Source organism: Coptis chinensis, chromosome 2 (genome assembly GCF_015680905.1).
Source record: "Coptis chinensis isolate HL-2020 chromosome 2, ASM1568090v1, whole genome shotgun sequence".
Classification (NCBI taxonomy): Eukaryota; Viridiplantae; Streptophyta; class Magnoliopsida; order Ranunculales; family Ranunculaceae; genus Coptis; species Coptis chinensis.
In genome coordinates, this window is record NC_141457.1 from 54793715 (window position 1) to 54865803 (window position 72089).

Sequence of the window (72089 nt, forward strand, 5' to 3'; positions counted from 1 at the left end):
TTAATTTCGTGAAATTCACTATTTCACGGTCGGAAGCTAATCCGATAGGAGCCACGATAGGTGCATGCTTGCTTTGTGAACGTATATTATTATTTTATTTATGTTAGAGTCCGCTTATGTCCCAAGCGCTATTTATTTCATGATATCCCCATAACGGGAGGAACTTATATAGGAGTTGCATATGTTTTTATTTCTTTATATTAGTATAGATTAACCTTCTTTTTCAAGTGCTCCCATTTACAAGCATGTTTCTATGGTACTCTCTATCCTTTATTTTTATTCCATACTTTGGGGACAAAGCATGATTCTATTTGGGGGTGGTATAGAAATACGTTATAAATATTTAAGCACATATTATGTTGTATATTACGTATTATTTGTCTTATAAAAATTAGAAAAAAAAATAAAAATATATAGTTTATACTATGCACTTAGTGATACTGGTATTGTTCCCTTTTCTATGATGATATTAGTCTAGAAATCTCACGTAATACTTGAATTATGATTTAATTTTTGAAACTTAGATTAATATGTAGGTAATAGTCATTGCATCTTTTCATGAACATCTTGCATGAGCATCTATGATTGTACTTGGCAGTATTTTTCTGAGACCTAAGTTAGAGTACTTAATACATATCCTGTGAGCATCTAACCAAAAAGCCCATATATATATATAAAGCTCGCGCACATTCTCTCTCCTTACCATATCGCTCCATTTTGCATCTCGATCAATATGATTGGCTCCTAAAAAATCAGATGGAATAATAATTAGTGACACCTCCCCAAATTTGTTTAAATCTCCCTCCTCTATTCTTATATTACTTTAACCTCCTCGAATTCCAAATAAACAAACCATCCCTTCACAATCGGTTGTCTTCTCTATCTTCATGCTGCTCAGACTTATTAATGGAGTTTGGACCAAAACAATGAACCTACCGCCCTTCTCCACCCAATGTTCCAATTGTTGGAAACCTTCACCAGCTAGGAACTCTAATTCACCAATCTCTTCGTGACCGCTCTATAAAGTACGGGCCAATAGTTTTGTTGCTCTTGGGACGAGCACTATACAGTAGGAATCCTTTGTCGAAAAAACACAAGACACAAAGGCTGCCGGGTTGCTTTCAATACAGGACAGGGGCGTGTGGTTCAAAAGAAACCTTTGTGTTGAACGGAAATTAGTAGTACATTGTTGTGTGAATAGTGAAGCTTGATGTAAACCAAATATGTTTTTTTGACAGGCAATCAAGTGTTCTGCGTATATGTATTTAATTTTAGTTTACCTTAACTTTTTTTGGATGTATAATAGTTAAGTTCTATTAATTTTTGGATATACGGCAATACGTACTCTTTGTTCAACTCCTTGAAAGGAAAAAAAATCATTGCAGTGGACATATTGTAATCATTAATGTTATTTTGACGTACGTTTCATTTCTCCCCTCCCTGTTGCAACCATTTCAGTGTAGAAGCACACATTGGGTGATTGACCTGACAACTTATGGGTAATTTATACGTATGCTGCAGAAGAAAAATGACAGAAATTGGATGCTGATGACTATAAAATCAAACAAGTTTTTAATACAAGGGTGTGTACTTTGAAGTCAAATGATTCAATGATGTTTACATACATATTAGAAGGGTAAACGTATGCACGTCTGCATTTACTTCAGCCTCGGCCTGATTTAGAGAACAAAAAGAAGTTTGAATAAAATAGAGATTGTTGTATGATAATATGATGAAGATGAATAATTTCTAGGTTAATTTCTATTGAGTTCCATTCTCTTTTGAAGAGACATTATCCTACACTCTTAAACTTATTCGGAGTAGACATACACATTGATATAAGTGTTTGTGTGAAAACTGTGTTAGTCGCTCCTAAAAAACCGCCAATTCCATATATTAGTTAGACCTCCCTCGATTGTTACTTTCTCCTTTGTTTATTATGTATTTATTTTGACCTCCTCAAATATCAAAACACAAACTAATTATACATTATGATTCGTGATACCCTAAGCAAACTCTTCTCACCGTGAAACCCATAACAGTCCTTTCATCACCGAAAAAAAAAAGAAAATAGAGAGAATATGGTATCGAAGTAGTGGAGGCGCATGGACGTACATGAATGCTTGAAGGAAGCCGAACGTGGTTCAATCCACCATCTTCTTCTTCAAAAACTCTTAATCAACTACTAATGATACAAGTTTGATAAACATGTAATTCCTTTACCTAATTTTGGATTTGAATGATTTCAAATCTCAATATATGCATTTTGATACTAATGAGTTTTTTTTTATTAATCACCTAAGTTTTATTTTTTTTTTCTTTTTTAGTAATAATTCTCCTCTCTCTCTCTCTCTCTCTCTCTCTCTCTCTCTCTCTCTCTCTCTCTCTCTCATCTCCCATCACTGTGTATTATTTGTTTCTTTAGTTTTTCTCAATTTATTGAATCATTAATTTATTCTTTTTCCTTATTTCATTGTTAATTTGGTACTCATCTAAAATCCATAGTATTTAGTTTCTTTTGATATTCAATACTATTTCATCAATTTAGGATTCCCTTGATTTCAACCGCAGTAATATCCCGTCTATATTTCTGATGAGATCCCGATTTTGAGTCAAGATGGTGGAGATAACAAAATCGATATGATGAATTCATAAAGTTTGATTGGAGATGTAAATGGAACTGGAAATTTCGGTATTGTTCTGGTCCATGAATTTGGAGGTGGAGTGTTCTCTTGGAGGCATGTGATGGGAGTGTTGGCACGGCAGTTTGGGTGCTCAATTGTTGCTTTTTATCGTCCAGGTTGGGGTTTAACTTCTCGACCATATAGAAAGGATTAGGAGGATAGCCAAATGCCTAATCTTAATAAATAAGCTTGAGACTAAGGTGATTGTCATTTTTTTTATTCATTCAATATTCTTATTTCCCTTATTTGTTTGTTACCAGTTTTATGACAAGAAACGATACCTGTTTTATTGGGAGAGAGGAGTATCTTCACCAGTAGGTTAAGATAAAAATCAAATGTTCAAATGTGTAAATTTTACACTTATTAAAAGAAATAAACAAGTTTGGAATGTGTTGCCTTGACTATTGTACAACTGTAAGGAAGGTGGGGAGAGGGGTCTTAAGAAGTCAGTCATACTTCCAAAATGTGGTTTGCTTATTTTGGAAAACCCGTAACTGCAACACTACCTAATCTACCCTATCGTCTCAACACTCATCTTCTCTGTCGATAAGCAAACTATCGACACAAATATTAGGGACCATCAATCACACAAATATTTAGAAGTTTTGGTTTTTTGCAAGTTCCCAATTGAAAATTGAGATTTGGGTTTAAGAAGTTAGGGTTTTGATTCAAGCGAGGGTCTTCTATATGAATTTCACAAGGAATGAAGTCATCCATGAGGGTTTTGGTTTATCATCCATGTTTTTCAATTGAATCTGCTGTTATTTATATCTGAAGCCTTATACTTATGATATCTCCTCCACAAACATGATTGCCAGCAACTGAACTTGCAATAATGTTAGGGAATGTCACCATAAGTTATTTTGGTATTTATCAATCTTGGCAATGAAGCTATTTTTCGCCAACGGTTGTATTCAGTGAGTGTTCTAGGTTTGGAAACCTCAAGTAAGTTTTTTTTTTTTTTTTTGGTTATTATCTATTGAAATTATTTGATTAGTTTACGAATTGAGCAATGGCTTGAAGGTACAATTTTTTATTTTCAGCTATTATATAATGTCTAGTGGTCCCGTTTTACTTTTCGTGCGAGTCAATATATTTTTCTATACTCTCTACATTGGTGCTACGTTATATTTATACATTTTCGGAAGCTAGAAAGCTTGAAGGATTGAAACTATAGTTTAATAGATTAGAGCTAGACAAATGAAAGTTAAGGTGGTTACTGTGTTTTCTATTAGTATAATGTGAAGCTTGAGTACATCTATTCCTGTGATAGAGTACAATAATCACAAGACATGGATACATTTATAAGAATTGGTGGTGCATATATAGGTTATTGATACAGTTTCTCAAGCTCTAGAACTTGATAGGTTGAGCTAGGGTATGGTAATATTAGGAACATGTTAAGCTGCTAAGTTGTTTGAATAGGTTATGAAATAAATAAATTTGGACTAATGCACTAGATTACATTGAATCTCTCACTATGCACATTAAGAAGTTAACATGTATGATCAACTTGAATTGATTCCACGACTTCTTTCCCAATGATTGTCAAAGTCTAATGTAAACAGTATCCCTAAAAGCTTTTGCTATTATTTTCTATCTTGGGAGATTTTAGTTTCTCGAGAAAGTCTTTTGATTTTCTAGAAGTACATCCTAGCTAGAAGCTTCTGATTTTCTTTTTTCCATCTTATGAGAGCGTATATCAATTATTTGAATGGGTTCAAAACTTCTTTTGGTACTGGTAGCTTATTATATTGTGATTAGGCCTTAGATATTTATATAACCAATCTATATTATATTGTTTTACCTTTGATCCTTTCTTTTGTAGCTGATCTATTACAACTAATAAGGTTTTAAGATGCAATTCCAAACTTCTTTTGTTAACGGTAGGTTACTGATTTATTGTGTTGTAACCTTTCCCTTTTGTTTGAGACCAAGATTATCTCTTTATCCAAATAGATGAATTTTAGATGCGGATATTATCTATCATTGTCACTAAAACAATGGTGATGCGGTTTTTCTAACGTTTTTCTGCTTCAGTCCTAATACACCTCAGTATGTACTTCATTTTTTTTTAAGTAGTGCACATTCATATAATTGTTTGAGTCATTCATTGAATGAGTTGGTTGAGTCGTTCTATCGGTTATGTGACTGAGTTCGTTTTTCTTAACTATGCCCAATTTTAGATATATATTGCTCTCATTTGATGTATTTGGTTCACTTTGATTTCCTAGCTAGCTGTGCTAAGAAATTAGTTTCCATTCACACAAGCTTCTTCTTGCTTAGTTATTTTCTATTCGAATTACCTATTTTCAATGGAGTATGCTTGTTTGGTGATTGCGCTCTTTTAATATTTCAACTTTTCTTGAGAAACTTAATTTTTTTTTGGGCTGCATACAAAAGTAATGATATATTCATAATCTTATAATCCTATTTTTTTCATTTTTTTTATAAGTGGAATAAATTTTATATTTTTTTTTCTCATGATTTTCTGTCATAATGTGGTTTTCAAGTAGTCGGTACTAAGTCGTTCTTGATCGATCAATTGGTACACTTCAAAGCAACGGAAATGAACCTAGCTTTCCTTGAGGTGATCATTTAAGTCTTAAGTTACATATTAACTTGGTCCTTTATAATTACACATTTCTCTTATTGTTATGTTAGAGTTTTTTGTTTCCTTAAGCTAAGAAACATTGCTAAACTGTTATAAAATAGGTAAGATAGAGTTGCTTATTTCTTGATAATCTATCGAGACAATCCACTTTTTGGTCATTTTATTGATGAACACTACAAATTACCATGGCCTCGACTGAATATATTTGCTAAAACAATATGTTGCTTCGGCTAGAGGAATCATTAATTGATGAATACCAAAATCAGTATTATACACGACATTGACCTAAGACACCATAGTACAAGTATAGTTGTTTGTAAGCTACCATTGGAAGGCAGTGTTCTTCATGCTTAGATTTTTGTGTGCATATCTTGCAGTCAAGAGACCTACTATCTACAATTAATCTAAGAGGACATAATGGGAGCTTATTTCTACTAGCGGAGGTGCTCCCTATCACCATATCACTAATTTATGCTTTCTTAGTACATTAGGCTACCAAGAGTTAACAGTAAAATCTCAAGTTGAGATCTATCATTGTCCAAAATGTTTATTCTTTTTTAAACAGATAACAATGCATTTTTTTTTCTTCCCTTTTTACTACTCTTATTCCAAAGATGAATTATAAATAGATCGATCTATGTTGCAGATATCAGTGAAGGAGAATGATAAATCTAACTTTTAAGCAAGATCCGTAAGTAGAAATAAGCTCCAATAATCTACAGGGGTGTTGCAGATATCAGTGAAGGAGAATATTTATTATATTCAGCGAATGAGGATCTCAAAGATATATATATTGTTATTGGACTGATCTTAATATCCTCAAAAGTTGTGGACAAGATATCAAGTGGTGCAAAACTTGATAAAAAATTGTCATGTACAGGTAATTCTGAGATATTAGTAGAAAATCCGAACTTTTGTTTATCAAGATTTAATAAAACAATGGATATATTTAACGTGTGAACATACAGTTTATAATGCCTTCAGGCTTACCTTCGATGCTATATGGTGATCACGAAGAGAAAAGATAATGATTTTGTGAAACAATCAGGTGCTACATTCTTGATAAGATTTTGAGTCTAAAAGCATTGTTTAGGTAACCTTTTGGTGTAGTTGTTCTCTCTTTAAACTTTTCAGAGTAGTCATTTTGTTGTTTATCTTGTTAATAAGGAAGAAGAGGAACTTGGAACATAGCCTTTGTTCCTTTGGACAAAAATATGATTTGTTCAATAAAATGTAACCATACAATCATTATTAGTCTATAAAGTATGGTTATGTTAAATTATTGATTTCTTAATTCAATTTTTTATTTATTTATTTTTTTTCCCCTTAGGATTTGATGACAAATGAAAATTGTATGATCTTCTGATTGAGTTTCTCCTTGATAAAATGACGATCAACTTCAACATGTTTAGTGCGATCGTGTTGTACAGGATCTGTGCAATCTCAATTGCTACCTTATTATCACAATGAAGAGTCATAGGTTGTTTATATTCAATTCACAAGTCTTCTAAGACACCTCTGATCCACAACAACTCGCATATACCATGAGCCATACCACGAAATTCAGCTTCTGCACTTGATCTGGCCACGACTTTTTGCTTCTTCCTCATCAAAGTTACAAGGTTACCTTCAACAAAAGTAAAATACCCAGATGTGGATCTTCTATCTGTTTGATCCTCTGCCCAAACAGAGTCAGTGTATCCTTCAATGTTGGAAACATCATTTTTTTAGAATAGGAGTCCTTTTCCTGGAGCATTCTTCAGGTATCTTAAGATCCGATATACTGCATTCATATGTTCCTCACTTGGTGTATGCATGAGCTGACTTACCACACTCACGACATAAGCTATATCTAGCCTTGTTTGTGACAAATAGATTAATTTTCCAACTAACCTCTGATAACGACCTTTGTCTGCTAAAGCTTGATCTGGAAAAAAATCCAAGCTTGTGATTCATCTCTATAGGCGTTTCTACTGGTTTGCACGCAAGCATTCCAGTTTTGGTCAGAAGATCTAGCACATATTTTCGTTGTGAAAGGAAAATTCCGCGTTTCAATCTAGCAATCTCAATTCCCAAAAAATATCTGAGTTGTCCGAGATCCTTCATTTCAAATTTAGTAGCCAAATACTCTTGTAATGCTTTCATTGTTCATGGGTCATCTCTTGTTAGAACCATATCATCAACATACACTATCAAAGCCGTTACCTTCCCTTCTTTGTGTTTTATGAACAAAGTATGGTTTAAATTGCTTTGTTTATAGCCGAATGCCTTCATTGTAAAAGAGAACCTCCCAAACCAAGCTCTTGGTGACTATTTCAGCCCGTACAATGACTTCTTCAATTTACAAACTTTAGTTCTACATGAGGAACTATGTTTAACTCCAGGTGGCAAATCCGCCATGTAGGCCTCTTCCTCTAAATCTCCATTGAGAAACGCATTTTTGACATCAAATTGGTGCAAAGGCCAATCCCAATTAGCTGCTATGAATATAAGAATGTGAATTGTGTTGATATTAGCCACTGGTGCAAAAGTCTCTTGATAATCCAAACTGAACCTTTTTGTATACCATTTTCAACTAACCTCGTTTTATACCTATCAATACTACCATCTGCTTTAAGTTTCATCGTGAACACCCATCTACATCCAATTGTTTTCTTTCCTCTGGGCAAAGGGTCAAGTTCCCAAGTTGCATTCTTCTGTAGCGCCTCCATTTCCTCATTCATTGCCTTTGTCCATTTTGGATAAGCTAATGCATCCTGCACACTACTAGGAATAGATACAATGGACAATTGATTAACAATAAATGCATACAATTGAGACAATCTATGGGAAGACGTATGGACGCTAATTGGGTACTTGATCGTGGCTTTCAGATCAGGTTCATATTGTTTCTTGGGAACTCCCTTATTTGATCTTTGTGAGTACTTAGGAGCAATACATTTTGTAGAATCATGTATTTCATTAGATTCATCAATACGTACTGGGTTTCAAAGTTACCTGAGGAAGGACATTCTGGGTTGATTATTCAGTTGACGGTGTAGACATAGGTAACACTGGAGGCATTGATGACTCTGCCATATCGGGTGCACCTACATTTATTTCTGGTGTTGGTTGCACTAACACATCATTCTCAATCCAGGAATACTCTCATAGCCTTGCTGACCACCATTTCCAAGCCATTCATTCACTTCTTCTATAAATTCATCTCCTCCTCCATCTCCTTGTGAAACATTCTCTTCAATATAGTTCTCCCCCTGAAGAGAAGGTCTAAAAACTCCCCCCGAGTAATAAGGTTATGTTTCACGAAATGAGGCATCCAAAGTTACATGTAGTTTTTGGGTTTGAGGATCATAGCACCTATATCCTTTTTGAAACTTAGAATAGCCAACAAACACACATCGTTTTACACATGGATCAAGTTTATTTCGTAGGCTTTTTGGAATGTGAGCATATACAGTACAACCAAAGATTCGTGGTTCAAGATTTGGAAAGTGAGGAATCGAAAGTAAGGAGTGAATTTTTCCTGGGAGTGGGTCCGAAAGTCGATAACTCTAGAGGGTGTTCAATTAATGAGATAAACAACAGATTTCACAGCCTCTCCCCAATAAAACCAAGGCATATTCATGCCAAAAAGAGATGCACGAACCACTTCCAACAATTTTCTATTTTCCTCTCCGCCAATCCATTTTGCTACGGAGTATAGGTGCAAGAGGTCTGATGACGGATTCCAAGATGACTCAGAAATGTAGCAAAAGATGTATCTACATATTCAATACCATTGTTGGATTGTAGAACATGAATCTGTTTTTGGTACTAGGTGCTAACCATATTATGAAATTCCTAAAAAACTGTGTATACATCACCCTTTTTGTTAAGCAAATACACCCAAGTCATTCTAGTGCATTCATCAATAAATGAAACAAAGTAACGGGCTTTAGAAATATAAGGGATCTTTGCAAGACCCTAAACATCAGAGTGAATAATCGCAAAAGGTATTGAACTTTTAATCAAACTTGGTAAATATGGAATACGATGACTCTTCGCCAATTCACAAGTGTCACACTTGAAATCTAAATCATTCAAAATTGAAAAATGGTGTGGTTTTAACTTCCTCAGATAACCAAAAGAAATGTGTCCTAGTCTCTGGTGCCACAACCATATGGTTGTTCGAGCTGTCTCTTTGCTACTAGTTTAATTTGCCTGACTGAATTACAGCCCCCCATTTTATGTCAACTCCAAGTAGTAGAGTTTGCCTCATCTAACACCATAACCAAGAACCTTCCAAGTTAGAATGTCCTGAAAAACACAAAAAAATGGCTAAAATATTACAATACAAGCAAGGGTTGAGGTAATTTGGCCAACAAATAACATATTATATTCAAGGGATGGAACAACAAGAGCAGTATCTAAAGTGAGAGTAGTGGATAAGATGATAGAACCTTCTCCAGTAATAGGAGAGGTACTACCATTGGCTGTGGAGATAACAAATTGAGGAGAACGAAAACAAAATTGTCATTGACTGGAATCCCTAGTCATATGATCAGATGCATCTGTATCAATAATACAAGTATTATTCTTAGAAGTTGTAGGGAATACAAAAGCCTTACTAACAACACCTGGGTGAGCAACATTTGCGGTGGGTGGTGATGGATCGTCATCGGTAGATGCCACCATAGCTTGTCCTGCAATCTTCTTTTGAGATTTCTTCGTGAAGTCCCTCAACTCAGGATAGCCAATTAGTTCATAGAATCGCTGTTTAGAATGAATTGTTTCACCACAATGAGAACATACCAGGCCGCTAGATTTACCAAGAGTTTCATTGTTATGATTCTTTGAAGAGCCCCATGATGGTCCTTGTCGAGTATGATTAGCCAACATAACCGAGCTTTCAGAGATTGGACGAGAACCTCCCATTGTTTGTTTTTGTTGGTGTTCTCTCCTGACATATGCATATGTACTCTCTAAATCGAGTTTTGGGTTTTTTCGTAAGATTTCTCCACACACCTGACCAAATTCGGAGTCAAGTCCACTGAAAAAAAATATGAACTTGAAGCCTAGCCATGGCAGAATGCAGGTGGACCACTCCTTCAACAATTCCTTCTTGAGAGATAGTCCTGTGATCAATTTTCTAGAAAATAGCAACAAGTTCATTATAGTAGGTTGACAATGGTCGACCACTTTGCATGGTATTAAAGGACCTTTGATTCAATTAAAAAATACAGGCTTCATCCGATCTATCATAAAAGGTTTTTGAAACTGCCTCCCATATTTCCTTGGCTATGAGAAGACGAATAAATCGTTGCATCAACGATGAACTCATTTAGTCAATAAGCCAACTTTTGACTTTGTGATTTTCAGTAATCCATGTTCCAAGATTTGGATCTCCAAGTATTGGATTTTTTGTTTCTCCGGTAAGGTATTCAACTTTGTTGCGAGCGCCAATACGCATCTCCATAAGTTGGGACCATAATGAGTACGTAATTGGTTTCATTGAGTGTAATACCAGCAGGAAACGTAGAGTTGTCTTGATGGACAATGATCTGTGGTGCTGGTGTTGGGACTAGTTTGGTTGATTTACTTGTAGTGATAGCCATCGGACTCACTACAAATTTACCCCGTTCGGAAAAAAAACAACCCCTCAGTATTGAACTGCTCCTGATACCATGTCAAACAGAGTTTTGCATATACAATTAATTCTCTCGTTTTTTCTTCTCCAAGTTAGGAGGCAATATATAGATACACTTACATCCTCAAAGAAAGGAAACAGCCTATCTAAGGTAAACTAAATATTCCTATACGTAAAATACAATCTACTAGGTTACAGAATCAATCTAATATATTACACCTCACATACTGTTGGGAGATTTCACCAGGAAGTCACACCTCAACCTAGTTACTTTCAATCCCACTTGACTTCAACTTGGAGATCACACCAAGAAAGTCACCCACCCAAGACTTTGGTAGTTATCACAACAAACTCAACAAACCAAAACCACTAATTTATCAGCACAATTCATAGCAAACAATAAATATGGAAGTAAATGCAAAGAGACACAAAGATTTAAGATGGTTCGGTAAATGTTATCTACATCCACACAAGAGCCGAGTTTCCTTTATAGTAAAGATTGGAGAGTTTACAAGAGTCAACTAGAATCAAGAACAAGAAACCTCACTCAAACCCTAGCTCAATAGAGCTCCCACAATTCCCATGAAATGAATCTCTCAAAAGTTGTCTCAAAATCCTAATCTATTTTCTTTATATAGGTACAGATAGAAAAAGGGGAGAAAATGGGCTTTGAGCCGAAATATCGACAAACTGTCAAAATTTCGGAAAGATGGAGCGCGGGCGCGTCTTGGGCAAGGCAAAGGAAAGCGCATGCGCGCCTCTTCGTTTCCAACTTCCAGTAACATGAGCGTGTGTGCCCCTTGGATCTGGCTGTAGAGAAGAGCGGGAGCGCCCTCTTCTCAGAATGAAAACATGCTGAAGATCGACAACATGGTCGGACACCGGAGCAAAGCTCGACAGTTCCATAACCTAACAATCTCCCACTTGGAACCTTCGAGATTCTACATGCCCATCACATCTTAATTGTAACAACTTAATTCAAATCCAATTTACTAATGAAACACTCGGCTCATCCATCATGGTCCTCAAGCAAGAACACCCAACGAAGTTGAACACAACTTCAACTTCTGAGTAGGCACGGTCTTGGTCAACATATCCGCCGGATTCTTACTCCCTTGGATCTTCTCATGTGCCAAAACCTCATCCTCTAACAGAGATCGGATAAAATAATACCAGAGACCAATGTGCTTGGTCCTAAAATGAAAAGCGGAATTATTAGCAAGATGTATAGCACTCTTACTATCACTGTGTAGCACACTCCTCTCTTGCTTCATCCCAAGCTCTTCCATCAATCCCTGTAACCAAATCATCTCCTTGCTTGCCTCTGTAATGACCACATACTCTACTTCTATGGTAGACAAATCAACAGTCTTCTGTAACTGAGAAATCCAACTCACTGCAATAGCACCTACTGTAAAGACATAACCAGTAGTGCTTCTTCTGCTATCTACCTCACCTGCAAAATCGGCATCCACATACCCTTGCAAGTTCACAACACCCTTTCTATAACATAGGCATTTCTCAGTAGTACCTCTCAGATATCTCAATATCCACTTCACGGATTCCTAATGTTGCTTGCCAGGATTAGACATAAATCTATTGACAACTCCCACTGCTTGGGCTATATCCAGACGCGTGCAAACCATGGCATACATAAGACTTCCAATGGTAAAGGCGTATGGTACCTTAGCCATAAAGTTTCTTTCCTCAACAGTCTTGGGAGAGTGTCCCTTGGACAACTTGAAGTGGACTGCCAAAAGTGTGCAAATTGGTTTCGCACCACCCATGTTGAACCTCTTTAATACCTTCTCAATATAATTAGCCTGAGACAACTCCATAATACCTTTCTGCCTATCTCTTATGATCCTCATCGCTAGAATCGGTTTCGCTGCACACAAGTCTTTCATAGAGGACTCACTTGCCAACTTCTCTTTCAATCTCCCAATTTCTGACATTTCAGAACTCGCTACTAACATATCATCAACATATAGTAATAGGATGATGTAGCTGGAGTCGAACCTCTTGAAGTAGCAACAATGGTCAGCGTTACACTTATAGTAGTCATTTCCTTGCATGAAGTTATCAAACTTCCTATACCACTGCCTAGGGGCTTATTTCAAACCATACAAGCTCTTTCTGAGCCTGCATATTATATTCTCTTTACCATTCTTGATGAAACCCTCTAGTTGCTACATGTAAATTTTCTCAACTAGGTCACCATGGAGAAAGGCAGTTTTAACATCTAACTGCTCAAGATACAAATCTTCCGCTGCAACAATACTCAACACTGACCGATTAGTATTCAGTTTCACCACTAGGGATAATATCTCTGTGAAGTCAACACCTGCTTTTTGCTGAAAACCCTTAGCTACTAGCCTCGCTTTGTATCTCTTGGAACCATCATGTTCCTCTTTGACTCTAAACACCCATTTATTCTGTAGAGCCTTATTGCCCATGGGTAGTTTGGCTAACTCCCAAGTGCCATTAGAGATGAGGGACTTCATCTCTTCTTGGATAGCAAGCTCCCACTTGCTTACATCACTCGCCTCCAATGCTTCATCATTAGCATTGAGGCTCGCCACCATCAGTAAGTAGCAAGTAATTCACATAGGTAGAGGGTGGATATCTCATACTCGGTACATGTGGCCTGGATGTCTTCCTTGTGGCACAAGGTGGAGATGGACTTGGTGATGTAGTATCCTCATTGTTATTTAAGTCACTACTACTATCATCATCTAACTGTGGGGCTCCCACTATACCACGACTTACATCAAAGTCTTCCAACTTAACATACTCTGTGCCACTGTCTGTACCCGATTCCTTGGTTTATGCTTCATCTCTGTCCTTAGACATCACCTTCTCATTAAACACAAGATATCTACTATGAATGATTTTCCGATTTTGATCATCCCAAAAATGATACCCAAAATCATCACTGCCATAGCCGATGAAGGTACACTTTAGTGACTTAGCATCAAGCTTGCTTCTAGTTTGGTCACTAATGTGGACATAGGACACACAACCAAACACCTTCAAATGGGAAAGGTTCACATCCTTCCCACTCCACACTTCCTCTAGAATCTTAAAATCCAAAGGTACTGACGGTCCTCTATTGATCAGGCAAGCTGTTGTGCTAACACTTTCTGCCTAGAACTGCTTGGGAAAGCCTGCTAGTGTATGCATACACCTAGCTCTCTCTGTCAGTGTTCTATTCATCTGCTCTGCAACCCCATTCTGCTGAGGTGTCCCTGGCAAAGTCTTTTCCATCTTGTTGCCATTGTCAGCACAATACTTCTTAAAACCTGAATCCTCATACTTTCCACCATTGTCGGATCTCAGCTTCTTTACTTTCAAGCTTGTCTCATTCTCAACCATGGCCTTCCAAGTCATGAACACTTCAAATACTTCTAACTTGTGTCTTAAGAAATAGACCCACACCTTCCTAGTATGGTCATTAATGAAAGTCACAAAATATAACTTTTCACCAAGTGAAGAGACATTAGCTGGCCCCCAGACATCTGTATGAATCAACTTAAGTTTGCTAGCTTTCGGAGTCTAACCCATCTTCTGAAAACTCACCCGCTTTTGCTTTCCAAATACACAGTTCTCACAGAAGTCAATTTCAGTCGACTGTAACTTTGGGAGTTTACCAGAAGAGTGAAGGATTTGCATTCCTTTCTCACTCATGTGACCAAGTCTGCGGTGCCAAACATTCGGATCCTCTATGCCATGTGCCACGGTAATTGACTCACAACCATGTGTAGTCATGTAGAGAGTACCATCTTTCTTACCATTTGCAACAACCATTGAACCCTCCGAGACCTTCCAAGTGTTGCCAGTGAAGACTATAACAAATCCTTTACTTGCCAATTTCCTCACAAAAATCATATTTTTCCTCACATCCAAAACGTGTCTAACGTTCCTCAATAACCATGATGAGCCATTCATCTTGACATGCACGTCACCCTTGCCGATGATGTCATAAGGTTGGTCATCATCGAGAAAGACCGTTCCAAGGTCACCTTCGGTGTAGTTCTCAAAGAACTCTCGATGTGAGATAGCATGTAAAAATGCGTCAGAATCAAGTACCCAAGACTCCTTATGCTCCATCGAACATATTAAAGCATCATATACCATCTTAACAACATTAGCTTCTTGATTCTTTTTCTTGTTCCTATTAATGTTTTTGTTGTTTCTTGGTGCCGGGTAATTGCTACTATAGTGGCCAGGCTTACCACAATTGTAGCATATAACTTCACTTATATCTCGAAGATTGTGTTCAACGCTTTGCAATCGGGGGGCTTGAGATTTCGATCTCTCTCCCCCCCCCCCCCCCCCCCCTTTTTTCTTACCACGACTTCTGTATGAAATTCTTCCTCTACTTTCAGTGCTCAATGCCGACCCTGAAGTTGAAGGACTATCCTGTCTCCGGATTTCCTCGATTAGTACCATACTAACAACGTGTTCAAACTTCAACTTGGTCATTCCAGCAGAGCCACTAATAGCCGCTATAGTAGCTTTCCAACTTGGAGGCAATTGTCCAAGTATCGCCAAAGCTAGCACCTCATCACTAAATGTAATCTCAACCGACTCCAATTGGTCCTTAGTTTGGTTGAATTCATTTAGGTGATCCTTGAAGGAGGTCCCCTCCGACATTCTTATGCTAAAGAGCTTGGTGATCAAATAGACTTTGTTTGCAACCGAGGGTTGTTCATACATGGTAGTAAGTGCCTCCATGATAGACTTCACCATCTTCTCGATTTTAATATTGAAGGCTACCGACTTCGAGAGAGTCAAGCGGATTGTAGCCAATGCCTTTCTATCTTGCAAATATCATATGCCTTGCAGAATCTCATCGGGCTTCTCACTTATCAAAGTTTCCATCAAATCATTTTGATAGAGTACGTCCTCAATTTGCATCTTCCAATAGCCGAAGTTTGTACCATCAAACTTCTCTATCTTATAACTTCCTTTATCGGTTGTCATGACTTCCAATTAACCAAAACAACGGTGGAGAACCTCTCAAAGGAATTTCTACAAACACCTAGCTTTCAATGCTAAAGGTGTAGTCTTTTCCTCACACACCTTGTATACAATGATTCAAGAACCAAGCTCTGATACCACTTGTTGGGAGATTTCACTAGGAAGTCACACCTCAACCTAGTTACTTTCAATCCCAAATGACTTCAACTTGGAGATCACACTAAGGAAGTCACCCACCCAAGACTTTGGTAGTTATCACAACAAACTCAACAAAGCAAAACTGCTAATTTATCATCACAATTCATAGCAAACAATAAATATGAAAGTAAATGCAAAGAGACACAAAGATTTAAGGTGGTTCGGTAAATATTACCTACGTCCATACAAAAGCCGAGTTTCCTTTATAGTAAAGATTGGACAGTTTACAAGAGTCAACTAGAATCAAGAACAAGAAGCCTCACTCAAACCCTAGCTCAATAGAGCTCCCACAATTCCCATGAAATAAATCTCTCAAAAGTTGTCTCAAAACCCTAATCTACATAAAGGTACACATAGAAAAAGGTGAGAAAATGGACTTTGGGCCGAAATATCGACAAACTGTCAAAATTCCGGAAAGGTGGAGCGCGGGCGCGCCTTGGGCAAGGCAAGGGAAAGCGCATGCGTGCCTTCTTCGTTTCCAACTTCCAGTAACATGAGCGTGTGCACCCCTTGGATCTGGCTGTAGAGAAGCGCGGGGGGCAGAATGAAAACATGCTGAAGATCAACAACATGGTCGGACACCGGAGCAAAGCTGGACGGTTCCATAACCTAACACATACAGCTCATGCCGACAAAAAGGCTCTAGTTACTGTGGCTTTGAGAAGCTTCGTTGATGACCAGGGTAAGTCTTAAAGGTTGAATCATGTTATTTAGCTACGCAATCTAGTATCTAAATCTAATGAGTTTAATTGTGCCTAAAATGTTTCAAGTTGCCCTTAAAGAACTTGGAGCATATGCAAAGACCATGTGCAAATCCCTGAGGAAGCTTAAGAGGAGTTCAGTGGTGGTCACAGATATATTAAAAGCACTAATGAATTTGACCTCCATCAATGCAGTGAGTGAACATGCTAAATTCGTAGTGATAGAGATTTGTCATCGATTAGCCCATACTAAAGTTACTGTATTCCAGACAGAACTTTGGTCCTGAGCTGAAGTAACTGAGATTGATTCAGGGAGCAATGGTGAAATCTTTCCTTGGTTCATCTAAAAGGCCGGGTATTTAGCAGGCCATTCTAATGGAACTATAAAGGTATGCTGAGTATTATAGCCTCCATTTCAGAACACATATATTTCATCGAAACAACAATGGTACATGAAGGGTCGACTACGAAAATTTCGTTGTCCTAGGACATATTATCACGAAAATGAGATGAAATTGAAATGGTTTCAAAACAAAAATATGAATTACTTAAAATGAAACTGGATCGGTGAAACTGTTTTACTCTGGATTGGATGTGCATCTTTGTCATTTTGGTAGCTGCGTCAGCTGCTGTGTTCTCTGGCTTCTTGTTTTTAATTAGACAACGGTTTAATTTCAGTATACAATATACATTCTAGATGAATCTCCTAAAGTTAGACCATCAGATGCTTAGGGTAGACATTTAGATGAATCGCCAAAAGTTAGACCATTAGCTCAAGTAAAGATGCTAAATAAGATGCTGAATAAATTGTTGTTTAAATGTAGGTATGGGATGCTGGGAAGAGGGTATTGCGACTGATTCAAGAAACTCGCGAGCATACAAAGGCAGTCACATGTCTGTCTATTCCATCATTGGGGGACACGCTATAGAGTGCTAGACAGAACGATAAGAGTAAGTATTTCCATTCAATGTTATTATCCAAACATAAGATCCAGAATACTATTTTTTTTCGATAATTTGATCCAGAATACTATGAATGAACTGCTGACCGTGGAAGCCTATAATATGTCAAATTTAGTTACATTATGTATAAAATATTATGGGTCCTGTATTGGGCGCCACCATAATTGGATTGGGCAGCCTCCAGCCCAAGCCCAAATCGCGAAGCCCAGTACACCCCTCCCCCTTCCCTTTCCATCGCGAAACCGGAAAAACCTCCCCTAACCGGTCATCTCTCTAGCGCAAACCCTTCGAACCCTAACCAAAAAAACCCAAAAACAATCCAATCTTATTGAACCAATCCAATCCATAATTTAATCCAATTCTGCTGAAATTTAATCCAATCGCGATCCAATCCAATCCAACATTCAAGCTTTTGCAATTTCGCCATTGAAGCTTTTGCAAGTTAGGAGAGCGGTGAAAGCTTGAAATTTCGTCATTTCCAGTTGTTCGATTCTTGCATTGTACTCTTTGATTCATTTCCAGTCTGAAGGTACGAACTGAAATTTATTGGATTGTGGTTTGTTTCTGATTAGTGTTTTTAATGACCCAGCTCGATTTGTGTTCTGAAGTTTAATTGCATTGGCTATATATACTATTTTGGAAACATCCCATGTGCTTGAGATGCTTGGTTTTGCCGTTGGTGTTCCTTTGTGTGTTTCCCCATGGCATTTGATCAATAGTGGCCATCTTAAAAAAATGTACAAGATAAAAGAGTTAATTGCCTGTCTCAAGTAGTGTCAGTGTGAAATATTTCTGGTTGACAATACTGACGATCAGTGGTGGAGCCAGGACTTTGATCTAAGGGGGCCTGTTGCAAAATAGTTGGGCTTGGCTATTTTTTAAGAGATTATTTGGTTAACATTTTCTCTTAATTTGCATTGTGAACATGTTACTAATGATTTAGCAGTGTTGAAATGGTCATGTTGTTGCTCTGTTAGTACTACTACTTTTTTTTTTGTCATAAGTTAAGGGGGGAGGGGCCTACGCCCTACCTCGCCTGCACATAGCTCCGCCACTGCTAATGATTATGTTTCTGCCTTTTGTTTATGATATTCTGATGTTTGAATCTTTGTATTAAGGAGAAGTAGTTGGGTTTCTTTACAGTTCATGACCTTTTACTTCCTCCCTTTCTTTATGACCTTATTTAATCCTATATTCTGCTACAAGAACCATATTCCAAGTGATGTTGTACACTTGTACATATTTCATGATCCCAAGTATTCCACTTTATCATGTTACGCCGTTCCAATTTGATTAGACTTAGAGACTGTAGATGTCTAGAGCATCAATGATAAGAGTGTATCTAAGTACCTAGAGTTCTGTTATTAGGTACTTATGGTTTTGGCTTTAATAACACATAAAAGATAGCAGCTATAGCATTTTGTCTTATATTATTGTATATTAGATTTATTGTTTCCTTTTCATATGTTCATTTTGTTTGCTGCAAATTTGAGATGCTTCATGCACTAGTTTGTCCTATGCTTGATGAGATTGAAATCGTAAACCAAAGCCTAAGCCTTTTCGATTTTCACTTGTGTGTTTCCAAGATGCAATTAGTATGTCTCTCCTTGGGACTTGGTGGAATGAATGCAACGAAGCATTGTTGCGGGGTCTAAGCTGGGGTGCTCAAACATGTTTAACAACAGTTCAAGGTGTGTAGCTAAGATGGTACTTGGAAAATATGAAGTGAGAATCAGCAAACACTTTGAAATTGGTTGCCAACATAGATGGGAGAGAAGAAACTGTAATATATGATCTATCAGAAACAAGTAAAAACGAGGAGTTAAAGAAAGACTTAGATTGTTACATTTTGATAGAAGTTAGTTGGACATGTATATCAACAGTACTATTACTCAAGGAAGGTTTAGATGCACATATTCTCTCATACAGTAAGAAAAAAAATGAAAGACATCTTCAAGTTGGTATGATCTCACAGATATTACTTTTCACATTGTTAAATTCGATGCCCTTTACAATGAACCTTTTGATTCGAGTTTCAAACTTTTATAACTTGTAGGAGAGTTTGAAGCATTTTCATTAGGGAAGAAATCCGACATACTTTGAACTTTAAAAGGTGATAGGGCCCATGAGTCTGATTGATACCCTATTATGCTCTTCAAAACCTGCTCCGCATTACATTTTGATGCGGCTAAGGAACTACGAGCAAGAATTTTCCGGATTGGTGGCTTAGGATCTCAAACACCTAAAAAGGAGTGCTAGCATCCTGATCCCTCGGTAATGTGTGGAGTTCGGTAGGTGTGGGGTGCTAACGTCACCCTCAGTAGAGGGAAGATTCTTGAATTATTATATGAAATGTCAAGGAATGAGTATGAGTTAAGGGGAAGGGGAATTGAGTGATGTTAAGCAGTACAAAGAAAACCTGGGAGACAGTGAAGCGGACAAAGAAGACGATAGACTAGACTTCAATTATTCTGGAGGGGGTAAAGGAAGTGGAATATTGACTAGGAACGGATAGTCCCAATGGATGGAGGGGGAGGGGGAGTAGTTAGGTGATCCCTACTAGTGGTCTTTGGTCCTTGAAGTGCCTTTAGTGCCATCTTGGTGGTGGAACTTTGGTTTTAGGACTATTTCTATTTTTTGGCATCCTTTTTTGCTGTTGGTATGTCTGTAACTTTGCTATTGTGAGCTAGGTGGTTTAGGGGTGTACATGGGTTTTGGACCTGGTCCTTGAACATTCGCTTTGCTTTTGTTTTTGGTGTTGATGCAATAGTTCTGCTATATCAGTATGATAATCATTTACTGATAAAAAGAGCATCATGAACCCTCATACCCCAGTAACAGACAGTGAAAAACTTGAGCAGAGTTTTAATTATTTTGTTTAGAAGATAACATATAAAAACAAAGTTGCACAGATACAATGCTAGATCGTGTAAGAATATCGAGTAACTGATAAGCAGGCCCATGTCAATAGTTGCAGCAATGCCAATCCAAGCTGACAACCCATGTGACACCAAATTTGATGAAGAAACTCTTCAGTTTTGTAGGTTGTGCCTTCTTAGACTAATGAATCAACAATGATAGGTTCCATTATTTAATTTTTTTTTACAAATAATTTTCTGATATTTGGATTTTGAAGTTATTTTTTTCAACACATGGATCAAGTGATTGTAGGCCGTCTGCTTCAATTTTTTCCATATAGAGCCAACAAAATATAGTCTGCATCTTTAAGGCCCCGTTTGAAAATTAAAAAACGAGTTACTTTACATCTTGTTGCTAAACTTTTATAGTGCTCATCTTTCATACCTAATATTTTCCTTTAGGGCATGATGTTATAAGAGAATATACTTTTACCATTTTATGATTAGTGTTTCTATACATTCTGTTACTCACCTTTCATACTGCTTATGTTCTTGAGTCTTGACTAATGAGTAATGACCTTGATCACATGCAGCTTTTACGAGTACTTGTTTAAGGTCTGGATACAGGGGAACAAACTGAAGTGGTAAAGCATTATAGGTGAGAAGCTCTTTCTTTGGTCATTATATCTTTGTGTTTTCCTCTTTGCTGCTAATGATTTCTGCTTTACCAATCAAATGGAGCAAATGCATCTATTACTCTTTTCCTTATGAAACTAATATGCATGATATCAGCATATATCTTTTTATTTTGGGAATATGTCCCTATTGCTCCAAATTTTGGTCATCATTACTAACAAAGTGTTCATACTTTTTAAAATAGAATAGCTAGGTACATAGTCTATTATATCTGTAAATAATGCTACACCATATGAGATCATTTGTGTTTCATTAAAAGATAGTGTGCTCTCAAGCTGCTATTTCAGATGCTACACACTTGTGTTTGACACTAATGCACGTACCCAGATCATTTTCACATAGGAGTGAGCATACTGTTGGAGAAGTGTGAGGTTGTGAGAGATGCGATAAATAGAAGTTATGGCTAATGAGAGTTTTCATAAACTTCTTAGTTCTGTTGTCTAACTTTTTAGAAATTCTAAAAATCTATAATGATGTGGGGGACTTGGGTTTGGACATTTGTTTGTATATGAAAGATGATAGTCGTGATTGGTGAGTTGCATTTTCACATGTATTTTTTTACGGAACATGGTGTAAATTAGTATTTTCTTACTAGTTGGGAACTAGAATTTTGTTTATCACTCATATGCTAAAATTATTTCAATGGAAGAACATGTTTACGATGATCTGAAATTTTAGTTTATTGTTTTATGAAGTATAGATTCCAATAAAAAAAATCTTTTATAAGCTTAACATTGTACTTTGTTTTCAGTGCTGTAGTGTTCTAAATGCCACTAATTCTTTAGATCCGGAAAATAGCATACATTTTTAGAAAAAGAAAAGGAAGGGAGGAAAAGTTCGTAATTGTGAATAATATATATTGGAATTACGGAATATTCATATTGGCACTCAAACTTATGATTGGAATTACTTTGTGATGAGAGTTCATGTAATGTAGAAGTAAGAGTCAGAGTTAAGTTCTACACCCTTTTTCTATGCAACTTTCGTCCGTAGAAGTTTACAACTTGATTGTCCTGTACATATGTAAGTATAAAATTCTGGTCAGTTTTTCGCTTGAGAGCTAAATGAGGACTTCTGCTGTTTGTTTGCTTGTTTGGTATTGTATTTTACTGTTTCTAACATAGGTGTAGATTTGATTAAACTTAGTTTCAAAGTTACTAATACTTGTTTTATTTTTCTTTGGAGCGATGGGTCCTCGATCAAAGAATGTGAAGAATGTAGCGAAAACTACATTCAAGGGTGTGAAGAAATTGTTTGGTGGCGGTTCCTCTAGTGGTGATGCAATTGGAAGAAAGAGACAAAGGGCAGAGGGCTTAACGGCATCAACGCGTAGAGAGGACCATTTGGGAAAAGAGGTTCCTGAAGTTGATTCATCGAGTGAAGATAGTGTAGATAGTGATAACAATGTAGGTTTAGATGTAAATATGGACAAAGGGAAGAGTATAGTGGAAGAGGAGAGTGAGGAGGATGAGGAGGAGGGGGATGAGCAGGATGAGCAAGATGATGATGTGGAAGAATATGTGGTAGAAGACGTACCACCAGTGGAAGAAGCACCTCTGGTATTGGATTTCGTAAGAAAATCCAATGATGATTTGGAGTTTAAAAAAGGTGTGTATGGGGTAGCCCGTATGAGTCAAAGTTGTTGTATGACTATGCGGTGCATGTCGCTCACGATGTTTGGGAGAGAAGGATAATATTTTGTTTTTCTATAGTACTTTGATTTTCTTTTACAAAATCTTTTGTTTCTGCTCATATATATCTAATGCATGCTCAGTTGTTTCAGGAGGATCGTGGAGCGTTGAAGTGTGTTTCGCACTCAGCAAAGTTATCCCAATGGGATTTCAAGAATGAATTTCAAAAGTCTCCGAGATTTGCCCAACAGTTGAGAAGGACTGGGTTGTTTGATCTCATGGAAGGTTATCACGAGCATATAGATCCACCATTAATCTCTGCGTTTGTGGGGAGATGGCATCCGGAAACCAACACCTTCCATATGCCAGTTGGAGAGATGGCTGTGACTTTGAACGATGTTGTCCAAATCTGTGTAGTCACAATTAGAGAAAGAGCGGTGCAAGGGGATAGTGAGCTGAACTTACAAGAATCGATAAATCTCCTACATCATGCTCTGGGGTATGGACATTGATTTGATTAGGGCGGAGATGGAAGCTAGCAGGTTCACTTCAAAAGTAAGGCTTAAATTTATCTGGAAGCATTTTTGCGAACAAGGTTCATGATAGCCCCATATGTGACGCTGCTGGGATGGTGGTGGAGAAGGCCTCGAGTTTCTAGGAAGTCCAACGGGCTGTCAGAGCTTTTATCCTGTTTTTCTTTGGATGTGCCATTTTTACTGACAAGTCTGGGACTGGAGTGCCTATATGTTATCTGAGGCCGTTATTGAGATTCAGTGAGATAGAAGAATATGCATGGGGTGTAGCAATTTTGGCGTTTTTGGATAGAAGTCTTGGGGCTGCTATATATGTGAAGGTGAAAGGGGTTACAGGCTATATGACTCTTCTACAGGTAAAACTTGAGTATTTTAGAGTTTATTTTTTTTAATGTTAATTTTATTACTCTACCAATATGTTAACTATTTGTGTATATCTAGGCGTAGATCTATGAGTATTTTTCGGTACTCAGAGCAGTCCCAAACTTCGACTATAGCTTGTCTCAGTCGCGTGCTCATAGACACATAGTAGTTGCTCCATACTATTACGATACAACGCATGCATTGTAGTATTATCGAGCGATACTTGATGATTTGAATTTTTTCAATGTAAATATTTAAGTTTAAGTATTTAAGTTTGTTTATAATTTTTTTTAGTAATTGATCATTGGAGTTGTTAATGACACATTTGATTTTGTTTCAGGTTGATTGGCATCTATACAAAAATTTCAGAGATACAAACCCGATCGATGACTTTGCATTTTTTGAGGGATTGCTATGTTTTTTCAATATTGTCGAGCTTTACGCTGTTTCAAGGGTGGTGTGTTAGTTTGGTCACATGCAGCTTGTACCTGTAGATCCTCCAACACCAAATTGGAGAACAAGAACTGAGGCAGGACGCGGGTATGAGGTGAACTTGACCAATATTGGGCCACTTTACTGGGAGTCATGGCAAAATCATGTGATCCAACCCTGCAATCGAGGACCTATCTCGTCTTATCTATGGGAGTGTCATCAAAACTACATGACTTGATATGCGAGGAATTCTCATGTAGCTTTGGTGAACCCTGAGCGTCTTCCTATTCATCCCTCCCTGGAGACACTGCCTAACTGTTCACCGATTGTAAGTATTATGATTTTTAATTGAGTTTCTCTAACTGTGATTTTTTGCATTCGATTGGTAACTTATCTTGATTTCCCTTTTTTCGACAGAACGACATCATCAATGAAACCAATCGTTTGCTAGAGAGAGATCTGCAATTGGCTGGGAATAATATTCCAGAGGAAGCAAGGTCCTCCTTCGAACGAGCGTACAACTTGACTAGGTGCAAGTACAGTAGTGGGCGTTATAGTTCATGATTTGTTTCAGTTTAGGGTTTGTAACTTTGTTAACTTTGTAATTTGTAACTTTGGAACGAATGGATGGATTATTTGATTTGGAATGAATGGATGAATATGATGTTTGAATGATGTTTGATTAAGTGGAATCTTGATTTTGAATGATGTTTGATTAAGTGGAATTTGATGAATATGAAAGTGTTGTAAAAACGAAATTAACTTTTAAAACTTTTTTGTCGAAACGACCCAGCCACATTGTTTGATATAAAGGCCAAATGACCTTGTCAGATCGTTTGTCATTTATACCAAACGGCTGCGGCAGATCGTTTGGCTTTATGCTCAAACGACCCAGCCACATCGTTTGGTATAAATGCCAAACGACCTCGTCAGATCGTTTGACTTAAAACTTAAACGACCCAGCCACATCGTTTGGTATAAAAGTCAAACGACTTGAGCATGTCGTTTCGGTCATTATTGATAACATACAAACATTATTTCCAAATCACTCGATTGCCGTCCAAATCAACTTAGTCGATCACTTGATTTCCAAATCAAATCAAATAAAAGCCCTAACATTAAAATCAAATCAAATTACACTTATTCCAAATTACATCAAAATATCATATCGACAACATACAAACAACTTAGTCAATCACTCGATTTCCAAATCAAATCAAATAAAAGCCCTAACATTAAAATAAAATCAAATTACACTTGTTCCAAATTACATCAAAATATCATATCGACAACATACAAACAACTTAATCGATCACTCGATTTCTAAATCAAATCAAATAAAAGCCCTAACATTAAAATAAAATCAAATTACACTTGTTCCAAATTACATCAAAATATCATATCGACAACATACAAACAACTTAGTCGATCACTCGATTTTCAAATCAAATCAAATAAAAGCCCTAACATTAAAATAAAATCAAATTACACTTGTTCCAAATTACATCAAAATATCATAACGACAACATACAAACAACTTAGTCGATAACATGTACGGTTGGGTCTTCAACGAGCTCGCTTTCCCATATTAGATTGGGAATATTTAATGCCATAAATTACAATTGCCTTGCTGTCAAGGCCAAATTCCAACTTTCAGCAATATCATATCGAGCTCTAAGCCATTGGCGCATTACTGGAGGAACCGGACAATCTTCAACAAGTTCAACATTGATAAAATGATTTCCACCAACATGTGCGCTACCCAACACTTTTTTCACTCTCTCAGGATTTGCTTGGGTTCTCAGCGGCATGATAAGGAAGCACTGACAAGCTCCTAAATGCAAGAAGACAACATTAAATCTTAAAGCAAATAGGTATCCAGCAAAGGATATGCTCATCCACTTATTTAAGGGTGCGTAACCTTCTTCATATAGGATTTCCTTCATCGCAAAAAAAACCTCACTTTGATTGTACAAAGTACAATAAAGGGGAAAGTTGTCAGTAAGCTCTTCGTACAAGTCCTTTCTCATCTGCGGCCATTCTTCTTGACTTCTTCCAAATGCAATGCAGAAAGCTCTATAACCGCAGTTGCCATCGCCTACAGGGTCATGGACTCTAACAATGTATTTATGCATTTCTTCAAGAATATCCAACCCATAATCCTTCTCGTCTTTCCAAACTCTAACCCATCTCTCACATTTCGTGGTGTGGCTATTTTTGGAGAAGGCTTATTTCTTGGTGTTGTTGTTTTTGGAGAAGACTTATTTCTTGGTATGGTTGTTTTTTGTGTTTTTGGAGAAGGCTTATTTGTTGGTGTGGTGTAGGTGTTTTGGGTTGGTATTTTTGGAGAAAGCTTCTTTCTTGACGTGGTGTGGGTGTTTTGGGTGGGCATAGTATTTGATAGTGACGAGACCCACTCCTCATGGTCATGTTGAGAATGTTCAAAATGAGATGGATCTCACTTTGAAGAGTTCTCATCTCCAGTTGGAAGCTTTCTGCTGCAGCTACCTTTTGGCCAACCTTTGATTTTTGCTTCCTCACGAAGCGGTACTAGCCATGTACTTTCTGGTACGACAATCTCCATAAGCTTCCTAATCATAACCCTTTGCTCTTCTTCAGAAACCATTGCAAACCTATTCATGAACAAGTCCATCAAAGGTGTAATATCAGGACCAACACCCACTAACACATTGGGAGAAGCAGACAATATTTTCTAAAAGGGGTCGATAGCAGTCAAAGGGATGGACCGCTCTTGCTCTTCAAACTCAAACAATTCGAGTTTGCAGAGGATCGGTTCCCGGATAGTGGAAAATAATTCTGCATATAGAAAAATAAAACAAGAGTCTCAAACAATTTGCATTTAGTTTTAAAGTCACAAAAAAAAAATGAACTTCTAACTAAATTTAGTCCAAACGACCCAACCATGTAGTTTTATATAGGGTCCAAACGACCCAGCCATGTAGTTCTATAGTGTCCCCAAACGACCCAGCCATGTCATTCTATAATGTTCCCAAACGACCCAGCCATGTCGTTCTATAGTGTCCCCAAACGACCCAACCATGTCGTTTGGGCTCGGGTTTTGCATTCATTCATTCATTCAATCAATCAAGTGTTTTATATTCATTATAATCAAGTGTTACCTCATTATTTAGGTTTGCACTTTGTCGTCGACGATTTCTCGGCATCTCATTTGCTCGACTAGTTGCATCTTCAAATTCTTCAACTTGACCTTCAACATTTTGTTCCACTTCTTCACTTTCAATATATCTTCTATTTTATCCTTTTTTAATTTGTTATTGCACCTCAAACATTATCTCAAATACTTCTTCTTCATCTTCATGTTCCATTTAGAGAAACTTGAGTATTCTAATATGTAGAGAAACTTGAGTATATAGAGAAATTTGAGTATTCTATGTAAGGAGTAAGAATTTTGATGAAAAAAGGAGCAAGGAGGAATAAGGAGTATTCAATATATATTTGAAATTTTGATATATTTTGAATAATTTAGTGAAATATGTTTGTAAACCCTAAACCCCAAACTAGTTTATTATTCACAATTGAATAAAAAAATAAAAAATAATAAGTTTAGATATAAAACAAATTATTATTTTAGATTTGGATAATTGAGTAAAATATGTTTGAAATTAAATTTTTTTTATGTTGGTACGAAATTTGTAAACCCTGAACCTTAAACCCAAATCCCCAAATCCCCAAATCCCTAAACAAGTTTATGATTCAAAATTTGAAAAAGAAAATAAAAAATAATAAGTTTAGATATAAAACAAATTATTATTTTGAATAATTAAGTAAAATATGTTGGTACAAAATTTGTAAACCCTAAACCCCCCCCAACCTAGTTTATGATTCACAATTTTAAAAATAAAATAAAAAATAACAAGTTTAGATATAAAACGAATTATTATTTCGAATAATTAAGTGAAATATGTTGGTACGAAATTTCTAAACCCTGAACCCTTAACTCCAAACCCCAAACTAGTTTATGATTCACAATTGAAAAAAAAAAATAACAAGTTTAGATATAAAACAAATTATTATTTTAAATTTTAGCATGTTTGATTACATGTTTTAACTTGGTTATATAGATACTATGTCATAACATATAAAGAGTGCAGAGTGCATGTAATTGTGTTGGTGTAACTAATTGTGTTGTTCCTAACCCAATTTTTTAAATCGGATTTCAATTTTCCTAATTCAATTGGGATGTGTTGATAATTGATCATTACTAATTCAATTTTGCACGTAATTATTTAAATAAATTATTATACACTTATGATCGATTAATTATTTGTATTATAAGAAAAGTGTAATTGGTGTTTATGTCCAAATGACTTCACCATATCGCTCCATAGAAGTCCTAGACGACCCAGCCATGCATACTGCTTGCATGTGATACCAAATGATTAGCCAAATCTAAAATGCACACTCAAACGATGTGGCCAAGTCGTTTGAGTGCATACTCAAACGACGTGAGAATATCATTTGAGAATACACTCAAACGACATGACCATATCGTTTGAATGTTACTCAACACTCAAAAGACTTTGACCATATCGTTTGAGTGTATACAAAAACGGCCTGGAGAGTTCGTTTTGGCGAGACTGATTGAATTGGTTGTTGGGCCTGGGCTTTGATGGCAAACTTGTAAAATGGCAAATTTGTAAAAAAAAATTTTTTTGAAGGGTTGCACAATCCAATTTCACGAGTGCCCAACCAATATTATCAACAATAACATTCTCCAAAAATTACCAGTTTGTTTGTGACATACAGCAATTTGAACAGTCATAAAATGAACTCGCCTACAAAATATATTTCCTTTTACCTTGCATTACCTTACATGAATTGCCCATCCTATCTGGAGTTCTTGCCAATTGACACTTGATCTGCTTAACATACACGAGAAAATAGTTGCCTGTTAAGCACTAATTAAGCATCTTTCATTTATAGGTATGGGCTATCAAATCAGAAGAAATTCACTGTACCCAGGTTCACGAGGTGAAAGATGCAGTACACGTGTTGGCAGCTTATACAAGCTTTGCATGCTTTGCTTCTCAAGGAACTGGACTTAAGGTGATGCATCTGGATGTTTTCTGAAAAAACGGAACAACAAATGTTATATTTTCACATATTCATTGGATCTCTGTTTATATATGGTCGCAGATATATAACTGGACTGGAGTTCCAAAGCCCATAAACTTCAACAAGTCTGTTAAGTGCCTCACCATCATGGACAAAAAGTTATACTGTGGATGCACTGGTTACACCATCCAGGTAACATAGACAGCAATTAGTAAAGATTATCAGTTTCTTCATTGTTGTTTCACTGCCTTTATTTAATTTAACCCTTCAAGGTTTTCTACTATTCAATTATATTTTTCCTGTACAAAATCTCACTGCATATAGAATAAACTTGAGTAGAGACTTATTATCTCTGGAATAGTATGAATGTCTGACCTCTAGTCCTCTATAAACAATGAAACATAAATGTGATGCATGGCAGGAGGTGGATTTGAACAAAGGCGCATCAACTACATTCTTCTCTGGGACGAAAAAGTTGTTGGGGAAGCAGATTATACACGCACTTTGTATTCGTGATGGTTTTCTCTTTGCTGGTGGTTCTTCAGTTGATGGGATAGCAGGAAAGGTATGCCGTCATACTAGATTGTCGAAGGCCTCATTACGAATTGCTGAAAGTTTTTTTAGCCTTTCTTTCCCTTCCAAGTTCATAGCTGAAGATCAATTACTTGATTCTTGCATGAGAAAGTGCAGTCCAAAAATGTGGTTATAAACTTATAACTTATAACAACTTAACAAACATCATATTCAGTTATTCACCACAGGTCATGAGTTTAAGAAAAGAGAACGACCAAAGGGCAATAAGCCGCAAATCACAATTCTAACTCTGCCATGAAGGCATGAATTAATAAAGTTTTGCATAAACCTTCCATTATTGTTGCATAAGCACCATCAATAAATTACGTTACATCCATGAATCTAAATTCTCATATATACAAATTACCTTGACGGTGTTTTCCCTCTCTACCGGGGCGGCAATTCGATCATTGCCAACAGGATTCGATATTTACTGCATTGCCGTCAACAATGATTTTGTATTTACTGGAACCAAATGTGGCGTTATCGATGCCTGTTTGAGAGAACGGCTTATTAGAGTTGGTTCACTCAGGATAAGTGGTGCGCGAAACACAAGAATCACGTCTTTAACATCAGATTCAGATGGAGATATGCTCTTTGCTGGTTCTTCCGATGGCAAGATCCAGGTTTGACACGAAACACTCGAGTAACTTTGACATTCTATTCATGATACTTCTAGATTCTAACTTGAGTTCTTCGACTATGGATTTGCAGGCCTGGGCTCTGGACTAAGAGGTACATTGCCACACCGGAAATTAACAGTTGAAATTTGTAAATAATGTAATTGTTTAGCCCCATATGCAAATTACTCGATGATTTGCCACTAAAATAAGTCAGTGTAGCTTAGAATCAGATTCAAAAAGGTAATAGTTAATTTCTTTACGTGGCGAGCACTCTTTAAATTACGAATGTATGTGAGGGCAAGTTAAAAGATAAACAATATGCGTTTGGAAGATTCCAATACCAGTTCTATCAAGACCAATCCCATGAAACTGAGAAGCTGCAGAAAAACTGATATCTAAAGGAATGTCCCAACACCACATAACATCTATGCTCGGGAGTCCTAGGACCGGAAATCTGAACAGTCAACAGTATTTGCACCCCAACTAATGGCATCTCTAATAGAGAGTGTAAACCGGATAGAGTGTAAAGTCTACACTCCAAATATCAAAAAACTCTTTCTAATGGGGGTGATATACGGTATAATATGTAGATAATAGAGGTAGAGAATTCCTCATCTCACTACCAGTAGATAAATAGTTCGGGCGACACTTTAACCAACATCTGAACAAAGTTACTTAAAGTGACGTCATAGTTTAAATTAAAAGAGTAAGTGAGTCTGAGTTTAAAATCCAATTCTTTTTACACTTCTCCACTGTGAGTATAGAGTGTAGATATTTATAAGCTATAAATTGTATGCAATTAAAGTTGTAAAATCCTAATAGCACCTACGTGGAGTCTAGGTAGAAGTGTAATTTTACACCCCCTATTGGAGATGCCCTAAACACGACTGTTTTCCTTTGCAAGAACACAATCATCCAGCAGCACTGAATTTAACAAGCAATCCTCTGCCAGAGATTTCTTGGCAACGACTCTGAGGGTTCAGTATAGAAGACTGTTATTTGCATTGACCTGGAAATTCCTTGCATATCAAATCCTGCTTTCGTGTAGTCAGTATATCTCACTCTGAATTAACTGTTAACAGAATAATTGGAAAACATTTACTTGATTTGCCAACCGTGAGAAACAGTGCTTTACAAGTTGGTGCGTAATACTAATACATTTTCTTTGCTTTGTTTTACGCATTTACATCAAACCTTGTCAACACATGAACCACTTGCAAGAAACCATCAGCCTGCAACATGCCAGGATACACAAATGATATTATCTGTCCTAACGACTTCAGTGAGGGTTTCAGAGATGTATGCTCTTCGGCCACTACAAAGGAACAACAAAAAAGATGGATATTATCATTGGCAACAAGAGAAACATTTTTCAACCATAATACTATTTGCACCCTGGAGGATTAATACCTTGCACCAAAATTTTGAATTCCTTTGAAAAATCCTCAACATGTCCAAGCACAGGTCTAATTCCACAACTACAACTCTGTGCAACACAAAATTCCAAATACAAGCTTTTCTCCAACATTTGCAGCATCAAAAAACAAAAATCCTGGATTTCGCACTGCATCTGCTTTGACTTGTTGGTCTGGCACAGTTCACTAACAATAGCAATTGCTTGATCCTGCAATACCACAAAGAACACAGATGTTGTCATGTTAATATTCTAGGTCAGCCACAATAATCTTAAAACATTCGCAGTTTTTATTTCCCCCTCCTTTTCAGTAGGTTGACCAGTGAACTTTGTTATTTGATGGCAGCAGTAAATTGTTTCTTTATTTGGAAAACAAACAACCGAGCCTATGGAAAAAACCATATATTTTTTCTTTTTTCTTTTTCCCCATCAGCATTCATGAAGTATATATGTTGGAGTGACTTCTACAGGGGCCAAGTATATAGCTTCAGTTCCTTTACATCTAGGTCTAGCACTCTAGCACCCTGAAAAGTGTAAGAAATAAAATCATTCTACATCACCTGTAAACCATGCAGAATCTCAGGTAGGAAGTTCGGGAAAATGTGCAAGATTTATGAATCCCATTTCCTCTGCCCTGTTGGCAGCTTCAGTGGCTTGCAGACAAAGAAAATTCAAAACAAGAACTGCAATTCTATAAATCTGAATTGTGACTACATTTGAAAAATGTGTGAGAAACCAAATCACTTTGAGCTGTCTGATCCGCACAAAAGGGAACCAACACAGTGCTTGAAAATACAGGACTATGAGTTCTAGGCACACACCCAATAGGCAAAAGAGAAAACCACCCATGTTTGCAGTTAATAAATGAAGGTTTTCTGTTCAAGTCAATCTCCTCTTTAAGTGCCGGAGGGCACAGGAGAGGTGCAGTCCTGCCAGAAGATTCCGCAATGCATTGAGCTCCCCTGCTTATGAAAGCTAAAAGATGAATACTTCTCTCTCTTATCTGTGAATTCATTTCCTTCATTGATTTAAGCCACGACTTTCGATGTTTTGCAGCTACACAGATGAACATGAGAGTATGCTCTATTTCCCTCAGAGCAGTTAGAGAAGTTCGTGTCTTCTGAGTCCGAGCTCTTTTTTTTCCATGAACATCAGATGGAAGATAAGAAAGATCAAGATGATATAGCATTATATAATCTTTCTCAGCGAAGAAGTATGGTATGACAGTGTCCACGAAATCAACACATGACGAACTGCCTCCAAGAGAATATATCATTGCTGTGACAACAGTCAAGCCATGTCCCCATCATATATGCTGACGCTTTTCATCTTCACCTGTTGAGATTGGAACCTCACTTCCATCTTGAACAGAAAAGACAGTCTGCTGGTCCAATAATATATTTATTAGCACTTTAAGAGAGAAAAAGATTAGCAGTTTGAAGCATCTCTGCCCCTCTAATTCTTGCAAGGGTCAAAAGAAATTTCAGAATTATCAGAATGCATGGGAAAGAATCCTTTTCTCGAAGCTTCTGAATGACAAGTTGCCACCTTAGATGCTTCTGAATAATGGGTAACCAAGTACTAGAGGTCAAGAAACCATTCAGTATTAGATCCATCAAAGCTACTGAAAGATTACAACAGTCGACAATTTCGATACAGCTGCAGAGAATTGGTATCAGCCCAAGACACAGGAGAGAAACTTCAGCAGATTTCTTATCTTCTTTTTCTTGAAAACTTGAACTGGACTGAAAGCACTCAGCTGACAAGAGAAGTGCCAGAAGAAAGAAGTTCATGATCGCAACAAGTGCATCCATTGATGGTACTATGCTGCACAGCACTCTAAGGCTGGTAGCTGAAGTTTTCAAGACAAGTGCAAATATACGCAAAGAGAGCAGCCTGTTTTTTTTCTCTGAAAACCTTTTGCATAATAGTCTGATTAAACAGAGAATCAATTCTGCTTGTGCTCCAAAGAAATTGATAATATCTGCAGAAGGTCCCACAGCAGAAACTAATGATTCGACAGTTGTCTGCAAACATTTGCATACACCTTCAACGCATGAGCTAAGGAGTGTCTCAGACATCCCTCTAACAATTGATCCCGTCTTTATCTCAGTCAACTGCAAGAGCATGGAAAAAGAGAACAGGAAAAACAAAATTCAATGCATATTTGCATTCGAGATTTGACTAACATAATAGTTTCCTGTGACAGAAATGTGTCTCGCACAAATGAAAACTAAACTAAAATCAACCAACCAAGACAGCATCACCAGATCAACACAGTACCGAACCAAATCCACAGAGTGTATAAATGCGTGAAACAAAGATGAGACAGTATCTACAACAGTGCATGTGTACGGAAGAAACAAACAATCTTGATTTTTGCTCAGTGGACGAGTGGTCAGGTTGTGGTGTTTCAACGTTTCGCCATGGGACACACACCTACTCTAGACTGAAAATAAGGTGAGATGTACCATAATGCATGTCTGTGTACTGTGGGGACTGCTCCATACAACTGATTATATTTGGTGCATGTGATGCACTGGTTTTTCTTTCGGAAACTTACATTCCCCCCCATACACAGATAAGACGGTTGTCAATGCCTTCAATGCACAAAGCTTGGAACTCAAGAAAAATGACATCAAGTTTGCATCTTGCATGTATGACAACATCTTTTCCACTATCGCTTTCGATGCCTCCCACTTCGAATGGTCCCAGAACGGTAAACCCAGATCTTTTCGTATGAATACAAGGTCAAACATGTAAACATCACTGACATGACCCAGAAAGTCCCTTTTATAGTTGTGCTTGGTCTGAGAGAAATTCGACTGCAGCAGAAACTGGGCGAGCTCTTTGAATGGGGGAGAATTCATCTTACGACCCTCTAGTTCACCTTGTAAATGATAGTAGAGATCGCTGAGTATTAAACTATTCAGCTCCTTACCTCCACTGCAATCAGAAAGAGATGAATTGAAAGAAATTGGATAAAGTAACAGAACAAACCGAACCCAAAGCATATGCAAACTGAAATGTTCATATCACCAAACTAACAGATAAAATTGAAAGAAACACTTCAAACGAGGGATCATAGCAATATTAAAAGTAGAAATGTTCATAAATGCTTTATCATTTTCTCCAGACCAGCCTTCTGATCCCCCATCCTCCTGGACCTGTTAGTTAACTTCTTCTCACCGGCAGAGCCTACCTTCTTATTTATGATTGGGCTTGTGACTGGAATAACAAGAGTGTCACAAAGCACAACTTCCAATAGGTCTTGGGACTCAAAACATCTTGTTATGATACTAACAGATATTATACGATTTTCCTTGTTCTTTGGAATATTTGATTCCATCAACTTGTGTAGAAACAATTACACCTTCATATTTAGCTGTGTTGCATGGGTACAGGACGGAGTGTCTGGTTTGGACACGGGTACGACGATTTGGACACGGCAAGATCTGAGAATTAGGGTCTGTTTTGCTTGTGTCTGAGTGTCCGTGTCCGTACCCGTGTCCACAGGACACGGGTACGCGATACAGAGGAAATTAGGGCGTACCCATGCAACAGAGATATTTAGAAATGAAATATTTATTTCCACCCCAATAATACTTCCTCCACTTCTGAATTTCTGATATGCCATTCACATTTGTATATACATCCAGCGCATGTAAAGCATGTGGGAGCTGATCAGAATGTGAAATCATTAAACTAGTGAAATCTAGGCCAACCCAAAGTTTAATCTCAGGTCCTAGTCCAGGAGACAACAGAGGTATCATTTTTTCCCGAAACTTTAACTTTATGGGAGACCATATGATGTATCTTTGTCGCGGAAGCAAGAACAATAGATACACAATGTATAAAGATACCCAAAACTAGGGTTTAATGAATAAAAACGAACTTTTAATGCAATAATAATAATCAAGTCTGAAAATCTTAAGGTTTACATCTGCTTATATAGAGAACTAGTTAACAAATCCTAATCATAATAGAACTTGGGAAACTAAAATAGAAGCTAGTCTAATTCTAATTAACTAAGGATTTAAAATAGAAGTAGAATAAAAGATAAACTCTAGCTGTAGCATTATGCATGTGCTGTGCACATGATAATCTATTGCGTCCTCGCATCAATCCCCCCAGCTTGAGAAGAGCTCGTCCTCGAGATTAAGTCCTTGTACTTCTGGTAGAAAGAAGGATCCATGAGTTGAAACGTAGCATCAGAAATCCATGAATTTTCTGAGAATGGACGGTCACACCACTTCACCAAATAACGATCATAAATACCTTGGCGAGTCGTAGTAGTAGAAACATCAATGACAGTTTCAATCCGACCGTAGCGAGCGCGAAACAACACTATGATCTACAGGTAGGGGAATAGGTGGAATACTATTGCCAACAAAAGGAGTGAGATCCGCTATATTATGAGTGCGAGATATACGCATCTCGGGAGGGAGGTCCAATTCATAAGCATTTTCTCCATGACGGGCGACAATGGGAAATGGGCCAAATCGTCGCATCATTAACTTGTGAGATGAAGGCCGACGTTCTTTTCTCAAATAAACCATCACCAAATCACCAACCTCGAAAGTCACCAAGCGCTTGTGTTTGTCTGCATTAGTCTTGTACATGGCATAAGATTTCTCCAAACGCTTCTTGACATCCTCATGAATAAGGTGAATCCGGGAAGCAAATTCCTCTGCAGATGCACAAACGGGAACAGTCGATGGAATAAGAGCAAGATCAAAAACAAGAAGAGGAGTTATTCCGGTTACAATCATGAAAGGAGAAAGGCACGTAGAGCGGTTGATGAGTTATTATAAGCAAACTCGCCAGTGCTAGAACAAACTCCCAAGATTTGGGATTATCATCAATCAAACACCTCAATAGGTCACCCAAACTACGATTTACAACCTCGGTCGCCCATCATCGCGTGGGAAGCGTCAGAGAAAATTGGAGCTTACTTTTAAAAGCTTCCATAATGTTTTCCAAAAATAGCTAGTAAACTTGACATCTCGCCGGAAGTGATAGTCGCGAGGTAAACCATGCAAACGAACTATCTCGCGGAAGTATAAATGAGCTACCCGTGCGATTATCGTGAAGACGAAAAGGGGAATGAAATGAGCCATCTTGGAGAAACGATCCACAACCACAAAAATAGAATCCTTTCCGTGTGTAGAGCGTGGTAAACCCAACACAAAATCCATGGAGACATCAACCCAAGGTTTGTCGGAATCGGAAGTGGAGTATACAAACCAAAGATTAGTGTGCTTACCTTTCATTTGTGCGGCACACATAACATCATTTCAATAAACCGGTTAATATCTCTACGCGATAGTAGGCCAAAAGTACTTCTCCTCGATAGAGGCAATGGTCTTTATGATCCCAAAGTGACCACTCAACCCCCCAGCATGCATTTCAATCATAATCTGATCACGGAGGGAAGAAACGGGAATACAAAGCTGTGAACCCCGAAATAAGAAACCATCATGGAGGAAAAATTCACCAGATACACCATGATGTACCAAACAGTCGGCATGAATAGGACCAAAATAGGCATCCTGAGCATATAAGTCGCGTAACTCATCAAAACCAAACAAAGAGGTACGGAGAGTAACCAAGAGATGCGAACGACGACTCAAAGCATCAGCAACTCAATTATCCTTTCCAGCCAGAAACTGTAAGTAGAAAGTATATTTTTGCAAGAAAGAGTTCCACTTGATATGTCGAGTACTGACATCCTTCTAAGTATTAAGATAACGAAGAGCGTCATGGTCAGACTTTATGAGGAATTCACGATAAATAAGATAATGATGCCAACGTCGTACAGCTTGGACAACTGCATAGTACTCAAAGTCATATGTAGAATAATTCAATTTAGCACCAGTAAGTTTCTCACTATAGAAAGCAACCGGCTTGCCATTTTGGCTCAAAACAGCACCAATGCCGTACTTACAAGCATCACATGTTACCTCAAAGAGTTGAGTGAAATCTGGCAAAACTAGGACAGGAGCAGAAGTCATCTTCTTCTTAATCAAGTCAAATGCCTCATTAGCTTCTCGGAGTCCATTTGAAAGCTTTTCACGCCAAAGCGGTTAAAGGAGCCATAATACTGCTGAAATTATGAATGAACCTTCTATAGAAAGAAGCTAAACCATGAAAACTACGAACCCGAGTCATCAGAGAAAGAACAGGCCACTCAATAATAGCCTGGACTTTGGAATCATCAATACGAATACCATCGGCAGAAACCACGAAACCCAAAAATACCACAGAGTCAACCATGAAAGAACATTTCTTAAGTTGTAAATAAAGTTTCTCAGTACGCAAAACACCCAAAAGAATCTCAATATGCTTGATATGTTCAGACTCAGAAGAACTATAAATCAAAATATCATCAAAGTAGACAACACAAAATTTATTCAGATAAGGCTTCAAAACCTGAGTCATAAGACGCATGAAAGTAGAAGGAGCATTAGAAAGACCAAAGGGCATGACCAACCACTCATATAAACCGTCTTTTGTTTTAAAGGCAGTTTTCCATTCATCTCCAAGGCGGATACGAATGTGATGAAATCCAGATCGTAAGTCAAGCTTGGAAAACACCTTAGCACTATGCAATGAATCAAGCATATCCTCAAGGCGTGGAATGGGAAAACGATATTTTACAGTGATTTTGTTAATAGCCCTGCTATCAACACACATCCTCCAACTCCCATCTTTCTTAGGAGTAAGTAAAGTCGGCACAAAGACAAGAGGGACATACTCTCTAACAAATCCCTTTAGCTAATAACTTCAAGAACTTGCCTCCCAACTTCGGCGTGTTCGAAGGAGCCATGCGATAATGTGGTAAGTTAGGGAGGGAGCTCAGGAATAAGATCAATAGCATGTTGGATATCTCGTAAAGGGGGCAATCCTCCATTAGCAGGCTCAGTACAAACATCAGAATATGAATCTAGCATTGGTTGTAACACAGGTGGTATAGTAGTAGGGTTTGCAAGAAATGACGCAGTAAGAGCAAGAAACATACCGCAATGATGTCCGTCTGCTAGAAAACCTGGTTTCATTGGTGGGCGTGGCTGAGAAGGTGGGCGAAATGGAGTCAGTGGTGCCAAAACAATTTTCTCGCCACTAGAAGCGAAAGTATAAGTGTTCTCACGCCCATTATGAATAACAAGGAGATCATCGCCGGGGGCGACCAAGTAACAAGTGGCATCGTCCGTGGGTGCAAATGTAACACCAAACATCATCCTTGTATTTAGGACCAATGGAGAACGAAACTAGACAACGGCGAAGTAACCTTGATCGTGGCACCATCCCCGTAACCAAGAAATAGTGTAAGGTTAGGGATGTGGCTCATCCTCGAAGTTTCAAATTTTGTCCACCATATCTTTAGAAACAATATTATCATGAAACCGGTGTCAATGATAACATTACATAACATGCCATTCAAGAAGCGAAGTACGGAAGATATTATGACGAAGCCATGACGTAGGATCATGCTTAACAACTCGAGTAATTAAAGAATGACGAACAATCAATTGGGGACAACCAGAATCTGCATAAGTTAAAAAGTCATCAATCTCAATGATGTCTTCTTCCGGATGGTTGAGATTTTCTTCATCCTGTGTTAAACCCACGCGCTTGCGTTTAGGACAGTCACTACGAACATGTCCAATTTCCTTACACTCATAGCATGTGATTGGACCCACTCTGGTAGGAGGAGGTTTGGATGACGAAGGAACATGGGTAGAAGTGGCACTAGCAGTAGTTGAAGGGGATGAGCGAAGCAGATCTTTGGCTTTGAGAGCATATTTAATAGCATCGGACATATCATAAACATCTTTGAAAGCTAATGCCTCACCGAAGTGGTTTTCGCGAACCCATTCAAATAACGCCCAATTTTTTGATCGACGGATTCGGACAAATCGGCCGTGTGCACAACAAAAGAAACTCCTCAAGATACCCAACCACACTTTGAAGCCGTTGTTTCAAGTTTTGGAGGAGCATGAATAAATCCCTTTCATAGTCATGAGGAATAAATTCTTTTTCAACTCTCTAGCGATCTTATCCCATGTAGTAATCTTATTGTAACCCAATTTAGCACGAAGTCAATTGAAGTTCATCCCACCAAACAAGTGCATAGCCCGTTAATTTAGTCGCAACTAATTTAACACACTTAGGATCCTCAAAAATTTATAATCAAAAACTTTTTCAATTTTATTTAACCCGGTCGACAAAAGCATCAGTCGCAATTTTCCATTAAATTCAGTGCACGCCTAATTTAATATCACCCATCCGATTCTTCTAAAATGCGCAATAAACGATTAATATCAAAATTACGTCAGATTACGGTGCACATTTTGTTGATGCCCGCCTTTGATTGCTTTATCAGGGTTATTGCGCCTTGGTGGAGAAGGACTAGATGGAGAATCTAAAGGGTCCGGAGGATCAAAAGATCTGGTGCTAACCGACGTGGTTGTCGGCAGAGGAAAAGGGTGCTTAATCAATCGGGTCGGGAATGGGGTGCACCACGGTCGCCAATAACGGCGTTCTCAAGGGCCGGCCTAGCATTATGTTGGACTGGAATATAATTTGTAGCCCTGAAAGTAACATGAGGTCTTCCATGGGCCTGCACATTAGAAGCCCAATGAGCATTAGTTTGCCCAACCCGTGAATTAGGCAAATAGGATCGTCTCTTTGGCCGATCGAAATTCTGCTGGAGAAAATGACCAGGAGTAACAGAAGCATCAATATGCCTTTGACCACGGCCAAGGTCTGACAGATTTCGACCATAGCTTATGCGGTTTGCATCGAGATCTGCATCATAATAAATTTCGAGCAAAATCTTTATCTTTGAAAAAAGTTTGATCAACATGGGGAACTCGAATTGTGTGATTCGTCTGCGATCTTGACTTCGGGAAGTCCAAATCAAAGACGATGAAATCGACCCGATCGATTGGGATTTAAAATCGGACCACTTCCATCAACAATAGTCGTCCCCCGGCGAATTCGAGAAGATGGTGATTTAGTGCTTGAAGCTACAAAGCGATTCTTTATCGCTTTCAATGGAAGATGGATGTGGAAGTTAAATGCGGGGTGCATGATCTGCGGCGTCGATTCGATTGAGGATTTTGGGCCGCAACAACTAACTCAACTTCGTAACCGTGAGTGGTGGGAATCTTGGGGGTCATCGCCCACCCATCGCATTGGCCAACAACATGGTGTGTTTTGGGTTGAAAGTCGCACGAGCTTCATCAAAATCTCTTTTATGTCGTGCAAATCAGTCGAATTTGCTTGCAATTCTTTCTCAACACGAACCAATCTTGACTTCACTGCTGATGGTCGTCCGCGTCCTCTTCGTTGAGTGGCCATGACGAGCAAATCAGGAAAAAACCTAAAAATCTGATACCAATTTGATGTATCTTTGTCGCGGAAGCAAGAACAATAGATACACAATGTATAAAGATACCCAAAACTAGGGTGTAATGAATAAAAACGAATTCTTTTAATTCAATAATAATAATTAAGTCTGAAAATCTTAAGGTTTACATCTGCTTATATAGAGAACTAGTTAACAAATCCTAATCATAATAGAACTTGGGAAACTAAAATAGAAGCTAGTCTAATTCTAATTAACTAAGGATTTAAAATAGAAGTAGAATAAAAGATAAACTCTAGCTGTAGCATTATGCATGTGCTGTGCACATGATAATCTATTGTGTCCTCGCATCACCATATCATTCCGCCCCGGTGAAGGAAAATAGGGTTCTTCAGTAGAAATTAGGCCATGTAACTCGTTTGGCCAGAAATAAATTGGGGAAAAAGCTTTTAGTCAGAGTTCAGAGGAAAAAGATAGTACTATTAATACATGTTTGTTACTCGATCCAAACAGGGCTGATTATACAAATTCTTGTTTGGTCCCATATAACAAGCATCAGTATAATTTAAAATGAGTAATCAGGACTATGCATTTTAGAACTAAATTGTAGTGGCATAAGAAAATAATAGTTGGACTGACAAATTATGTGGCACTCTACCTGTAACCATGCTGTGAATATTGAACTAGAAGTTCAGAAAATGCAGGTTGCCCGCACAACTGTGACAGAGAAAATTAGAAAAGACTTGGGTTCAAATACTCATTTAAGGAAACATATAAATCTGATTAGTTGAATAACCAACTAATTAATGCGAAAGGATGCCATATCATTGCAAAGACAGGAAGTATACCAACCTCCTTTGAAATGTATTGAATCTTCCTAAGTAATGATAAAGACAAACTCCCAGTGTCTCCAGTAATTACTTTCTCCATCACATGCACCAGGAACATATTCGAGGCGATCTGAAAGCTCATTTACATAAGCTCAACGCAACAGTAAATATACCACAAACAAAAATAATACGAAAAAATACTATTACTCCACATATGTACATACTTCGTGGACCCCTCCATATCTGGACACATAAAAACAAAGAATAGATTACTAAATATGAAGTAGACAGATTAAACGACATAAAAGGTAAATCAAGAACTGAATATGAAGTAGACAAACGAAACGACATAAAAGGTAAATCAAGAACTGAATATGAAGTAGACAAATGAAACGACATAAAAGGTAAATCAAGAACTGAACAAAGATTCAATATGATAATAGAGATACCTTCTTGGCACTAACAGGGGTTTAAAAATCCAACCATTTAGTGTAGTAGACACATGTCATTGGGGAGATAACCCCATTAGGTGTGCACTCATTTATCCGTAGACAAGCACCACAAGGAAATGAGGCCATTGCCCCAACTTTTGGATCCCCTTCCTTATTTGAGCATCTGTAAGACGGAGTTCCTCCTGAAATCTTTCCAAACACACCTATCTCTGAACTCTTTACCTCCACAATCTCGTTGTCTAGAACCAAACACCGCAAAATTTCAGTAATTTGTTCCTTCGAGCACTTTACATTAACCACACCTGATTTATTAATAAATTCTGTCAGTGACTCGCTAGTAGCAACATTCTCTCTTACGATCAACTTCTTGCATAGGACTTTCAAACCATGGATGAGATCTGTGTCAAGTTTCCCCTCCTCCGTATACCAAACTCCGCCTGAGAGTTCCTTTGATGGTTCAAATTCTGCTGCGATGAAGTATTTTCTTTTGTTATATTTTATATTAACAAACTTCTTTATTTTTTTCAATTTTACAAGTGAATCGAGGATCTTGGTAAACTCAGGATCTTGGAGTCTCGTTTCCTTTTTCATCTCTCCCGTCCAGATTCCCATATCTTCCTTGCTACGGACCACGTCATAGAGTTTTCGTTCAGTGTCAGTAAGCTCTGAATCAGTACGTTTTCTCTTTTGATATGAAATGTTCGGTTGTCGGCCCATTCTTATTTGAAAACTATTTCCCCTTCAGACCTGACTAGAATTCATAAACAAGATGAAAACTCAGATACTAGATTTCATGTGAATATAACTGATGTCATCTCATGCATATATTGCAATTGTAACGATCCACAAAGTTATTCTTATCATCTTGCTGAGATTTCTCGTACTAAATTAATATATCATGTATCTAATAACACATCATGTAATAGCAAGCAGCTAATTATGGAGAAAATGTGTAACAGGCCATTTGCCAAACTCAAAAAATTCTCGAAAATAATATTTAAAATAAATAAGGAAAAAAAATGTGGCATTAGATATTTAGAAAAGGGCCAAAAAATATTCTAACCTTGAGACGTATAGGAAATGGATTGTGCGATGCAGTAAAGAGAAGAAGAGATGTTAGAGCACGCTGACGCAGTTCGGTCGCTGGGTGGTTTCAGAAATGATAAAAGAGGAGGTGACTCGAAAACTATTATCAAGGTTCGGAGAAAATGAAGTACGGTTTTGGGTGAGTAACTCAATAACCCACGAAACCCACGATTTCAAATTTAGTAACCCTCGAGACAAAATAAGCCGGCCCGCAATTTGCTTTTTTTAAATGCCAATTATACCCTTTTGTGAAATTTACCATTTTTTTATAATACTAATTTAACCCTTTTGTGTTATATTTAAAGCAGAGAAATTTTCAAACTCAGAAACTACTTTACACTACGTGCTGCATTTGTAGTGGAGAGCGAAGATCGCGACACTAGGCTTCAATCTAAAAAGGTTTGTTCTATATGATTTCAATATGAGGTCCAATAGTCTATAAACTTAAACTTGAAATCGTATGTTGAGGGTATACTTAAACTTGAAATCGTATTTTGAAATCATAAAATGTTATGATTTGTATACCCATTGAGATTGTTTATGATTGATGGTTTTTATACTATCGGCTTTGTTTTGATTGAGGTTGTTTTATGATTTAGATTTTTCTTGTTTTTTAGATCAGATCTGTTTTGGTATGAAGATGTATTGTTCATAGTCTAGAATAGGTATGAATACTCGTTGAACAAATAATATGAACACTTATTGTTCATAGTCTAGTTGAGAATGAACAATGTATGTTCATACATCTCTGAAGCATTACAAATGATCATAGTAGTATGTGTACTATGAACATTTAATGTTCCTGATGAACACTTATTGTTCATAGTCTAGTGGAGTATGAACAATATATGTTCATACCTCTCTGAAGCATTGCGAATGATCATAGTATTTTGTTTTTATTGAGTACATATCTCCTAAATTATATTTTTATTGTGTTTTTATGGGTTGAATTTTGCAGTTATACATGGAATTTAGTGTGATTGGAGTTTTTTGCTATAATGGCGGTACTTTGTCCTTTCGTTTTGGGTTGGATTCTTCGATTGATATTGTTACACGCAAAGTGTGTGACAAGTGGCCTGATTTGGGATTAAGGAGTTTTTCTGTGTTTCTCCCATGATGCAAAAGAGAATTTGATTGAAACGGATGGGGATTTGCGATCCTTGGCTTGCTATTGTTATGGCATGAAGATTGCAACTGTGGAGATTAAAGTAAATGTGTGTATGAGTTCAATAAGTAGCTGTAGTGGTGCAAGTACATCAAGTTCATCAGGTTCATCGAGTTACTTAATTGGTGGTGAGGTTGTTGGTCATAAAACTTACGAGTCTGATTTTTGGTGGCGTAACTTTGATTGTGGTGTTGGGCAGAGATTTGTTTTAGGTGCTCTTGAGTTTAGATGTAAATTGATAGAGTACTCTATTGTGAGCGGTTACAAATATGAGTTGATCAAGAATGATAATTTTAGAGTGACTGCGGTTTGTCAGAAGAAGAATGAGCTAAATTGTCAATGGTGTATTCACTCTTGGGAGAGTTGTGGTTATTTTGAGATTAAGAAGATTAATCTCACACACACTTGTGGTTTTGTAGTTAAAGACTACGACCATCCACCTCTCACTTCTTATCTTGTGAAGACTCATATTCTTGATTTTGCGAAAGATAAACCAGATTTGACATTTGGAGATATTATTGTTTTATATACTCGTGAGTACGGGCTTAGTATTTCAAGGTACATAGCTTATGCGGGTAAGAAGTTGGCACTGAAGGAGTTGTATGGTGATGTTATGCTGTCTTACAATGACCTGTTGTGGTATACAGAGGAGTTGAAAAGAAGAGATCCTGGGAATATTGTTGAACTTGAAGTTAGCAAGGAGAGTGGGAAGTTTGAGAGGGTGTTTGTTGCTTTTGAATCAAATATCCATTGTTTTAAGTTTTGCAGCCCGATGGTGTATTTGGATGGAACATTCTTGAAATTTGATTACAAAGGGTGCTTGTTGGCTACTACTGCAAAAAATGGAGATCAAGGTATTCTCCTAATTTTACTACTTGCATTTTCATTAGTTTTAATTTTGTGTTTGGTCATGAACAATCATTGTTCATAACTGTTTTGGTGTATAAACAATACGTGTTCATATGAACAATCATTGTTCATACACGTTTTTGTATTGTTCATACACTCTGTACTCATATTTTGTTTTTTTAAGGATTGTTCTCTCTTGCTATTGGTGTTGTTGACATTGAAAACGATTCCAATTGGTATTGGTTTCTTGATATGTTTAAGAAGGCTTTTGGATATGAGTGGAGGTATACGTTTTTGAGTGATAGGCATCATGGTTTGCTTGTCAACATTCCTATTGTATTTCCTGATTCCTATCACTCTTTTTGCTTGTGGCATATGGAGAACAACCTTAGAACATGTTTGTCGAAATCATGTGGTATGACAAAAGTGTTGGTTGCATTATTTAAGAAATGTACTTATGCTGCCACACATGAGAAATTTGAGGAGCACATGGCTGAATTCAAGGAAATTGGTGGAGATGCACTTTCTAACTTTCTTAATAGGGCGCCTTATGAGTACTGGGCTAATGCGTACTTCTGTGGGGCCCGATATGGTGAGATGTGCTCTTCCTTGGCGGAGTGCTTCAACAGCTGGATAAATAAAGAGCGGCATCTTCCCATCACAGCCATGTTAGATGGAATTCGGATGAAGATAGCATTTGCCTGGAGGATGGAATGCAAGAATTGGAAAAGTTTTCTTTGTCCTAAAATTGAAGCAAAGTTGCTTGAGAGGACCGAGAAGGCTCGTTCTGTGATTGTGACAAAGTCAGATGATCATGTATTTGAAGTTGATACGGAGAAGCATAAGCATTGGGTTAATTTGCTTAGGAGAGACTGTACTTGCAACAAATTGGGCATAGACGGTTTTCCTTGCCAGTATTCATTACAAACAGGAGTCGGTGTATTCATACATTGAAGATGCATTTTGATCCATTTATTTCAGTAGCACCTACTCTCATGGCATAACTACAATTAGTCGGAACGAGATATGTTCGGATGGTTTTGATGAAGTACGAATTCTCCCACCAGATGTGAAGAAGCCTTCGGGTAGACCACGAGTTAAGAGGATTGAGAGTGCGGGTGTTATACGTTATATTGCCCACAAGTGCAGAAAATGTGACAGCATCGACCGACATCACCGAAAGAATTGCCAAGGGAAAACTGTTGATGTGTTAACTACTGAGTAGCCTAGTGGCGATATGGTATCAAGGTCTTGCCAATTATTCTAGGTGGGAAGCACTAATGAGGCCATGTTAATGTTTTGTATGAACAATATATTAATTGACTGATTGATAGTAATACAGTTTTCATATAATTTTTATATTAGGACATATGACATTAATGTTCTAGGTTGAATATATTTTAAAGTCTCATATGATTTATATTATTCATTTCATTAATGTTATTGAGGTATGATTTTTATATGTGTTCATACCTACTGGAGTATGAACAAATATTGTTCATACCTAGTGTACTATGAACATTCAATGTTCATGATGAACAATCAATGTTCATACCTAGTACGTGTACTATGAACATTCAATGTTCATGGTGAACAATCAATGTTCATATATGGTGTACTATGAACATGATTTGTTCATACTTAACAATCACTGTTCATACACTAACAATCATTATTGGACTATAAACATTCAATGTTCATACACTAACAGGTATGAACATTGATTGTTCATACCTAACCTACTAGAGTATGAACAAATATTGTTCATACATGATTATTAATAAAAAAGAATAACAATAAGAGAACACATGATAAACATCAATAATAGTTCATACATTTTGTCATTGTGTACCAAAATTATGACCACTCAGAGAACACATTCCACTATGAATCACCACTGATGCACATTCATACACGACAAAAAATATTGTTTTGTCATTGTGTACCAAAAAGACCACTAAAAAAGAACACATTTCACTTTGAATCACCACGTCAAAGTATATTGTTCATAGAGTAAACTCTCATTTTCTTAACGCCTCTTGGAACTCATGATCTTCCTTTGTCCAACTTCTTGGTTTATTAGAAAGCAATCCACATGCAAGTTCTGGGCGCATATTGTGTACTTCGGTTTCAGTAGTTACATCACAAAAATCCCAACGACCTTGTTCATAAAGAATTTGTATCATTTTACAAACATGAACGCCGTAATCAACGCTGCAATTTAGAGAATACAGATCTCAGGTCAATTATTGTTTTCTGTATGTCTAGAACTCTCCAAGAATGTCAGTGAATAATTATGTGCTTACCTATTGTGTTGTTGTGGACATTTTTTAGGCTTTATTCTTCCTTTATTACTGAGGATATGGATTTTATTCTTCTCCATTTTGATCCGACTGTTGATGGGATAAACCAGTTTTTTCCTCTGCAAAATAAAAAGAAGTTATTTCATTATGTTTCAAGAAAAAAAAATTCATGTCAGTTAAGTGTTTTATGTTGAACTCACCAGATCTTTCACAACTTGGAGCGATTTTTTTTTCGGTGATTAGGAGTTGAAATGAAACCATTTCTCTTGTTGTCCCTCTCTCAACTCTATTATAAAAAGTGCGCAACTCTATTATGAATTTTGCAGAAAAGTCGATGCTCTGCACTATTTTTTCCAAGCCTCCTTCTTCATCTAACATTTTCTGTGTCAATGATTGCGTGAAATAGTAAGAATGTGACAACATCTACAATATAGAAATGAAACAGAATTTTGTAATAAATAATTTACCTTTATGTTGGAAGTGATTAGACAAGTTTCGTTTTTTTTCCATGGTTCTTTTCTTGAAAGTATTTAGACCACCAGTCGATAACCTGTTGAATTGAATATTTTTTAAATTGGCATTACATATTTCATGAACAATGATTGTTCATAGTACAGTATGTGGACTATGAACAATGAGTGTTCATAGTCCAATTTTAGTATGAACAAAGAATGTTCATAGCTCATGACTATGAACAATAATTATTCATAGTACAATTTTAGTATAAACAAAATTTACTTGAAAATCAATTTCTCTATCAAACAGAAGGTCTTCAACTATATCACCCTGTACTTGTAAATTTCCATCTGACCATGCAATTGTGCTTTAAAAACCATAAGGAATTACCATAAGAAATTACCATTAGTCAAAAATATTATAGTAAACTTGTAAAACTTACAGTCTTGTTAGACTTACCCTTTGTATGCTATCGTGAAGAAAGTGTCGACAACTTGTCTGTGGCTTTCTTCTAATCCCTCATAGTAGGGACTCGTCTTAGGGTTTTCGAGTGGTCCACTCTCAATATCATCACCAAGAATTTGCTTGCCAGTATCAACTTTCTTTATTTTCCCCTTCCCTTCAGCAGTGTATTCCTTACCAATAGGCTTAGTTTTCCTTCCTTTCTTTTCCTTGACTTGCTTAACTAGGGAACAAGGTTCCTCTGCTCCCTTACCCGCCTCAATATCTTTCTCTTCACCTTTATCTGTATCTCCCTCCTTGTCTAGAGGAGACAATGTAAGACGTAAGTCAAATGATAGAGCTTCAAACTCTCACTGGAGCTTCACTTGTTGCACTTCAGCGAGGGGGACTTGATCAGGTTGAGGTTGCAATTCAGCCTGGGGGACTTGATCAAGTTGAGGTTGAGGTTGCACTTCAGCCAGGGGGACTTGGTCAGGTTGAGGTTGAGGTTGCACTTCAGCCAGAGGGACTTGGTCAGGTTGAGGTTGCAATTCAGCAAGGGGGACTTGATCAGGTTGAGGTTGAGGTTCAGCTGTATCCCCCTCTTGCCTTTCCTTTAACATCTCCTTTAATTTGTTTATTTCTTCTTCACGATCAAGAAGTTGTTTCTCAAGTGTGGCAATTTTGGCCAACAGTTCTTTGTTCTCCACTCTAAGTGCTTCATCCGTTCCTGAAGTAAGCTGGACTTCATGATCTGTACTTTTGACTAAATCAATGTACATGTCACGAAGTAACTCTTTTTCAGCCTCCGTTGCTGCTTCAGCATTGACAACGATCTGAGATGCAGCTACTGTAGTAATCGAAGTCTTTCGAAACGCATCAAACAAGGTCTTTAAATTCCACCTCGCACACCTGGGGAATTTACTTTCATGGTTCTGTACCTTGTTGATGACTAGAGAGTGTTCACAAAACCAAAACTGCAACGCACGTGATGAAAGCCATATTAGTTCACACACCAATAAACCAAAACATTAAAACAATCAATGTTCATACCCTAATAATAGATATGAACAATGAGCGTTCATACCTATCCATGTATTAGCATTGATTGTTCATTAGGGTATGAACATTGAATGTTCATATCTAGTGTACTATGAACATTCAATGTTCATACCCAATCAATGTTCATACCAAAGGATTATGAACATTGAATGTTCATACCTAAAGGACTATGAACATTGAATGTTCATTAGGGTATGAACATTGAATATTCATATCTAGTGTACTATGAACATTCAATGTTCATACCCAAAGGACTATGAACATCGAATGTTCATACCTAAGGACTATGAACATTCAATGTTCATACCTACCAATTGAAAAAAAAATTAAGGAGAAACAATACCATAAACATTATCGTGCAGCCATTGATTGTCAGTTTCTTCTTTTCTTTCTTGACTTTGTGCTCTCTAGCTGCATCAATTAGGTCATTGTGGATAGCTGTTGGCCAAGACAACTTTCTCAATGTATCCAAGTTGTCAACAACAATTACCAATGGCCACAAGATTCTGTAGTTGACATTTGTGAAGAAGCAAGTTGTCAGCATGAAAAAAGACACTAGCCTTGCAAAATCTTCAGCTGCGTGTTGCTCTTCTGGGTCGTCCAAGGTTCTCTGTATGCCATCTTCTACATGAGCCTTGGTATATCAGACGGTCTCATCACCGAAGTACTTCAAAATGAACCTTGTTTTTCATTCATCACCTCCGACAATCCAGTTTAGCTGCACCATTGTCTCGGTCACAGGAATTCCAAACATTAGGCTGACCTCTTCTACAGTGAACTTGACAAACTTTTTTCCAATCTGAAATGCCTCCTCAGGTACAGTGAAATTGTCAAGAATATAAAATATTTCCTTGTTGGGTTTGTTTCCTTCTACAATAATGTTGTTGGACAATACATCAAACATGTACCAAAATGGCATCTTCTTCATTTCATGAAGATGTTTTTCTGGAATGCCTCTCTGCTTGAGTTTTCTTACAAGACTTATCATAAAAGACAAGGTACTTCACAGCTAAGTTACCTTCTCCTCTTTCTTCTTTTCCGCTTCCACTTCCTTATTGTCCTTTCCTTTTTTAGCAACAAATTGACCGGCATTAGTGGTTGGCACTGCCTTCCTTTTCTTCCGTCTACGGGGTAAGTTCTGCAAATTAATAAAAGCCATATATCAAGATTAAAAAATTAGGAAAGTATAAACATAATTTTTGTTGATATGATACATAAAATTAATAAATAGGTATGAACATTGAATGAACTACAATAATATTTCCTACCATGCAACATGCATGCAGAAACTAACATTCACTAACATAAGAAACAGAGTTATGAACTATCATTGCAAAAAAAATCATTGTTCACACTAAAAAATGTACCTTTATTAGTACATCCTCTTCTTCTTCTCTCGGTTCTTGTTGTGGTTGTTCTTCTTCACCTTTATTTTCTCAAACATCATCTGATTTCTCATCAACTTCTTTTATGCTCTTAAGGACAAAATTATCTGCTTTCTCATCATCATGCTTAGTTGTTTCTCCTCCTCCTTGTTCCTCCATCAAATCTTCCACCATAATATTGTCAATAATAGATGATATTTGTTGGATGTGTTCTTGACAATAAACTTGGGTTTCAAATCTAGTATTCGTGCAATTTTCCGTTGCGCACAAGTTCTCGTCGGTTTCCAATGGTGAGTTTGATATTTTTACTGGGTTTGATTTTGATTTTGTTGTATTGTTTGAGTTAAGTAAGAAAGATCTAGGGTTTGGTTTGCAGTTTTGGTTTCTTTGCGTTTTTTTTTTGAAATGTGTGAAACTGAAAGCGTAAAAACAAGAAATGATGGACACGTAACACTCAAAAGCGAAACCGCTTTTGAGGGTAATTATGTCTTTTCACATGTATGCGTAAGTATGAACAATCAATGTTCATAGCTCAATGTCTTTTCACATGTTGAGGTATGAAGATTGATTGTTCATACTATATTTGAAATCAAAGTAGTCATGAATAATGATTGTTCATGTTTGATGTATGAACACTATTGATGTATGAGCAGTGATTTTTCATACTCCCAAATAGGTATGAACAATCCATGTTCATAACTGGATCAATGTTCATACCTATTGGATCATTGTTCATAGCTAATGTTCGTAATTGAAGGTATGAACAATGAGTGTTCATACCTACTTAAAGAAAATAATATGAACATTGATTGTTCATACTCAAAAAATATATGAACATTGATTGTTCATCCTTATTGGAGATATGAACACTCATTGTTCATGCCTTTAAGCAGGTATGAACAATAATTGTTCATATCCACAATTATGAACATCAGTTATAAACAAGGATATAAATAATATGAACATTAGTTATAAATAATAATAAGATAACACATTAATAACACCAATATTTAACTTTCATAAACAAAATACCATTGTGCACAAAACACACCACAAAATAGATTGTTTTTTGCCTTTGTCACATTCATTCAGCAAACATTCCCTTTTTAAAATCTCACATTTATTCAACAAACATTCCCTTTCTATAATTTTCTTGAAAATCATGATCATCTTTACTCCAGCTTCTCGGCAAGTCTGAAAGCATTATGCATGCAATGTGAGGGCACAAGTTTTGTATTTCCTCTTCATTTATCAATTGAGAGAGATCCATATGACCTTGTTCATACAAAATTTCCATCATTTTGTAGACATGAATGCCACAATCAACGCTGCAATTTAGAGAATACACAATCAGTGCTAAAATATGAGGAATCATTGTAGTCATACGTATTGGTGTATAAACAAATATTGTTCAGTTCCTATGGGTATGAACTATGATTTTTCATAGCTATCTGATGCATGAAAAGTCATTCTATTAATAATTTTTCATACCTATCTGAGGCATGAACAACCAATGTTCATAGCTATATGAGGTATGAACACTCATTGTTCATACTCAATAGGTATGAACAATCAAAGTTCACACATGTAACACAGGAGTGTAAATAAATAATTACCTATTGTTTTGCTGAGGACATTTTGGTGAAAGAATTCTTCCTTTATTATTGACAGGCTGGATTTTCAAATCCCCCTTTGTGATAAGATTGTTTATTGACTCAACTAGTACCTTATTCTGCAAAATTACAATAAGTTATTTCTTTATATTTCAACATAAAAAAATTTATGTAATTTAAGTGTTTATTGTCGAACTCACCAATTCTTTTGCAACTTCCAACCCTTTTTTTGTGTGGCTTAGGGAGTTGAAGTAATACCATCTTGCTTGTTGTCCCTCCACCAACTCCAACACAAGAAGAGTTCAATGATTGTCCGAATGAATTGGAATGACAATGAATTTCAAAGAGAAGTCGATGCTCTTCAATATAGTTTCCAATCCTACTTCTTCCAACAATCTCTGTGTCAACAATTGTGTGAAATAATAAGACTGTGACAATAATAATAAATGAAACAATATTTTTTTGTAATAAAAAATTCACCTTAGATTTTGCAGATACTAAACAAGTCTCTGTTTTTCCAGTCTTCCTCTGTTGAAGTTCTATCGCCCACCAGTCGATGACCCTATTGAATAGATAAGTTTATTTTAAATTGGCTTCACATAAATAGCTTATGACTATGAACAAAGAATGTTTATAGTCCAATTATGGTATGAACAAAGAATTTTCATAGCTACAAGATTCTTGGCAAGTTGCTGGAGTATGAATAATGATTGTTTATACTCCATCAATAATTGTTCATAGCCCATACCCATTGCTGGAGTATGAACAATGAGTGTTTATAGCTAAAGACTATGAACAATAATTGTTCATAGTCCAATTGTGGTATGAATAAAAAATACCTGGTGATCAATTTCTCTATCAAAGAGAATATCTTCAACTAGAACACCTTGAATTTGTAATGTTCCATTTGACCAAGCAATAGCTCTTCAAAAACCATAAGAAATAACCATTAGTCAAACAAGATATTTACTCAAAATATTATTTTTTGGTATCTTAAACTTACCTACTGTCCGCAATTTTAAAGAACGTGTCAATGACTTCTCAATGGGTTTCTTCCAAACCCATATAGTATCGACATGTCTTCAGGTCAAGCATAGGACAAACGGTATTGTCATCAACAAGAGTTTCCTTGCCAGTGTCACCTTTCTTTTTTTTTTCCGCCCATCACCAGTGAAATCCTCACCAATCACTTTACTTCTCCTTTCTTTATTTTCCTTGACTCGCTTTACAAGTGAGCAAGGTTTCTTGGCTCTCTCGACATCCTTATCCTCATCTTTATTTGGAGGTGACAAGGTTATGCGAAGATCAAATGATGGACCATCAAAGGGTTCTCCAACATACTTACTCTGCTGAACTTTATCAGTTGTGACTTCGTCAGAAGGCCCCTGATGCACTTCAGCCGGGTGGACTGCATTTGTGACTTCATCAGGATGCCCCTGCTGCACTTCTTTAAGTGGGTGGACTTCATCCGTTACTTCAGTTGCCACTTCGTCAGAATGCCCCTGCTGCACTTCAGCCGGGTGGATTGCATCTGTGACTTCATCAGGATGCCCCTGCTGCACTTTTTTCAGTAGGTGGACTTCATCCATTACTTCATTAGGTTGCAATTCAATCTCATCAGACATATCCTTCTCTTGCTGCTCCTTTAACTTTGCCTTTAACTTTTCAATTTCATCTCTGGAAGACATAATTTACTTTTCAAGCTCGATGACCCTCTCCTTCAGTTCTTTGTTCTCCATTTTCAATGCATCAATATTTTCTACAGTAGACTGGACTATTACTTCATGGTTTGTGACTAAATCACTATACATGTCATGAAGTAAAGTCTTTTCATCCTCTGTTGTTGCTTCAGTATCAACAACAATTTGACTTGCAGCTATTTCTGTTATTGGTGTCTTTCGGAACGCATCAAGTAAGGTCTTCAAATTCCACCTTGCACACCTCGGGAATTTGGTTTCATGGTTCTCTACCTTCTTGATGACTACAGAGTGCTCACAAAACCAAAACTGCCATGCACATGACGAAAGCCATATTAGTTCACACACCAATAAATCAAAACATTAAACCAATAAATGTTCATAACCTAATAATAGATATGAACAATGAGTGTTCATATCCACCAATAGCTATAAATATTGAGTGTTCATACCCACCAATAGCTATGAACATTGGTTGTTTATATCCACCAATAGCTATGAACATTAAGTGTTCATACCCACCAATAGCTATGAAGATTGGTTGTTCATAGCCACCAATAGGTATCCATGTATGAACATTCATTGTTCATACCCACCAAATAGCTATGAACATGGATTGTTCATACCTAGCATTAGCTATCCACCAATAGGTAACCATGTATGAACATTGGTTGTTCATATCCACCAATAACTATGAACATTGAGTGTCCATACCCACCAATAGCTATGAACATTGGTTGTTCATACCCACCAATAGGTATCCATGTATGAACATTCATTGTTCATATCCGCCAATACCTATGGACATTGAGTGTTCATATCCATCAATAGCTATGAATAGTGAGTGTTCATACTCACCAATAGCTATGAACATTACAAATTTTTATACCCACAAATTGTTATAAAAACAGACAAACAACCATAAATTAAGGATATTGAGTTAAAGAAATATACCAAAAATATTATAGTGCATCCATTGATTGTGTGTTTTTTTGCTTCTTTGTATTCAATGACAGCATCAATTAACTCTTTGTGTATGGCAGTTGGCCAAGACAGACTTTTAAGTGTATCCAAGCTGTCAATAGCCTTGATTAATGGCCATGATGCTCTGTAATTGGCATTGCTGAAGAAACATGTAGCTAACATGAAAAACGATATCAACCTTGCAAAATCTTCAGCTGATTGCTCATCAGTGGTTACCAAAGTCCTCATTATGCCATCTTCAACATGAGACTTGGAATACCTGGTGTTGGCATCACCAAAGAACTTTTTAATGAAAGTGGTTTTCTTTTCATCATCTCCAACAGTCCTATTTAACTGCACCAAAGTCTCTGTGATAGGCAGCCCAAACATGAGACTAACCTCCTATACAGTTAGCTTTACCATTCTCTTACCAATCTTAAATGCCTCCTCAGGTTCTGATTTGAAATTGTCCAAGAGATAAAATATTTTTTTTTGGCTTGAATTTGTTTCCTTCAACAATCCCATAGTTAGATAACACATCAAACATAAACCAGAACGGTGTCTTCTTCATTTCATCGACATGTTCTTTTGGAATCCCCACTTCTTTGAGTTTTTGTACCAAACTTATCATGTGTGAGAAGGTGCCAGCGGTACCGTGCAGTGCCTTTTTTTTTTTTTTGAAGGCAAAGCGGGGTTTTTTGAGAGGTCCCTTACCCTATTTTATTAGAAATAATCATATGTCTTGGTTACATTCTTACATACTATTTGCCCGTGGCATCTTCATAAATAATCTTTTTTACATCCTCAGAAAAAGAACTGGTACTATCTCTATGTAACTAACTGTGGGAATAGTAGCTGCTAATGCATCAGCTAGTCTATTTGTCTCTCTATATACATGGCAAACTGAAAAAACATCTAATCTCCCTATCAACTCCTGGATTTCGTCCATCAGATGCTTTGCCCGCCATGGTTGCTGTTCTCTCCTCCTTAAGTATGCGACCACAGTGTTTGAGTCTGTTTGTGCGTTATCTTCTTCTTCTTCTTCTTTTCCTTGTTGTTGTTGTTCTTCTTTTTCTTCATCTTCTTCTGCATTTCCATCATAATCATCGGTATCTGTTTTCTCATCATTTTCACTCTCAACAACTCCTTCTTTTGTTCTATCCTCCTCCTCATCTCCTCCACCTTTTTCTTCAACGGTATCATTTACAATAATTTGTATGACATTTGATATTTCTTGTTTGTGTTCTTCACAGTAAATGTCGTTCTCATACCTAGGCTTCTTGCAATTCTCACTATTGCACAAATTTTCATCCATTTTATATATTTTGATTTTGATTTTGGAGACAATTTTGGTTTAAAAATGAATCTAGGGTTTTACTATTTTTTTGTTAGTTTTCTTTTTGCTTTCACTGTTTTTTGGAAATGTGTGCAAAAAGAGTAGTTGGAACCGTATTTGAAGTGGACACGAAACCGTTTATTTAGGATGTGACACGTAATACCCTATATTTGGTGGGTATGAACATCTATTGTTCATACACGAAATAGGTATGAACATCCATTGTTCATACCCAAGGACTATAAACATCGAATGTTCATACCCAAGGACTATGAACATTGCATGTTCATGTATGAACATTCAATGTTCTGAACATACCCAAGGACTTTGAGCATCGAATGTTCATACCCAAAGGACTATGAACTTTGAATGTTCATACCCAATCAATGTTCATACCCAAGGACTATGAACATTGAATGTACATACCCAATGGACTATGAACATCGAATGTACATACCCAAAGGACTATGAACATTGAATGTACATACCCAAAGGACTATGAACATCGAATGTACATACCCAAAGGACTATGAACATTGAATGTTCATACCCAATCAATGTTTATACCCAAGGACTATAAACATTGAATGTTCATGTTCATACTAAATACACCGGGTCATTTCGTCTAGGACGGGACGTTAATTATTTTACGTCAGGGGTATACTTGACATTTCATCTATCCGATCCGTTTTTTATTTCGCGTTAAGGATATACTTGACCTTTCATCTACCCAGTCCTTGTGAGTTACGAAAATAAAAAGGTGTCCTTGAGAGTTACTTTTTCGGCATTTTTGTCCTTGAGAGTTACTCCCTGAACTCTAATGGGCTGGGGTAGGGTTATGCTTTTATTGGGCTGGGTCGTATCAGGCCCCTGATCTTAGGCTATTTTTAATAGAATGAATTTGATGGGACACATTATAGCCTACTGGCCTAGCAATGTAACCAAAGAATGACTATATATATATATATATATAGCCTACTGGCCTAGCAATGTAACCAAAGAATGACTATATATATATATATAGCCTACTGGTATATATATAGTCATTCTTTGGTTACATTGCTAGGCCAGTAACCATATCACCTCTCTCTATATTAAAGCAGAGTATATCTTATGTGGACAATCTATGGGGCAAAAAAAACTACAATGGTAACTTGGTCCCAGACATCTACAAATCTACAATTACACCCACAATGACCAATCATACAATTGTTATTCATAATGGAAAGGAACCTTATTTGCCTAGAAACTGTTTCTGAATTCTTGCATGATAATTAAAATCTTGACAAGAGAAAGCTCGATCATCTTTACCCACTGGAGAGAAGCATTATTGAACTAACTATACAGTGCTCCATCAGTCACAAGATATATATTTTACATATTTTTATCTTTTTAATTGGAGGTATATATGAATATTTAAGATTGTAAGCTGCTTACTGTTTACCAATAACATTTAGTAAACTAATACCTTATATACCTGCAGAAATTCTTAAGTGAACTTGAACTACTGACATGTTAACATGTCTCGTCTTAGTGCTTCTCCTGGTAATTACTACTCTAGCCTCTAGCTAGGATACTGTCAAAGTTCTTGTGGTAATATTGTAAATTTTATGTAGATAATGGCATAATGCAAACATAATTATTTTATTCAACTCATTGAAAATATTGGTACTTATACTGTGTTTCTTGAATTTAGGGGTGGAACTCGGGCGGGTTGGGTCGGGTTGAGGCATAACCCCAGCCCAGGACCAAGCCCTAGTCGGTCCTTAAATTTTCAGCCCAAGCCCTAACCCGACTAATTTGGGTTGGGTCGGGTTATGTCGGGTTGGTCAAACTTCTCAGGTTTTTTTTGGAATTAAGAGGAAAAAAACACCGAAATTAAAATCTTCTAATGAAATCAAAGAGAATTGATTGTTTGAAAAAGAAAATAACCTTGTTGATTATATTATTCTCTCTAAAATAGAGATTCTAAACCATATTTTTTACAAGAATAGAAGGATTGAAAGAGATATGTACATATATGCACACGGACTCGGGTTTTTCGGTTTTTTGATATTCTAACCCTAGCCCAACCCAAAACCGAGTTGGGTTTTGATTTTACATAACCAAGCCTAGACCAAAAATCTGACATGTTAGCCCAAGACCAACAAAAATCGGGTTTTAGTCTATCGGGCTTGGGCTAACCCAACCCAAGTTCCACCCCTACTTGAATTTGTTACTGATAATTAATGCATATACTTTTTCTTAAGATATTAGAGAGCTCATTAGCTCAAGAAACTACCATATCTTGGAGTTTGAGGGGTTGAGAAACTATCTGGCTAAATATTGAAATTACCATATCTTTGATTTCTTCATTTTGGTACACTTCATTTTATCAGCCTATCATTCTTTGCCATTTCAGGATTGCAGACATACATGGTTTGTCAATCATTCTTCTTCTTCTCTGCTTTTATATAAGTTTTATAAAAGTTATTTTGTATCTGAATAGAATCATAACAAGGTTTCTTTAATTCTGTTTTGTTAATCAAATTTTGGCAACTCAGAAAAGTGAACATAAGTTGTATACATACTATGTTGACGTTTATTGTGAGAAACTTTGTTTATATAAATCTAGGACAATTGTTTCCACTCTAAGATCAGGGCAGTAAACATCTGAGAGCATTGTGACAATAAGCTATTTTAGGATTTTTTATTTTTTGTTTGGATGCGATTCACTTTAGCTTCATTGACACGTTATAGGATGGACAAGAAAAGAACATTAGTCTAAGGTTCTTGAGCTGAAAGGTTAGTTAAGCATGCATTTAGATATTGACACATTAAGGCCAAGTTTGGGAGCCTAATAGAAAGATAAATTTATATCGAAGTGTTTGTTTTTCCTTTTTGATAAAACTTGCCGGAAGAAATGATGGCTAGAGTTTATAAGGATCAACCTTTAAACTTTTATTTTTTATTTTTATTGTTTGTTTGTTTGTTTTTATTTTTTATTTATTTATTTTTATTTTTATTTCCTTTTCCTTTTCCTTCTTTCAGATGTAGAATTTTGAGCTCAGAAGAAGTTTTATAGGAGCTTCAGTTCTCAAGATAAAAGATAAAAGGGGTTTTACCCGATGATCAGGTAAGAATTTGCTAGTTATGTTTGGCAAAGTAGTGTTGTTTGGAGCTATTTTTAAGTTAATGTTAAGTACACAAGTGTACAACATAACATTTTTGTATTAGGACTGAAATATTGTATGACTGTGTAATCAATAGGAAGGGAGATGAGTTGTTTAATGAGTTTAAGAAACACCATCTCCAAGACGATTTATCCCACTATAGTGTGTGTATATGTTTTCTAAAAGCTGCTACCAATACATCTGTGTGTTGCTATGGGTTTTTCTTTATTATTTAAGATCGCAGTGTTCCGTTATTATAGACATAAACTATAGTCAGACTTTCAAGTTATTGTAACGGTATATGACTGTATTTGATGATATCTCATTCATGACTAAACTTTTTGTGTTGTTTTAGTGATTTCTAGGGCTTAGGGATTTGAGCTTCGCAAAAGACGGGATTATTATATGGATAATTTGCTTTATTAGTCATTGATATCTTATCAATTAGTCTAAGAGGTGGATTTTCATGGTCTGATATTTCTGGAAAGCTATGCAAGTCGACCTCTTCTTCATCAGGTATTCATGCCTCTTGTAATGTTATGCCTTTCTTTGCCATCTTCTTCATGACTACTTTTTTTTTTCCTCTTCACGAGTACTCAAGTTATTACATATAGTGTTTTTGAAATAATTAGATCTTTGCATTGATGTATTGTGTTGTATTTGGCACCAAGGACAGAGATGGTGTGCTCATGTACACAATAATTTGATATATTTTGTGGTTTTCGTGTGAGCTTGAGATGATTGAACTGTATGCATTCCTGCTTCTTTCGATATGCACTGCGGATCTTTTTTTTTACTACATTGTTGTTGGATTGCTGCTATATATTACATAAAATTTGAGATGTGAATGGTTAGGTTGTCTTAGTCTTAGGAAATTGGGGAATGAGGTATATAAACATGCACGACGATCTTGATTCATGTAAAGGGTGGTTATAGATGAAGACCAATGGACGATGTTGTATCACATGTCTATTATAATATAGACCTTGGTTTCTTGATGATAGTATATGGAGATCTATTCGGTCATCTTATAGATAGTTACAGATAAAATCAAACTTAATTCGAGTGTTTTTTTTAATATTAAAGTTTGACATTTGTAACTTGATTACTCTAGCTTTTGTTTGCTAAACACACGACTTTGGTGACTTGGTTTTCAATTGCAGATTTTATACCTACTGCATATCTTTCTCATTGTTTATGCTTGGGCAATGAAAACATAGTAATTAACTAAGCTCTCTAATTGAAAGTATTTGAATAAAAGAAAGTGTTTGATAGATTTGAATAAGGTACATGGGTAATATTAATAATTGAAATGAAGGTCAATACTATTCCCGACATCCAAAAAATATCTCTTGAGTAAAGGTTCATAATTATGTAGCTTGTGTGTGTGCGTGTGCAACAGCTTTGGCGAGTTGTGTAAATTGTTGTTCAATCTCCACAAATAAAATGTATGTGCTAAGTGAAAGAAATTGGAAAGGCCAAGGAAAGATGCTGCCCAAGTAGTCATATTTTACAGGTAGCTCCGATATCATTGCTATTTAATGATCAGCTCCCAAATGTGTTTTTTATTACCATTATATTACTGCATTACAGCCCTTCTTATGTTTAATAAAAATACAACTCATAGTTTTTATTGTATTTTTCAAGTTACAGATAAATTCATACCACTCATCATAAAAGTTGCGTCTTAGCACCAAAATGAGCCTTAATTACGCTTATTATGAAGACCAGAAACTACTATGAAAAAATACTAAAAAAGTCAAAGTCAACAGTCAAAGTCAATGGTCAAAACCCTTAACTCAGAAGACCAGATATGGAGGTCTTTATCTCAAAATATGGCATTCTCCAAAACCTATCTTGATCAAGAAGAAATCAAAAAGTAAAAGCATAAAGTGAAGTGTGAGGTGTCTCAAATGTAATGGAGAAGGGCAAATCAGTAAAAGACATAAAATAGGGGTATATAATCTAAAAGTTAGGGAGAGAGAAGGCACCTAGACTTAATCTAGTGTCATGTAGGATTTAATTTCTAGTCATTTATTTTTCAAGTCATTTTTACTTTATTGTTCTTCATTTTCATTTCAATCTTATTATTTTGCTTTATTTTAATCAATCAATCAATCTTCTTTTGTTGTTCTTGTTTAAATCTATCATTTCAATCATTTTCTGTCAATGTTTTGAGTTATTTCAATCTAAGAGAGTAATCTAACCATCTGGTTGGGATTGATTCAAGTTTTCAAAAACTTCCAAGACTTGGGGATCTGACTTAAAACGACCCACCTTTTTTAATTTCAATTAAACTTATTCAGAACCCAAAAAAATTAATTAAAAATTTTCCTTTTGTTATTTGTACATATTTTCTTATAGTTCCTTTTTGTTATTTCCATCATCTGTTTTTCATCCACCATTAGATATGAGTGTATCCTATGCCATTGCGTTGCATTTTTTATTCTGATCGTTTTGGTACCTCACGAGTCAAGATCAGATGAGTAACGAAGTGCAGATCGGCTCTTGAAGTTGGCAAGACACTGAAGACAAGATCGAAATTTCCTGATTTCATTTGGACTTGGGCCAAAAATTCATTTTCACTTAAAAGGCACGTGCCATCAAATCTACTTAGCCCATGCGACCGCCCACATTCATCTTCTTCCCCACAAAAATCCTCAACCCTAGCTGCCCACACCAGCTCGCGACCGCCCTCTTCTAGCTCGCGATCGCCCGTCCACCCCTACACACCACCACCCAGTTTTTTCATAGCCTGCTCAATTTTCAACCCTCATTCCAACTAAAAACCCCAATTTTATTAATCCCTACTATAAATGGCTCGAGTTTTTAAAATCGTGCCGGAGCAAAATTTTCAATTCCGATCTATTTGAAGTGCACTTCAAGGCTGAGATTAGAAGAAAAGGATGGGAACCCTTGGTTTTGTTGGAAGATGCGGCTTATCCTCCCTCTTTTACTCTTTCATTTTATAATTGCATGCTTAGAGGGGAGGATGACCGTATCACGGTTGTCAAGGATGGTCGCTCGCTTGAACTCACCAAGGAGGTGGTGAGTGGAGTTTTGGGGATTTCTCTGAATGCTTATGTTCAAATGGAACAGTCCCTAGACAACAAGACCATCGATGTGATGATGGTAGAGACACTTCTCGAGGGGGTAAAAAACCCCAAGTCTCACTGCGCGTTCCAGAGTTCATTGCAAAGGAATCAGTTGGCAGTATCTCAGTAGACAGCCTACAACCTGCTAGGCTCAGCCAAACCTTTTGATATTGGTAAGGTGATGCTCCAAATTCTATGGATTCTTCAAGAGCAGAAGAACATCTTCTGCATCATCACCTTTGTTTAGGAGTAGCTCTGTAAACCCAAGAAGTCCACCGCTCTTCTACTAGTGCTGGTCACCAAGATAATGCAGCACTGGGGGTTCGAGGCCACAGACGCCCTAGTGGAGGTCAAAGACGCTACCACAGGTCCTATCTATGCCCACTGCATCTAGAAATTATGGCTTCCACTGCTACCAGAGCTGCTGAGCAAGCACGCTCGACTGAGAAAGTGGATTACTTCACTGAAGATGCCATTCGACAGTTCACTCAACCCATGGACGGAATTCACTTCCTCCATATATGGATGCTAGAGGATTCTGCATCTGTACCTCCACCAGCTCAGGCAAACTCAAGGAAACATCATAGCGGAATAGCAGACCATCAAAGCAGAACATCATATCCTCAGGGAGGATCAGCGGTTCTTCCAATAGGAACAACGACGTTTTCAGCATAATGTCACTAGAACACTGCAGAGCATTAGAGATGCGCTCCCGCATGGTGATAGACATGCTAGGACCAGACGTCATCAAGGAGAAGGATCTTCTAGACGTCGAGATGAGTCATGCACGGATTCTGACTAGGCAGCTCCCTAGTGTCCGTATAGATAGTTTATGTTTTATTGTTATTTTATTTTTCTTTATTATGACGTTTAGTATAAGTTTAATTATATGATTAATATTATATATGCTTGTTTTAGTTGTTTCTTTGTGGAAATTGGTATATGAGTAGAAGGTAAAACAGATACATCATGCCAAAATTTTCCATTTTTCTTTCATGCATGTTTTAAAAAATACAAAAACTCAAAAAGATTTCATAGTAGAATAATTATCCCTAGTATGATAAACCATGTATTTATCGTTCTATATCAAACAACCCACGCCCCAAATTTATTTGGGGGTGGCGTATTTTCATCATGAATAACAGAATACATGTGTATCGTCGTTTTTGCTCATGTTTCTATAGAAATCTCTTTCCTTATCTCTTCATACTTTGAGGACAAAACATACTTCTATTTGGGGGTGGTATAGTAACATTTTACAAAAATTAGGCATTTTCTATATAGTAGATATAATAGTATATTTCTTCATTTCTAAAAAAAATTTAAGAAAGACCAAAAATATTTTTATGTTTAGTATTAAAAAGTCTTGTTTGTTTTTCTATGATGAATAAAAAGTTTAGAAGTCTCATTATAGCAATAGAGTAAGGATTCATTGTTCGTACTTAAACTAATATACATACAATAGTTTCTGCATCTTTTCATGAATGGCATGCATCAGCATTTGTTTGTATATATTAATAAGTTTTCGAAGCCAAGGTTAGAATAATTAAGTTCCATATCCTGTTAGAATCTAGCCAAAAAGCCTCATTTGAATGATTATTGAGTGATGACACAAAGGATGTCTGGATAGAAAGACCACACGTCCACTTGCTTGATCATCACGCCATATCCTAAGAGAGAATTTAGGCCCTTTTTGGATCGATATAGCCAAATAAATGTTAAAAACTCAAAAATATAGTTGTCCTCTAGTTACCCCTCTTGAGCCTTCAACTTTTTCTAAAAGCCTTTTTATTCATCACCAAAAATTCATAACCCATTACAACACACAATAAAAAGTTTACCCAACTGACGAGTTGAGAACTGGATAGATATTAGAAAAAGAGAAGAGAAGACCTTATACAAAAATAGAACAGTTAATTGCGTAGAAAATAAAAGAAAAAAAAATAAAAGAAAAGAAAGACCCATCAAAAACCAAAACTCCAAAAAAATCAAAGAAGTCAAAAATCGAATCTCCCAAAAGTTCAAATTCAAAAGAAGACGATATCAAATACAAAAACAAAAAAAAAAAAAAAAACCAAACCAAACCAAAGTTAGAACTCCCAAAATTCAAAATCATATGAAGTCCCAAAGCCAAAGGGCTAAAAGATTGTATGATAATTCGGAAGCAAAAGAACAAAACGAGGTTCTTCTCTGGTTATAAGTATCTTGAAGACCCAGTTTCTCAACTTATGAATTTTGTTTTTCCCTTCCTTTTTCTTTCTAAACCATCACCTTATCCCCGTAACTTCTAATAAAAGGCCTTTAGCTCAATTAGGAATATGATGGTGTGATAGTAAGTGGCAAGCGTGATCAATCGACCCCAATTTCTTTGGACGTCATTTGAGTATGCAAGGAATATAAGTGACTGCTGCACTTGAGAGAATGAACCTTGAGTGAATCTATTAGAGAGTTGTGATTGCAATACACCCCTGTGAGAATCCATCTTAAGGAAGCTCTCCAAAAGTCTCGAAAATGACTCTACTTTTGCATTTCATTGCTCATGTTTTGCATATTTATCTCTAGATCATTAAATTACTGTACATATATTATTCTAAGTTCAAAGAAGCTTGTCCTTATTCCCCGTTAATGAGATGTATGGACTTCTGAGAATAAATAAGGAAACAATACCCTTTGTACTAAATAGAAGAAGTTTGTGAGTACTTTCATTGGAAAACTCTCACGAGGCTTAAATCTTATCCACTAGAGAATTCCTAGTGGTTTAAGGCCTTGTTAGATATGGTCAATGCAATCGCATTCTGCAAAACGAGATTAGTATAACTTATAATAAATCACTCATTTGTGATCTTAGTTTTTTCTCTCATCCTTGCTTGGGGGGGGTGATCAGCTCCCAAATGTCCGTTTTATTACCTTTATATTACTGCATTACAACCCTTCTTATGTTTAATGAAAAGACAACTCACAGCTTTTATTGCCTTTTTTAGGTTATAGAGAAATTCATACCACTTATCATAAAAGTTGCGTCTTAGCTAAAAAAGGAGCCTTAATCACGCTTATTATGAAGACCAGAAGCTGCTATGAAAAAGTGCTGAAAAAGTCAAAGTTAACGGTCAAAGTCAAAAGTCAAAGTCAAAAGTCAAAGTCAAGGGTCAAAGCCCTTAACTCAGAAGATCAGAGATAGAGGTCATTAACTCAAAATATGGAATTCTCCAAAACCTATATTGATTAAGAAGAAATCATAAAGGAAAAGCATAAAGTGAAGTGTGAGGTGTCTCAAATGTAATGGAGAAGGGCAAATAAGTAGAAGGCATAAAATAGGGGTATATAATCTAAAAGTTAGGGACAGAGAAGGCACCTAGACTTAATCTAGTGTCATGTAGGATTTAATTTCTAGTCATTTATTTTTCAAGCCATTATTACTTTATTGTCCTTCATTTTCATTTCAATCTTATTATTTTACTTTATTTCAGTAAATTAATCAATCTTCTTTTGTTGTTCTTGTTTAAATCTTTCATTTAAATCATTTTCTTTCAATGTTTTGAGTTATTTCAATCTTCATCAACTTAAGCTTTCAATGTTCTTTATTCATAAACTAAAAATTAAACAAATTTTAAACTAAGCGTTTACCTTCTTCCTTCAAACTCCCATCATTTAAACTCTAAACAATCTAGGATGAACCACATCAAAAACAAACTTTGAGATACTCTGAACTAGTCTACTTCATTTACACAGGAACAAAGGTGGTTGTTCCAAAGGTCCATCTTCACTAGCATCCATAACAACTTTTGCAAGAGAGTACAAACTTAATAGCAGTTTCACACCCTCAATTGATCTGTTTTAATTAAGCTCTCAATTATTGAGCACTATATTAGTGTGAATACTTTGGCTAGAATGTTGGGTAGACTCACATTGTTAAAGTTGTCAAAAAACTTGAACCTGAACGTAAACCTGTCCTAAACCTGGAACAAGTGAAAAATGTGTTTTATTAAGTATGTGGCCATTGTACATTCGTTTTGGAAAAGGAGTTGTTATCCTATTATTGCTGGAAAGTCTTTAGTTCATATTGTCATTGTATGTTTAGAGCTTCACAAGGAGATTTCTGAGGCTGTGACGAATACTGAAACTCTTTTAATGGTTGTTGTTTAAGTCCTCACTTACGTGACGATACCTAAGACCTTTGTTTCTCGACAATGTTTGGACTTCAAATCTGAGTAATGAGGTCCGAATGATATTCTACAATAATTGTTATCTAAACATACTATGATTTTTTCTTTTAATTTCTAGGTTCTCGGTGTTATAGTTACTTTAATCCTAATATGGTTGCACCATTGATATTGAAACTTTACAGCCTTCGTTTGTAGTGTGAGTGCTGCTCATTAAGCATTTGTGATTTCATCATAACTGAGTTTTTTGAGTTGGAACTGTGGTATGTATCAGTGCAACTAAAGAGATGCATATGTCGCAATGTCACAGTCATTATTATTTCCAGGCTGGTGTTTGGAAAACTTATAAATGTAAGTTTGTAAATTATGCAAGTTCTGCCTGGGATGAACTAAAACATATAAGATGACAAGCAGTTGGATTCCTGGTATGGTTTGTTTATCTAGCCTTGCAAATTGGACGGTTTTGAAATGTTATAGTTACCTAGCTAATTTTTACTACTTTAATTTCTATAATTTAGTTCATACATCAGAAGCCCCAAAAGACCTTGAATGGAATAACAAAGGAGCTTTGCCCTGTGTGAGTCTTTTCTTTAAGTCCTTTTCTCCTTAAACCGTGTGCCTTATTTTGCTTTTTCTATAATTAGCATACTCTTATTCCCCCTAATATTTTTAGGGGCATAGCATACAACAATTATACAGGATCAACACTAGGATGTGGCAAATATGGCACTCATAATGTCTCCTCAGAGGTACGTGCCATTAAGTTTCTTGACCACTTTTTCATTAGTTTCTTTTATGTCTTAACCATTTATTAGGTTTTCTAATATGAATTTTTCTATGCAATCCATCCCTATTTTTGTAATCTCTAATATTGCTGAGAGTTTGATTAGTGATGCAATTTCAGAGATTGCATGCTGAAAAAATGTCCTCATAGTTGTGGTATTAATTTGGATACATGAATGCATGATTATACTTTTTATATGAACTTTTTGTATATTCACTGGCGCGCCCGAAGCTCGCATGGCCTCTTGCCTATTTAGAAAGTTGAGGTTAGAATGTCAAAGTTAGCTCAATTAATCTTTAAGTTGTTAGAGTTACCTCATTAAGTTTTTGAATTATAGCAACAATCTCTGTAGTTGAGTTTTTTCATATCTTTTATAAGTACATGGTAACTAAGTTATGTTTTTTTTAAAATTGTTATAGTATTGTGATCAAGTGGTACAACTATTGGTGGCACTTTCTTAGTGAGTAATGAAGATTAAAGCTATGCCACCAAAGTGGTTGAGATCCTCACCTGCCAACTTTACACCAAAATGGCACTTTCTTAACGTCTTAGGTAGATGTGTATCAAATGATTGAATGTTTAGTTTTTTGCTTTCTTGACATGGGTTAGGGCATCTAAAGTGAGCAATTTATGTGCTGCAAGAATCTGAATGAGCAATCATGCTCAATATTTTTATCGGCATAAGCAATAAGGTAGGTTGGGCACCATTGACTTGCTTAGCTTTTGTTAGACACAAATGGAAAGTTTAGATATTTTATGATATGACTGCTATTTTATATTGCTTAGCAGCACTTTAATATATATCTTCTCTTTTGCATGCAATGGGTTAGTTTGCTTCTTGAGAGCTTCAGAGGTCTTCCTACTGAAGTAGTTGTGGTAAGTAAATAAAAAAGTATTGATGTGAGGTTCGCCATAAATTGTTTAGATTTTGGATGAAAGAGAGTCTTGAAAGAGAAAAGGTAGGTTTCTTAGCTTTTAAGACTTGTTTTGTTAACTCTAGTTATATTGAAGAACATTAGAAAAGACTTTGTTGATTTAAAGATTGATTGAAAGAATAAACATTGAAAGAAATAACTTGATTGAATGAAGAACAAAAACTTGAAGAAATAACTAGATTGGAAATGAAGAACAAAAAGTAAAGAACTTGAATGTAAAATGACTTGAATTAAAATCCTACATGACATTAGAATAAGTCAAGGTGTATTCTCTCATCATACTTTTGAGTTCTTATACCCCTACGTTTACAAAAGACTGATTTGCCCTCTCCCTCTATAATCAAAACACCTCACCAAGTTTGCTTTATGCTTTTTCTTTTTCCTTTTGCTTTTTGATTTCTTCTTGATCAAGATAGGTTTTAGAGAAAGCCTTCTTTTGTGTCAAGGACATCTATCTCTAGTCTTCTGAGTTAATGACTTGACTTTCAGCTATCTGGTTTGGAGTCCTTGACCTTTGACCTTTGACCTTTGACTTTAACTTTGTCAGCACTTTTTCATAACAGCTTCGAGTCTTCATAATAAGTATAAATAAGGATCCTTTTGATGCTAAGATGATCAACTCCCAAATATGCATTTTATTACCCTTATATTGCTGCATTATAGCCCTTCTTATGCTTAATAAAAGACAACTCATAGCTTTTATTGCCTTTTTCAGGTTACAGAGAATTTCAGACCACTTATCATAAAAGCTGCATCTTAGCACGTAAAGGAGCCTTTTATCATGCTTATTATGAAGACCAGAAGCTGCTATAAAAAAGTGCTAAAAAAATCAAAGTCAACGGTCAAAGCCTTCAACTCAGAAGACCAAAGATGGAGGCCCTTATCTCAAAATATGGCATTCTCCAAAAGTTACCTTGGTCAAGAAGAAAACATAAAGCAAAAGGAAAAGCATAAAGCAAAAGAAAAAGCAAAAGCAAAAGTGAAGTGTGAGGTGTCTCAAAAGTAATGGAGGAGGGCAAATCAGTAAAAAGCAAAAGTAGGGATATATAATCTAAAAGTTAGGGAGAGAGAATGCACCTAGACTTAATCTTATGTCATTAGGATTTATTTTTCTTGTTTGTCAATTCAAGTCATTTACTTTATTATTCTTCATTTCTTTCATTTCAATCTTGTTATTTTGTTTTATTTCAATCAATCAATCTTCTTTTATTGTTGTTATTGTTTAAGCAATCAATCTCCTTTCCTTGTTTCCAAGTTATGTTTCTTTCAATCATTCAATAACTTAAACTTTGCTTTCAATGTTCTTCACAACTTAGATAAAAATACAATTCCTAAGATAAGAACTCTACCTTCCTTTTTTCAAACTCCCATCATTTAAGCCCAAACAATCTAGGATGAACCTCACTTATTACACATTTTTGAAGACTCATCACTCTACACAAGCTTTATAAGATGCAACTTTTATGATAAGTGGTCTGAATTGCTCTGTAACCTGAAAAAGGCAATAAAAGCTATGAGTTGCATTTTCATTATGCGTAAGAAGGGTTGTAATGCAGTAATGTAAGGGTAATAAAATGCACATTTGGGAGCTGATCACCTACCTAGCCTTGGTACAAATGATGGTGTCTTAGTCAGAATGTATAATATGGATGGTCATTGAGCTTGGGTTTGAAGTTCAGGTATGAATAATCCTTTTCAGAACTATTGATGCATTGAGTGTGAGATGTTTCGCCATCTACTAAATCCCTTAAGCAAATTTAAGGGTTTGCATTCTAATACGTAGGTTAGTTCATTCATTGAAAATATATGTACACAAAACCGAATATGTAAAGACAAATATGGATATAATATGTAAAGACGAAGCCAAGCGTGACAACAAATCAAGGCTGGAAATACTTTGGCTCCACAAAATTATAGTTATGAGAATTATACTTAGTGCTCATATCAATCTTTCATCCTGAGAATTGTAGTTTATGCTATTCATCTTGGATTCTAACAGAATAACCTCTAGGAACCATGGACCAGCTCACTGCTTACTCAATTACTTGCTCGCCAGTAACCTATGCCTATATCAAATATATCATAGATATCAAACCCACCAAACATAGCCATCTACTCCACCATACTACCAGTCGTCAATTCATAACTACTATCATTGTAAGCGATAGTTTTCAATGGATATAGGTTGTACATGCAAGAGATATTTTTTCAACAATTTATGCCCTTCACAATAAGTGCTTCACTAATAGGATTAGATTGTTTATATGATTCTTTTTCTTTCTTTTGGCAATTTCTTAAGACCACTAACCTTATTGCTGTTTTCTTCGATAAATTAATACCTTAAATCTCTTGCATTTTGCATATCTTCCTTGACAACGGGTAAGAGAACATGCAATGGGCTCCAATGCGCAGTATATCTAAGGTATGTTGCTTATTCAGTCCACGTCATTTTTTTTAATTTTCTTATGGAGTATATTTTCAGATCCTTAATCATTAGTATGTATGATAAATTGCACATGTAAAGAGTGTGATAGGTGCACTGCATTTTGCTATTTATAATTTGAGGTACTTTAATTACGTTGGTTTTGAAATTGGGGTCCTCTAATTCTGCTGTTTAGGTCAAAGTTGCCTTACTCGAAATGTGATATTACTATCATCAAGTCATTTAAAGTTTGGGTAAAGTAGGTGCCTTTGACAACATACGTTGGAATGGGATTGTTAGTTATCGTTGGAGCCTTGAGAACATACATTATCATAGTATGCATGGTAAGGACATGATCAGAAATGCACAGTGAAGATTTTTTAAGTGTTGGCCGGAAAGTTTATGTGTGGCAAAACTTTAGATTATAATATTGACTTATACGATTCTATACCTAGATTTCTTACGAATATACACATATAGATTATAAATTCTTTAGATCAAGAGTATGCTTTTGTTATTTTCTTCATACCAATGGGGTAAT

The 72089-nt window shown here is 36.5% G+C and overlaps 3 protein-coding genes and 1 long non-coding RNA gene across 8 annotated transcripts; 2 read left to right on the forward strand and 2 right to left on the reverse strand.

Moving 5' to 3' along the window:
* The first annotated feature begins 16657 nt into the window (after positions 1-16657).
* On the forward strand, positions 16658-30781 carry LOC147516661 (putative E3 ubiquitin-protein ligase LIN). Its single transcript, XM_086593340.1, has 8 exons — positions 16658-16787; positions 16876-17000; positions 17631-17651; positions 29248-29370; positions 29461-29571; positions 29801-29944; positions 30373-30578; positions 30667-30781. The coding sequence occupies exons 1-7, from the start codon at positions 16658-16660 to the stop codon at positions 30451-30453; spliced, it is 735 nt and encodes a 244-aa protein (XP_086449466.1). The 3' UTR covers positions 30454-30578; positions 30667-30781.
* On the reverse strand, positions 25740-29402 carry LOC147516662 (uncharacterized). Its single transcript, XR_015213711.1, has 3 exons — positions 29283-29402; positions 29133-29183; positions 25740-26915 (listed from the first exon to the last, which is right to left on the reverse strand). It is a non-coding gene; the product is annotated as an uncharacterized LOC147516662 (long non-coding RNA).
* An 869-nt stretch (positions 30782-31650) lies between the features above and the next one.
* LOC147516663 (uncharacterized) lies at positions 31651-43862 on the reverse strand. 5 transcript variants are annotated; one of them, XM_086589170.1, is made up of 9 exons: positions 43708-43862; positions 42642-43395; positions 42417-42435; positions 42215-42322; positions 42021-42079; positions 34553-34935; positions 32550-34106; positions 31986-32199; positions 31651-31890 (listed from the first exon to the last, which is right to left on the reverse strand). In XM_086589170.1, exons 6-7 carry the CDS (start codon positions 34562-34564, stop codon positions 33402-33404), a joined length of 717 nt encoding a protein of 238 aa, XP_086445296.1. In that variant the 5' UTR covers positions 34565-34935; positions 42021-42079; positions 42215-42322; positions 42417-42435; positions 42642-43395; positions 43708-43862; the 3' UTR covers positions 31651-31890; positions 31986-32199; positions 32550-33401. The 5 variants fall into 5 exon arrangements, 3 of the variants coding, with proteins under 3 accessions (XP_086445296.1, XP_086445298.1, XP_086445297.1); XR_015211107.1 differs by having other exon boundaries at positions 32550-34935; positions 42642-43391; XR_015211108.1 differs by lacking the exon at positions 34553-34935.
* Positions 43863-44911: 1049 nt separating this feature from the next.
* LOC147516664 (uncharacterized) lies at positions 44912-46969 on the forward strand. The gene is made up of 3 exons (XM_086593341.1): positions 44912-45749; positions 45929-46658; positions 46726-46969. The coding sequence occupies exons 1-3, from the start codon at positions 44912-44914 to the stop codon at positions 46967-46969; spliced, it is 1812 nt and encodes a 603-aa protein (XP_086449467.1).
* The last annotated feature ends 25120 nt before the right edge of the window (positions 46970-72089 follow it).

Excerpts from the sequence above, each read along its gene's own strand:
- LOC147516661 (XM_086593340.1), top strand. The coding sequence starts at position 16,658 with ATGCTGAAGATCAACAACATGGTCGGACACCGGAGCAAAGCTGGACGG. Across the intron at positions 16,788-16,875 it reads AAGCTTCGTTGATGACCAGG|TTGCCCTTAAAGAACTTGGA; the intron begins GTAAGTCTTAAA and ends AAATGTTTCAAG. Across the intron at positions 29,572-29,800 it reads GCACTGGTTACACCATCCAG|GAGGTGGATTTGAACAAAGG; the intron begins GTAACATAGACA and ends GATGCATGGCAG.
- LOC147516664 (XM_086593341.1), top strand. The coding sequence starts at position 44,912 with ATGAAGATTGCAACTGTGGAGATTAAAGTAAATGTGTGTATGAGTTCA. Across the intron at positions 45,750-45,928 it reads TGCAAAAAATGGAGATCAAG|GATTGTTCTCTCTTGCTATT; the intron begins GTATTCTCCTAA and ends TGTTTTTTTAAG. Across the intron at positions 46,659-46,725 it reads ATAGACGGTTTTCCTTGCCA|TAGCACCTACTCTCATGGCA; the intron begins GTATTCATTACA and ends CATTTATTTCAG.